Raw genomic sequence first — 72,089 nt, 5'->3', positions numbered from 1 at the left:
CAAAACCTTGGCTGCTCATTTCATCTTATGCGTTATGACTGAAATTTTTCGTGGCTGCTCTAAAAGGAGGAGTCAGAGGAAGCAAAAACTTTAATTCTCCGTTATGTTTTTTTTTAATTAAAAAATCGTTTCAAAAACTGTAGGTTTTGCAATATATGCAAATATGGAATCATTACTTAGGTGAAACTAATACAATGTCACATGTCAGTTCCCAATAAAAATTAAAAAATAGAAGGTGCCTGTATCTTTTCCTCGTCATTGAATCTGCTGGATGTAAACACAATAGAAGCAAACAGTCTTACCATGGACACTATTGTCTTATGCTCTTTATTAGTCCCATCTAAACATCACAATGACCCTATGAGATTGGCATTCTTAGTTCCCTCACTTTACAGATAAGGAAACTGAGGCACAGATTGTTAGGAAGCTGTACGCATCCTGAGGCAAGATTTAAAGGAGGATAGCCACATGGATGCAAGAATATGGCTCACTTTGTTAGCTGCTCCAAGACCTTAGCTTAATGCTCGTATGACCCTGAACTCCTTTGGAGAATCATATGACTTTTCTATCAGTGATTTTCAACTTGTGCACTTGGACCCAGGAGAATTAGAGGAAATTGTGAGATCATGTAATGAGTTAATTTTTTTTTTTAAGTGTAAGAGTAAATGTCGTTCCGTGAAACTTCTGTTTCCGTTGTGTGATGTGTGGGGGTGTGCTAGATGACAGTGTAGTGTGCAACTGAGTTACAGTCAGAGGGGCTTGACAAACGGTGTCTCCGGGGCTGGAGCTCTTGCTGAGTTAACTGGACCCTGCCTGAAAAGCGCTCAGTGGCTTCGTGATCCTGGGCTGAGCTAAGGGATCACATCCCTTGCCTTTGGAGCACAATGACAGCTATCTGCCTGCTTCGTTCGTGGTGAGAGCTAAAGGAGCATGTGAGCTTCATGGCATGAGTTAAACACAGCCCCCAAGAGCTGAAGCTGCACACGCAGTGGGATTCGCTTCTGCTGATAATCACGAGGCAGCTATGGCAACGAGGCTTCTTTGGAGGGCCTCCCGTGAACAGACCTGCACAGGCGTTTTGCCCAGGGTAACCTGCACTAGCCTGGCAGAGAGATAGCAGCTGTGGGGGGGCTCTGCAAGAGTAACCTACGGGGAGATGTTGTAGGAGCAGCAGCCCGAACGGAGGCCCTCCTACACCCTCCCTTGGGCACCCAAGGACACCTGTTCGGAGGTTTGGAATCCTCGTGGTGATTGGTGGACACATTGGCATGTGTCCCTCAAGCTCCTGGCTTAGACATCGGCATAGTTGCAGGTCATTGTGTGTTCGTGGAGTTTGCTTTAGGTGTGTGCAGAATTTGAACAGAACCATTTAAAAAAAATTGATGATTACTTCAAAGAAATGCATACAAAGTACGTACGTGTGACCCTGCATGCTTTGAGACTTAGTGCATTCATAATCAGCAGAGATCTGACCTAAGAAATACAAAGCCACCCTGAAGAAGACAAAACTGCTGATCCCGTATGCCTTATTGTGTCAGCCCGATGTCGCCATCTGACCCTCACGCTCCTTTTGGACTCAGCAGTTCCTCCTGCCGCGCTGGCTGCGGCATGGCCTGTCCCTATCCCCAACACTCAGTGGAAATGGCTTTGTGAGTTTGTTTTTGTTTCCAAGTTATCATAAAAATTGCAAGTATGAATCATTGGCAGAAAATTTGCAAGGAAATTCCCAGCTCTTATCAGGTTGGGAGATATGAAAGAATCAGACTTCTGGCCATGGCACCCCTTTTCTGCTCACTGTCCTCTCTAGAAATGAGATGTTGCCACCCAGACAAATTGAGGGTGGGGCAAAGCTTTTCCTTCTTCCTTTGTTGCATATGCCCCTAAACTCTATGTGTCTTCATTGTTGTCTTTATAATAATACCTGCCTGCATTTACTTAGCCAGCATGTGGTTCATCATGCTCTGAGAAAGTATGTCAAATCTTTCATATGCACCGCCTAAGGGAAGTACCACCGTCCTGCCTATTTTATGGTGGGAAAACTCAGGACGGCAGAGCTTACAGGAGATGCCCAAGTCACCAACAATAAAAGTTTCATCTGTCGTGCTGGCCAAGATCTGCTGAGTTCCGGTCTCTGTTCTAAGTTCTGTGTCACTCTCTTTGGCTGCCCACATTCCTGGCTGGCACCCATCAACCCAGGACAAAGGAACATCAAAACTTTATTACTGCCACATTAAAACCTTATTATTGGGGCATCTGGGTGGCTCAGTTGGTTAAGCATCCAATTCTTGATTTCAGCTCAGGTCATGTGGGCCGTGAGATCAAGCCCGCATTGGGCTCTGCACCAGCATGGAGTCTGTTTGAGATTCTTTGCCCCTCTGTCTCCCTCTCCCTCTGGTCCTCCTCCCTGCCCCCTAACCCCTGCCCCACCTAAAACAAGCAAATACAAAGCAAAAAATAGAAAGAAAAAAAAAACCTTTGTTATTCACTGCCTCGTACACTTGGGCTTCTCAGTCTTTCTGTAGGACAATATAGCCAATGTTTTAATCTGCCTGGATAACATAATCCCTTCACCCAGTGTTAAAGTATCATTTTCTAAAAATAGGTCCAATGGTGACTCTGAAACCAATACAAAAATGGGCACACATTAAAGATTACACTTGACTCATTAATAAGGGAACTGGTAAGATGCAACAAAGTTTACCAGAGAATACAAAGGACAGACACAATTTTACATCGGGAATATTGGAATGAGCATGCTGATGAAGGCAAAACCAGCCTCTTCCGCAGCCGAGGAGGAAAGTCCATGCAACTCCTGCCTCTACCAGGTAAAACTGGTTTCCACGTCTTTAGACAAGACTGCTGTGCAATCTGTCACCTACAACTTACAGAGTCATAAACCAGCCAAAAGCATGGGAAGGCATGAACGGGATAAGCTGAGTGGTGTGCTCTACTCCAGGAATCTGCAGACCCGGGTCCCCCCAGCTGTGTCTGGAAAGGTGACTGGGACACAGCCTCTGCCTTTTGTTCACTTACAGTCCACAGCCACTTCCACAGGCCAGCAGTGGCACGGAGGGGCACAGCAGAGAGCTCGCAGCCAGCAAAGCTGTGATGATGACTATCTGGCCCTGCACTGGAAACATTTGCCGGCCCCTGCCCGAGGTTATGTCTGGTTCTCTACTGAAGCATCTTTCTTCCTCATCCTGGCTGAAGCTCACAGCTTCATATGTTATAGAAAGCAGGTGACAAGGAGTCCAGGAATTTCTTTCAGACCAATAACTAATTACGGGACATATTTGGTATATTAGTTGGCTAGAGCTGATGTAATGAAATACCAGAGACAGGGTGGCTGAACAAGAGATCCATATTTTCTCACGGTTCCAGAGCTAGAAGTTCTGAGGTCAAGGTGTTGGCGGGGTCTGTTCCTTTCTGAGCGCTAAGAGGGAAGGGTTTATTCCCAGGCCTCCTTCCCTGACTTGTAGACGGCCGTCTTCTCCCTGTGCATGTGTGTCTTCAAATTTCCTCTTTGTAAGAGGACCGGTCATTTTGGATTAGGGCCCTGCTAATGGCTTCACTTTAACTTGATCACCTCTGTGAGGGGCCTGTCTCCAAGTATGGTCACACCCTGAGGTGCTGGGTGGTAGGACTGAATAGATGAATTTGGGAAGGGACACAATTTAGCATTTAGTTAGAAGAGAATTTTTTTTTCTTAAGATTTTATGTATTTATTCATGAGAGGCACACACAGAGAGAGGCCGAGACATAGGCAGAGGGAGAAGCAGACTCCCTGCGGAGAGCCCGATGTGGGACTCTATCCCAGGACCCCAAGATCATGCTCTGAGCTGAAGACAGATGCTCAACCACTGGGCCACCTGGGTGTCCCATAGTTAGAGGGGCATTTTTACCCTCATTAAATATACTTTGAAGATGGTCAGATCCTATACCAAGCTGTGAAGATTCCAGTACTGAAGCAAACCCACCACCCACCCACTCATTCTGGAACTCAGTGGCTGTTTGTGAACACTTCCCTCACCTTTACTTATGTTTGGAAACGTTCTGTTCTCTAGCTGTAGCTCCAAATGTGGAATACAGGTGGATGGGCAGGCACAGTAACAGTGATACATTCATTGTACACCTTCATATTATTATGTTATAACTTATGGTATAAACCAAGAAAAACAAAGTCTTACTTTGTTCTGAATCAGTAGCACCTGATTATATATAAAGTATATATTGGTTTTAATAATAGAGGCACAACCGTGAGGGACAAACAGAGTTTGTTCTTTCCTTACTCTGGAAAAATTTGCTGATGGTTTTCCCTTTGTTTAAAGACATCTAAAGATGTTGTATATATAGTGTGACATTAATAGCAGTGCTTTGCATGTCCATTAAGAGGTATGGGCTTAAAATAATCAGCAACACAGGATTGTGTGTGGTCAGAGTAGAACTTATCACAAAGCCAAGACTTCAGATCAGCTATTTGAAATGCAGAAGCACCGTGCAAAGATCATTATTGAGTGCCCGTTATCTTCCGGAACTATTTATGCATGCTATTCCCACTAATCTTCACAACAGCTCTTCAAGGTGGGTGTTAATAGACCTCTTTTCATTGATGAAGAAACTGAGGTATCAGGAGGTTAAGTAGCTTTCTTGAGAACCTTTAGCGAATAAGCAGCAGGAGTACATACATTCCCCCTGCCTTCTCTTGCCAACGCAAATGCACGGTGTTCACCTATCTCTTAAGAAAGCCTTGACGTGATGGCATGGCATTTTTCCAAGAGCTCCTTTGCGTTTCAAACCCTGCGTGATTTGGATTGAACAGGAGGGCCACTACTTGCAGATGTTGCCCAGGAAGTAGGGAAGACCTGATGAGCAACATTGCATGGATTGCATTCCACTGGATTCCCAGCTCAGGGGGGGACTGCCCTGGCCGGCCAAGCCTGCTCTTCCTTGCAATGTGATCTTTTTCTAATGTGTTTGGATAATGCTCAGTTTAAGCCTCCTGTGGCTCACATCCACAGAACACGAGCCCTATGAGCTGCATGTGGAAATTGGCAAAAAAGAAAGGGAAAGAGCCCGAGAGAGAACAAATGGACTCCATTTTCTCTCTTCTTGGTTATCGCCATTGTTATTGATTGTGTGTTGGCTGAAATAATTAAAAGCCTCGCCCAGTTTCTCAGTGCCTTTCAGAAAAAGAATGGAAGCGTTCATGGTGTGAAAAGGAGGAAGGAAGAAAAGAAAAATAAATCCTGCTTGTCTTGTCCTCACGGCTCCAGGGAACAACAACCAAAGCCAGTTCTACATCTGGACAGAGAAGGCACAGGTTGCATGTTACGGAGGAGCTTTTATTGCCAAAAAAATAGTTCTCTATTGACTTGCTAGAAGCTGACATTTTATGGAGAAAAGCAAGAAAAATGGGCACAGTCTTCAGGAGGCAGAAGTTAAATAAACCATGTGTTTCCTGAGCAAAGCCTTCCAACCTCTAGAGTCTGCTCATCAAATTCAACAGTTGAAATTGGGGGGAAGAACTGAGATACTAACCAGGTAAACCCCAGTGGGTGTGGTTCATGCCAAAGCCAACTCTGTGGTGTGGCACTGGGACAGAGGGGGCCAGCCAGGAGGAATGCAAGCACAGTTGCTGGGGAGGCCCCGGGAGACATGGCCTGGATGGTTGGGAGGGAGGACGAAGCTGAGGTGCATGAAACCCGCTCAAATACAGCTAAACCCTTTTTCTAAGGGTTCATCTGTTGGTCAGCCCATCTGCATAAAGTCCCTGATGTGTTGACTGAATCTCTATTCCCATTTATTCCATTCTATTAACCATCTGGAATCTGTGCAGACAAGTGAGGCCCAGACAGGCATTGAGGAGGTCAACAGAGTAGGTGTATGTCCATAGACAGAGATCTCTTGAGCCTCATCCAAGAATAAGTGGACAACCACACACACAGCCCAATCTAGGGGGTTCCAGCTCTAGGGTCATGTTCTAGCTCTATGATATATATATATATATATATACACACTCCATGCCTAGCTCCTTGTACTCATTGCTCCTCTTTATCTGATAACTGGAATTATGTTAGAGGGTTTAGGCCCTTTAACTCAAGACACTGAGCCTAAGACACAGAAAACATCAAGCTGTTATCAGCCATGTGTTCGTCAGCAATCTTGCATGCCTGTTGGGAAAATAAGATTCTGGGGCTCACTGTCCCGTCCTCATGGAATCTGGACCTCTGGCTTGGGGTATACAGGAAGTGCTGTTTCAAAATGGAGAATTAACGTTTCTGGAACTGCTTTAGTCAGCAGAGAGTTGTAATTCTTAGAACAATTCTGTGTTTCCCTGAAATTTTATTTCTCTTAATAAACAAAATTCATTTTCCTAAAAAGGGATATGTTTCTCTTGAAAACCAAGATTAAAGTCCCAGGCTGCAATTGCTCCTTCAATAGAAGCTTTATCTTCGGTGCTTTCCATTTCTCCCTCCAAGCTTCTAGCACGTTTTAGGCAAATGAGGAGTCATTTGGCGGGGAGTCGCTTAGGAAGGAAAGCGCATGTCTTGCAATTTTTCCATAGAACCATTAACACAACCTCAGACTGGTTCTGGATCCCAGTCCACCTGCCCATAGTAAGAACAAAGACAGAAGGAACAAAGCAATTCACGAGGGAATTACTGCCTAAGTCTTACTAGTTGAAGGTTATATTAGGTCCTGGATACTTAGTACAGTTGCATTAGCAAGGTAACTGACGGTTAGTACCTCGGAGTGTATAATAGCAAGGCATCTTCTCCACTGGGAGTGAAATGTAAGTCTGTAGCATGATCTCAGCTCAAGACCACAAGTCTGGATGCATGCACACACACTGGGACCCCATAGTAGTATTGAATACACTAACGAACATTGACACACACACACATACACACACACACACACATATAGGGGCACCTGGGTGGCTCAGTGGTTGAGCATCTGCCTTTGGTTCAGGTCATGATCCTGGGGTCCTGGGATTGAGCCCCGTGTCAGGCTCCCTACACATAGCTTGCTTCTCCCTCTGCCTATGTCTCTGCGTCTCTCTGTGTGTCTCTCATGAATAAATAAATAAAATCTTCAAACATATTTAGATATTTTTAATATTTATCTATTATCTATCTATCTATCTATCTATCTATCTATCTATCTATCCATCTAGATGAGCGTGTGTATATAAATAAACATTTTTAAATCTCAAAGCTTGGCACCAAAGTAATATAGTGTCTTAACAATTGTTGCTTAAAGAGATGGTACTTTTAATATAGCAAATCACACAAACAAAAGCTCCTGTTGCTATTAATCTTTTTCATCCCATTTGCCTCTTGTAGGTCTTAAGGGCATCACAGAATACAAATGCAAACAAACTGGAGAAAAGAGGCAGTGGAATGGAGTTGGAAATTATATATTTAAACTAGAAAAAAAAAAAAAAGGAAAGAGAAAATCGGAAGGTAATCCAGTAGTGTCTGTCAAAACTCCAGAGTGCACTCCCTTTATACAGTGACTCTACCACCAGGAATTTACTTAATGGATATACTTGGGAAAATACTGTAAGATATCAAGGCACATGCCGTGGTAACAGACAATCCTCCCAATCTTCTGTCTTAACATGTAAATTTGAGTTCTCGTGCGAAGAGCACAGGAAGTGATACAGGTCAGCACGGGGGTGGGGGGTACTCTGCTTATTCAGTTCCTCAGGGACCCAGGCTGATGGAGCCCCGCTGTCTTTGAGCTGCACCCTTTGAAACCGAGTTGCAAGTGAGGCTGAGAAAAATAGGAGAGTATGTAAATTATCTGATGAGCTCCACTGTCTCTGCCACTAATCACAAGATACTCAAGATGTATTGTGTGTAGGAGCTTAAAAACCAGACTTTGCTAGTGTGTGATGATTTAAAAGAACTGTGGCATATTACATGGTTGTTAAAAAAAAAAAAGGTAAATCTGAATGTACCAATGAAGAAAGATCTCCAAGATGCAGTATTTATTTAAAAAATATAATATAGAATAAGGGGTACAGTGCAATCTCTATAGAGATTACTTTTTAAAAATACATGCAGTTATATGCAAGACTATGTGTACAGTATTTTTCTGAACAGACAAACAAGATTCTGTTTATCATTATTTGAGGGATGGAGGAGAGGCTGGGAAAGTAAACATACACATATATTTTTTTTCTTAAATTTTTAATTTATTATATTTTAAGGAAACATAATTTTTACCAGGTGTAGGTATGGTACTATTTTTGTCCAAAATAAAAAACCTGAAAAGATAAATTTAACAGACTGATTTTATCATGAAATCTTGTTAATTTTCTCAAGATTGATAATAGTATTATGGGTACACGAGGGGGATTCATTTTTCTCAGGTGCTAAGATGTGGGAAGGGTCATGAAGTCTGTGACTACTTTTCCAATGCTCAGCTAAAGAATTATGTGATGGAGTGTGTATGTGTGTGCATGTGTGTGCATACATGCAAGTTTGTTGCTCTGGTCTTTCAATTTTTCTGTATATCTGAAAATTCCCCAAGCACCAAGCGAAGGAAAATAAAAGGAAACAAAGTGACCAAAAGCATACACTACTTAAGAGCAGAGAGGCTCAGAGATCTCCCGTCTTTCTACCTTAGGATTGATGTAGATGGAGTCCAGAGGCAGCCATATGAAAATGTCAGAAATCAGACTTCAAAATCTGAAATCAAGACACATCACAGAAAACAGTGGTGACAATGGTCTGTCCTAGAATGAGTTCTCCAAAAGGGTTTCTGTTCAGGCCCATACAAAGCTGGGCGGTGTTACTAAGCAGAACCAGACTCTTCCACCTGCTTAATGACCATCATCATCGCAGTACCTGTTTGGCTGATGATGTCACTTAAAAAAATCCTGCTGCTGTATTTGAAGCACTTTTCCAAAATCTGAGTGAGCATCAACGAGACCCTTAAAAACAGTGCAACAAGGGGGCTGAACAGCCATCTGACTTGACTCCATTCTCTCGTGAGTCTTGAGGTGGTGGTGACTCAAAAAGTGTGTCCCTACAGGTCATTCTTCAGGAGGTGAGGTATGCTGCTGTTCTGGCTACAGCCACCTGTCCCTGGGTCGTGAATGGTCATTACACACAGAGCTTTATAAGTCCTGCTCAGGGCTTTATGCGCAGTCTCTGATCGGTTTCCCACACTTGCCAGTTCCTGCAACCCAAGCCCAGGCCCCATGCTGCACAGAGGAAGCTTGAGAGAAGGAGCCACAAGGTGTACTTCCCACTGCCTGATGGAGTACATCACAGTTTCCCCTCTGGAGATGGTGAACAGTGCTTCAGCCACGTCTAGGAGACGTTTTTAATACACCAGCATGCGACTGCTACATACAGTGTGAACCTCTGACATCACAGCTGCTCCTGGAAAATGGTGTGTTCTAGTCTCTTCCTGACCCTTGGCCAACAGCATGGAGGAATAAATTTGGTGACGTTAAAGTGAGATTAACACAGTCATTATTTTTATCTAAAATATTTAAGGGAGTTGGTAGGAGCTCCTTATCTTCCCTCTCCCCTCTGCAAGCACGACACTTGAAAGGCAGAGAGCAGGGTTTCTGCAGGAGCAGCCCCGCATCTGCTTGGCTGAGACGCTTATGTTGCACGTAACTTGTAGGACATTCTGGCAAACATCCCAGATGCTCAGACTTCTTTTTTTTTTCCTGCGTTCTTTGAGCTCAGTGCTAACTGCTGTTCGCAGACAGAAAGCCTGCTGCAATTCTTTCCTCAGAACTGGCTACAAGAAACCTACCAATTATAGCCAAGAAACAGTCTTTCAAATACACATACACATTGTAATGTGGGCTGGTAACCAATTGGAAATGTTTTGATTTGCCCTTTAAGGCCAGAGGCAGGCACTTAAAGCAAACTCCTTGGATGTTTGGAAGAGCAGTTATACTAAATTTAGCATCCTAACCAGCCAGTTGGCATATATGTAGTGAAAGATTTAAAAGGGAAGAACTTCAACCAGTGGGAACAGAAGAGGCAGGTGGATGAAAAGAAGCCTACTAACAGACTAATAATACTTTTTTAAAGAAGATGCTCCAGGAATAAAACCTGCAATGGTTAGAATCGTTATTCCTTCCTTTCCTATAGAGATGTGAGATGTGTCATCGCTATTCATGAAAGATTAGGGCTGCTTGCTGGAGCATGAGCTCCCCATAATGAGGGGTCTTGTCTTCCACATCACCACTATGCCCTGTACTTAGCACACTGCCATGCTAAGAGATGCATGTGAGATACATGAACAAATCGTGTGTGTGTTCACTGGACAGAAGCTTCTGGGCTTATAGATAAGCACGAGTCTGTTTGCACGTGCTACTGGTCAGTGTCTTGCCTAGTCTGATGAAAAGGCTCCCACTGAGGATGGTGGACACCATGCTCTTCCTGCCTCGACGTCCTTTCCCTCTCCAACCTGTGTGTGTTCACTGCTGAAGACCTACAGACACACTATTTTCTGACTTAAGGTGGTTTTATAAGCTGTACCTCAAAACTAGGCACGTATAAGTGAGTTAAAGCACAGGGAGTCCCCACATTGCGACAACCTCGATGGAGGGGCAGCTGTGCGGTTGGCCTGGGGTCCTGCAAGGGCTGGGAGTTCCAGACCGAGGTGTCCCAGCTGCCACGGGTTGTAGGCTTCCTCTCAGAGTCAATGACACTTCATCAAAAGGAAGTAAAAGGATCCAAACTGTGCTAAAGTATACACATAAAACATAGAAATCTGAAGTTATGTTTATTGAAACCTCTCACATCGTTCTCAGCAGCTTGAGTAATATGCAGATTAGCCAGATGATAAAGAACCAAGACACCAGATACTTAGGGACCCAAGTGAAAGGTGTACCAAGCCAGGAGCTCCTCCTGTAGCATTTTGTTTTGTTTCGTTTTTTTAAAAAGATTTTATTTCTTCGTTTGAGAGGGAGAGAGCACAAGCAGGGGGAGAGGCAGAAGGAGAGGGAGATGCAGAGGCTGAGCAAGGAGTCCCATATGGGGCTCAATCGCAGGACCCTGAGAACTTGACCTGAGCTGAAGGCAGACGCCTAACTGACTGAGCCACCCAGGAGCCTTATGTTTCATTTCATTTTTATTTTCCCCACTTGCTGAATCTTAGATCTAGACATGACTTTCTACCACTTTTTTTTTAAGTCTTCCTATAAGGTTGCTTTAAGGAAACCATTGCACACAAGTGATACACCTGAAGAGCAATCTTGTTCGGTTTTGCTTACAATTTCAGTGAATTTTAAGCAATTGTCTTTGATGACATTTATCTCCCCTACTGTTCTTGGACTTTTTAAGATAGGGTCACCTATCTTTAAAAACAAAGCACACACACAAAAAAACTCCAGTCATTATATTAAGTATGAATGGCACTTGGGAAATAATAGCTCTATTATCAAGTAAAAGATGCTTCTTCAGCCATCCAATTCTTTGCCACAGACAGAAGCAGAAGTGTAAGTAATAAGGAGGCATACATAACAAGGATGTCTTCCAGATACCAGCATGGAAAGAATCAAGTGCTACGTGAGCGAGTCTCAAGCCTGTGAGGGAGGAAGGCGAAGTGAAGGTGGGCTCCGTTAGCTGGTGGAAGAGACTGCCACCCTTACCCACTGCTTGGCCTGTGGTGGCTTCCTTCAAAGTATTGAAATAGAAGTTGGGGGCCTGCTGCCAGTGACCTGAAAATGTCTATAAATAAAGAAAAAAGATCTACTTGACAATTATGAATAAAGGCTGAAAACGCAAGAGCACGGCTCCCAGTTCTACCAGTATGTACACATCGCTAGTGATTGGATCTTTTTGGATTTTCTTTCCATGCCAGGAAGGGGTAGGGAGCAGCAGAGCCCAGAGCCCCACGTGGGATCTTGTTGGAGGCGGTGGGTAGATGGTCAAGTGCAGCCCCAGGGGGGTGGGGTGTGCCTGTGAACCCCCACAGGTCTTCAGAGCTCAGCCCCCTGGGAAGCCAGGATAAAGAGCAGCTTGCATCAAGGCACTTCCGTACAGCTGAAAGGCTGGCGGCTTTGCTTCAAATCCTGCTGAAGTTAAAAGTGACCTTCTGTGTGTTGGAGGCCCACCCTCTCCCTTTACAGGTGAGGCTGCTGCGGCACAGAACGCAACGGGATGTGCAGAAAGACCAGAGAGTCTGAGGGAGCAGAAACAGAGCCGCGGGCGAGGTCTCTCGCCTTTCCTGCATTTAACACATTGAGCAGCGATCTATGGTCATGAACTGTGTTGGTATGACTTTCCTTGTGCCGTATGTATATATATATGAGCTTTTTATTGGCTTTTGAGGGCGTTAGTTGTCTTGAAAAATATAATTAACTCTACATAGATAATTACTTAAGAGACTTCATTAATCAATGTATCACAGCATAAAAATCTTGAGGTGGATATATCTTTAGCTTCTGGGGCAGTGTAATCACTAAACAATTGATTCCTCTACCTGATGTGTTTTATTACAAATAAATATATTATTTAATATCTTCCCCGTCACTGATAAATGCCTTTCTACCTAGAAAAGCGAGTAGAATAGGCAAGACTCTTCTGTTACAACACTGAAAAGGTGTCTTCAAGTGCATCTATAGTGTAAATGCCACAAATACCATAATCCCAAATCAACTGGAAACAAAAAAGCAGCAGAACATGCAGGTTAGTATCCTTTGCACAGTAGTAATTATGTCTCCTTTTGAGCCACTTGAAGACCTACTTGCCACCCAAGCAAACAGGGTAATCATCACTTTGTACACCCGCTCGGAGGGGACTTTTACTCCCCTGGGTTGTTTTTGCCTTTGATCCTTTTCTGGGTGAGATCCAGAGAGACAGCAAGGTGCACGACTGTTAGCTAGCATTGATATTTTTATTTTTTCTCCTTCCCGCTGGGAACCTTTCTCCCAGTGTTTGAGCAGCAAGTGTTTTACCAACAAGGAAAGTTTCAATAGGGCGGAATGGACCATGGCAGTCTGGGGAGAGCACAGTGGCGCAGGGCAATGACTCTGCAGGGGTGGGTTTATCTTTCAGGCAAAGCATCTGAGCGTGACAACCTCGGCCATAAGTTTCTAGAAGTTTCCTTCTCACCAGTTATAAAAAGTAACAAGATGAATTTTCTGTCTTTTGTGCAGTATGGCCTACCTAATTTAGGGAACTGAGTTTCAAACACAAGGTGGGAACAGTGACACGATGTCTATGGTCATTTAAATTGTAACAAAGGCCACAGTGTCAGTTGAAAAATGCCATACTTGTCTGTTTTTCTCTTGTTTCAGCCCAGACTGCTCATTAGTGATATCAGTGTGGAAGGAGGCACATCCCGCTTAGTCACTGGGCTGGAAACTGCTCTGAAACTTGGACTTGCAGTGATGGGCCAGTTAGAGGCCTCAGAGTAAAAAGATGTAGTGGATGAAATTATCATTCTAGCATCGCCTGAAATTGTACGGCTCCGGGATTTTTCTTTTTCTTTCTTTCTTTTTTTTTTTGAAGGAAAGCATTTATTCCACAAACATTTCTTTAGGACAGTATGCCAGGAAGATGTTGCCTAGACTCTTGCTTCACAAACCAGCTTTTCATGGGGACCTCTGGGGGAAGGGCTGAACATAGTCTTCCCTTAGCTAGGGCTGTGATCAGCGGCAGGTCAGCCTGGCCTGGAACACCTGGCTCCTGGGCTCAGGGGCCTTTCTCATCACCCATCCCCAAAGTACCTCCCTCCCAAGGTAAGGATTAGCCCAAGGTAATAAAGCAGCCAGCGCTCTGAGCATAGTTACCAGTAGCTGTTTCCGCCTAGACTGCGGCTTTACACTCAGTACCTGCAGATGAAGACCTCCCCCAAGGTTGAGATGTCAGGCAAGGGGAAAACACAACACAACCAGTCTTAGCAAGAGCAAGGAGACGCCATTCCCCACCCTCAGGGCGCCGGGGGGAACCTTCCCCAGGAAGACCAGCATTAAAAATGTGGTTCAAGTCCCCACTGGCCTCTGGCTTGCTTCAATCTGGTTATCACAAAACACGGTTTCATCAGTGATGAAGTTTTACAGAGAACATTTGACTTCTCCCTTTCTCTTGGGATTATTCCGGGAAGAACAATGAAGCTGCCTACAGCTAAAGGCTGGGCTTGAATGGAAACTGGATCAATCTAGAATTAAGTGTTGAGATAACACAAGAGCATCTCCTTCCTTCTCTCTCAACTGAATTAGGTCACTGCTCAGAAGGTGTGATCTGGGTGAAACTAGAGACCTTTTCTGGTCAGGAAGGCCAAGACTTTCTGAAACTGGACAATAAAATATTACTTGTGAAATGTGAGTTCAAGTTCTACGGGGAAACCAACAGGTTCGTGGCCCTTTGTAAGATTAACAATTGCATTACGTGCATGTGCCGATTTGAAAAATGGGCACACAAACACCCATGGGCTGAAGGCTCCAGATAACTGTCACTATAGAGAAATGGAGTAGAAAGCAAATGAAAATAACAAGCAAAAAAGAAAAAGGAAAAGAAAAAAAAGAGGAAAAGACTTTGAAGGCGCTTTTTCCATAGGAAAAAAATATTTTATTTTTTTAAGAACAAATTCAGTTTTGAAACAGACGTGGAATGTGACCTCACGGATTTTGTTTCTGGGAGCTGACTGCAATGTGGAAGTAAAGCATACTGAAAACCTATGACAGGCTATTAAAATAAAACGAAGAAAAGAAAAAAATATTTATAACTCAAGCATAATACTGTGTTACTTACAAATTGGACAACGAAATTTTAAATAAATATCCATGGTACATAATTACGGCACAAATATGCAGCAATTTGGCAACCTTTTATACCATTTTTTCCTCATTACAGTGCAAAGGGGGAATGACACTGCCGTTTAACAAGCTGTAGCTAAATACATTGCAAAATTCAGATTTTATACAAAACATCTTGCTTAGACTTTATAAAAAACCAACATTGCTCTATGTACACAATCTGGGTAAGAAAAGCCATTTCTGTCTTGTTTTCATGTGTATTTTTATTAAAAAGGTGAATAAGGCTACTGTAACACCCCAAATCCATATACAGTAAAATCTGAACCTATTTACAGCATCTTCACTTAAACATTATGGTGCAAATTCCAAAGTCAGGTGACTAGGGATGATAATACAAGCAAGGCATTTACAGTAACTTTCCAAAGCTGAACCAACTTCAAATAAAGGGACAGTTGGTAGATTGTCATATTCTGCACCAGACACAAAACAGACGCACAGAACACTTTTCAACTGGTTGCAGGTAACTCTTCATCAAATCATCTGATTTTTCACAGTTTAGCATATAACCAAAATGTAGCCAACCGATGAGACACACATTTGATTTCATTAAAATCAGACTATTTCCCATGTTTCCCCTTCTTGCCCCTCTCTCCCCCATCCTCAAGGTTACTTTTTGATGGCTTACAAGAAAATCTTGTATGGATGCACGGAAAGGAGAGGGTAGGGTGATGGAAAGAATCACATATGTACTGTGGCTGGTCGCCATGGCAACCCTCCACAGAACTATGATATAGATATATATAATATATATTGTAGATATATATTATACATATATGTACACATGTATACCACTCACCCACTCATACAGACACACACGCACTTTGGACCAACATCATTTTTAGGTTCAGGAAATAGAGAAGGAATGATTTCTGTGACAACTCATTTTTGCAGGTACTCACTGGAGGTTTGAGAACCTTAAAATGCTGTTGCTACATTTTTTTCCTCCCAATTCAGAAAGCAAAGTGTTACCATGGTAACGGGACTATGTTAAAGATGTCTATTTTGCATAGCACATAAAAAGTAGGTTTCCTGTTTACTCGTTTTGTTTCCCAGAAGGGAGGGGGTGGGGAAAGGAAGAGGGAGGGGGCTGGAACCAAACTGGCCACCACAGCCCCTGCTCCCGGGGACCTGGTGGGTTTCAGCGAACACTTCAGCCAGTAAGGCAAGGGGAAAACACAACACAGACACGAAATGCCGGGACATCTTGCCACGGTTCAATATGTGGTGCGGTCACATCCATTTCCTGGTGTTTGGGGCTTGCATTTCCTAGTCTAGGTTCCGTGAGATGCCTTCAGAGGACTGGGTTATTTTTGCATTTACTCTCGTTATTGTTATTTTGGGAGGGATGTTGTTTTTCCCAGAAGTAGCTGTCCAATTTTTCTTTTTTAAGCATGGAGCACTGGGACCACGCAGTTGCCACGAGTGAATTTCACATCCTCTGGCGTGATTTGTGTGCAATCTTAAAATATATATTAGTAAAAATCTTTTGCTTTCTATCCCTTGTGTTCTATATACCTATTATAAATACGTGCTATCTTCCTTTTCCCCCTTGACATCATTTATTTCCGTTTTAAGGACTTGAAGAGGTTTGCCATGTGCTTCACCTAGACACAGAGCAGCTGTGCTGGGGCCACGCTCAGTATCACCCCCCGCACCCCAGCCGGCACAGCCAGGACAAGGACAGCACCACCATAAACCCAAGTGTTAGGGGGCTTGATGGGGGAGGGGCGGGGAATCTGACCTACCTTTTATATAAGAGAATGCCTCAATAACATCGATGATGGACTTACAGCCTGTTTGACCTTTGGCTTTTCAACTTCTAGGTCAGATTTGGCTCTCTGCTATTCTCCTAAATGCTTTCCCTGTGTTTAATAAAATGTGATCAGTATAGCAGCTGAGTCTGCTTTAAACATCATCCAAAGCAGACCGACTCTCCCACAGCCTCAAAGCTGTACGTCTTATTGCCAGTACCACAACAGTCCTGCCCAAATCTGTCATCAGTGGCCCACTTGTCCCCTCCCTCCAGGCCTGTTCCTCTACCAACAATGACCCTTTGTTCTCCCCATTGAAGAGGGACTGTTTTGCCTGCACATTGCCATTTGATCAGAGCGGATTCCTTCAAAGGCACCCTACCCCACTGCGTGTGTTGTTGTGTCTCCTTACTCGCCTCTTAAAATCTCAGCCAAACCAAAGTGCTGTGCTACCTAATTGGGTCTACACCCCCTCCTCCGGACTCTCTGCTTCAGAGGCAGTGGCGGCTAACTGCATTTGCAGACAGCTCTTTCCCCCCTGGCCCACCCCCGGCCACGAACTCCTCGTCTTCCAGGGCTCACAGCCCAGCCTGGCGTCTGGTTGGGAGGCTCCTTGTTAGCAAACACAATTTCTAGAAGTGTGTTACTGATTCCACTGTAGCTGTGGTTGCAGGTGAGGGGGGCAAGAGACCCCAAACATGAGTGTTCCAGCGGTGATGCAGGGTGTGGAGGGCCAGGGGCTCCCCTGCCAAGTGTGGCAGGGCAGCAGGGGTGGGCCGCAGCGTGGGCTGGAAGCCTCCCCCAGCCAGAGGTCTGTGTAACAAGTCCGGGCGCTCCTCAGGAGGGGCACCCCAGGCCAAGGACAGCACTTCCGGGCGTGGCAGGGCCCCAGGGACACCTGTCTGCCCCCCACCCAGGCTCACCCACCCACCACTCGGCCCCCACCCCCCCACCTGGCCCCCCAACCCTCCCGCACCAGCTCCCCCCCGGCCTGAGTGACTGCAGCGCATGGCTTGGAGGTGGAGGGGTGGGAGGCGAGCTCCTGCAGTCCCGGCGGCAGGGGCACCTTCTCTGCCCGGCTCCCAGCGGCCCGGGAGCGTCCGTCTCCACCGCAGCGGCTGGGGCGCTACACACCAGGTAAGCTGTCCAACTCAACAGGGCTCTTCCGAGGAGACGCAGCGTCCCCCCCACCCCTGCTGCACTCCAGTCCAGGCGAGGCACGGGGGTCCTCACGCCCTCCTCGGGCAACAGCGGGACGGCAGGTTTCCTCCGGGAAAGCCAAGGCACCGCCGAGTCTCAGACCTTGTAGTAAATGTTGGCTGGGCTCTGGGGAGGCATCTCCTGGACTATGTACACTGGGTGCCCGTAGTCCCCGCTGACCTTCTCGTAGTGGGGACAGAACACACTGTCCGCAGTCCGCAGCGGGATGATAATGTCACTGGGCTCGGAGCCATTGTTGTTGCCACCGCGCTTGGGCGTGGCCAGCGTGCTGAGTGACAGGGTGGCCGTGTGCTGCGGTGAGTGCTTCCGGTGTCTCCGCCGGTACTTGAGAAGGAGCACTACCAGCGTGATGATGATGACGATGAAGATGATGCATCCTGAAGCAATCCCTGCGAATAAGGCCACTTCGGAACCCAGGATATTGTTCCCGGAATGTCCGGCACTGCTGCCGTCGGTGCTGGAACCTGGCGGGCAGGGAGAGACAGGAGCAGAGTGGTGACTGGCGGCCCTGAGCAAGGCCACACCACAGGTGCCAGCGGCTGCCAGACCCCAACAACACCCGGGACCGGTGGCAGAAGGCAACCCCGGGTCGTGTGCCGGCTGCTCCCGACCACATGGGTTATTGGTCATCCACTGCAGAGACGGGGCTGTGACGTTGCCTGGGGCCTTGTCTTGGGGCCCAGGCCGCAGGGACCACATCAGTGACACAGGAAGGCAGTGGTGGCAGTCTCCCCCCGGCACTGGCTTCGTGGGAATCTCAAACTGCCTGTTTTCTAAAGACAAGCCCTGCCCACTGGCACCCCGGCCCAGGAACGCCGAGGGGAGTGCTGGGGCCTGGGAAGACGTTCAACTCGTAACTCGTTTGTATTATTTGATTTACACCTAAAATATATTTGGAAGGCAGCAGAAACGCTCACACTGAACAGGCTGCCAACCCAAATGTTAAGCATGAAAAAATTGCCTGGCATCATTATATTATCCATTTATCAGTTTGTCACAAGAATTTGACACATCTTGTCACTGAAAGTTAGAAATAACAACTCCCCTCCTTGACGCTTGGGAAGAGGGGGATATATCGCTGCAGATGCTAAATTCACACGACGACCAACCGGGCGCACAGATCCCTGATATAAAACTGCTGACGTCTGCCCAGCAACCACCCCATAAAAATTTCATTAGCATGGAAATAAATACATAGCTATCTGCTCAAGGACTGTTAAGAAAATGAAGTTCGACGACAGCCAACTCTATCTGGTATTCTCTAAACTTTGGCCAAGGGATCCGTCTGGTGTTTTATTTTACACCGAAAAGGTGAAAAAAATTTCAATGATAACCACCTGAAAAACACGGCATGATGCAATATTTTAAGATGCTGCCACCTAAAATGTAGGAGAGGATCAATTGGGTTCTTTCGGGATTAGATATAATTAGATGAGGGATTAGGACATTAATTATATATACATTAACATTGGCTTTAAGCTAGTGTTGCAACCAGCACGATTAAGTGTCACCAATAAAAGTAACTTTGGTCTCAATGAGTGGTGCTCATAATTGGCACTGACATCTAATGAATTCTACTCTTCTGAATGCCAACCTTTCATGGGAATGAGTTATTCTGTTCTTACTGAGTAGTTAATAACAACTTACTAACAACTAACTGAGAACAAAGATTACCGACTTTGGAAACTACAAGTTAATCCCACTGGCATCCAAGTGCTCCGACGCTGTCCTTCCTCTTAAGACATGAGGCGCAGGGGACACCCAGACCTATCCACACACACTCATGCTGCTATACCTGGATTTGGTTTGACAAAGGGACTTGTTGTTGAACTTCTTCCATTTGTACCGGCTTCTAGTTCTGGGCGTCGTGTTGGATCATTATGCCTGGCTGACCCAGCGGAACTTGCATCTATATGAGAAAGAATAGATTACTTACAGCCCAGGGACATCTAATGAGATCTAGCTCTAAGAGCTGCTGGATATAGATATCAAGAGGCATAAATAGCAATGAACGTAAGATTCTTTATGCAAAGTACTGTGACATACAAGAATATAATTTTCCTTTTAAAACAAAACGGTTATACTAGTTATTTCAGAGGTTTAGATTGTGAGGCCATCTGTGCAAACTATAGGGATTCTTGCATTTGGCAGGCAGAGCATTGCAGATGACATTTCAATTTAAACGAGCAAGTTGATTGACTACTATACCAATTTCTAATTAGAAGAATAATTCTGCACAATAGGTTATCTGTATGTGAAAAGGCTCTGTGGACTAAAGTCTTCTGTAGTCAAGATGCAAAAATGGGCAAAATGGCAGAAACTTAGCTTTCATTCTGGATATCTTAATTGTTGAACCAAAGAGATGTTTCACTTTTAAGAAGAAAAAAAGTGTATATATACAGATACACATATAAGCAATGGACATCATACCTAGCTGACCTTAGTTTTTAGAGGAATCTCCAATAAAAGAAGTTTGTTACACTGACTTGAGGCAGTCTGTCAGTGGCTCAAGGTACAGAGAGAGGTCTGCTTTCAAAACTAAGCTATGAGTGAGTGAAGGCAGGCATTAACAGCATTGGTGCCACACTCGCTGGGGGCTGAACCAGATTACAGTGGCTTCATGAAGCAGCAGATGGTCTTTACCTTGTCCAACTTTCATGAGGATCTTCATGGCTCTTGTCTGGCACACCCCTCCCTCCTGGTTATCCAGGCCCTCCAAAGACCCATTTGATGTAGCTGATTAAAAATAAAATGGACAAAACAAAAAAATAAAGAAAAATCAGGAAATCAATAAGCCAAGTTTACATGAACATGAAATGTCTGAAAACAATTTGAAAAATAAGAATTCACTCTTAGTCACAAGTTTTCTGAAAGTATGGAATGCTGAAAGCCAAACATAAAAAAAAAATAAAAGAAAGAAAAATGGGTATTGTCAACACTGCTGCACGTATGCTATCTGGTTTCAAGTTCACTTCAGTGCTTTCTCCTTCCTTCAGAACCCACTGATTTAGTATTAGTCCATACATAAAAGGGACAGCATCTTCCAAAAAGCTTACTATTTCGGAGTCCAAGTCAGAAGAGCAAAAACAGTTAACACAGTCACTTTAAAACGTAATAATCATCCCACAACACCTGTTTCCTCGACTACAGATTTCCTGCTTCAAGAACAATTAGCTCGATGCTCCCTGTTTGCCAAGCATCCAAGTTCAGTAAACACTAAAAGAGGAGACTCCCCTACTTCCCCCTTCCTTCTTTCCTCAGCCTGTCTCGAGATGAAGAAGTATGCTAGTATTCAGGTCTTCAAATTCTGAGGTTTTCCTCCATTCTTCTGTACTCGACCAGAAATAGCGAGTGTGTTCTTATTACCAAGATGGACCTTGGTCAATCTCTCAAGCAGGCCATCCGTTGCAGAACAACGTGGTGGACCCAGGGGACTGCACACATCCTCTGCTCTGTCAGGGCCTGGTGACAACCTGGGGTATGTGGGGAGGATGTCTCCCAGCCACCTGCCTCCTGTTCAGCTTGATCGGCTTCCCACTTCAAGGGGATGGGGGTGGGGGCAAGGAGGAAGAGGAGGAGGAGGAGGAAGGACAGAGCACTGACCACTTTCAGTACTTTCTGAAAAACAGAGTATGCTCTGCTCTACTTAAACACGCTGCTGTTCTGTCTCCTTAGGACACTGCATCCTCTGAATGGTAACTAAAGCTGTAAAAAGACAGGCTGAGGAAGAGGATTTGAGTTATGGGTCAAGTTCCAGAAGAGAAAAGAAGGTGGAGAGTGCTAGACATTTTCATTCCTCCAAAGTTCAAGGGGCAAGGAACAGAAGTGTTTCATATACATTTCTGCAGTGTAAGTCATTTTCTGCTTTGATTATCAAAGGTCTGTCTACTAACACTGTACTTTTCAAGGCACAGAAACAAGGACAGAATTTCTGGTAAAAATAAATCCAAGACATTCTTTTAATGGGCTGTTTTCCAAATGGCAAACAAGGACTACATGCACACAGAGGAATATGCATGCTCCAGATAATTATATTAGCTGCAAAATAAGGCACTTACTTGTCTTTGTATTGAGTTACCAACTTTTACTTTCACTGTTTTCCTTCAAAAACAATGGCTGCTGGTTGTGGGTATAAATATCTCTTTGCTTATCTGAGTGTTTCCTTAGAAGTTTATAGTCTTACAACCATACCTCACTTCTGCTGATGCTGGCACTGCTTCTCCGGGAAAATAGGCAGCATTTGCCATAGTAATTTCTTGGGTAAAAAGTAGACAGTATCTTCTGGTAGACTGTTGAGAAAACGTCTGGACGAGGAGTGAAATACCTAAAAACTTCATACGCCTCAGTGAATCTAATAAAAAGCAAAAAACTTTTCTTCTCCGTTTCTCCCTCTGCTTTCCCTATAGTTTCCTCTCCTCCTAAAGGCAGAAAACAGTGTGGCTATCTAGGACCAGGCACTATTTTGGGAGCAGTGACAGAGTCCTGCTATAATCTTCACTTAATTATTTAAAGTTTTCTCAGTTGATCTGTCTCAGAAATGAGGATATGTTTTCATGCAGAAAAACACAGAAAGCTGAGGTCTTTATTTGGTCCATGGCTTCAAAAGTTTCATTTACCTAATTCAAATGGAATCTCAATGTTTTCTAAGTCATATGCACATCAATGTGCCCACATGCAAAAGTGCCCTCAAATGCACAGTTACAGGACTTAACTTTTTCTGGCAACAGCTTAAAAAGATGTTATAAATAAGATCTAAAGGGTGGTGCACAGAAAAAGGGGAGGGTTCAGGTTTATCTTAACCTGGAGATAATAAGGTCAAAGACTAAGATCTAAAAGGAAAATAAAGAATGCATGAGTATCAAAACAGAGCAGACATGGTAAAGAACAGTCACCTGGGATTAGAATTCAAAAGTGCTGACTGCTTCTCCTTCGTCAGTTTAGAAGCAAGCACAAGAGGTGCATGTCATTTGGGTGATTTTTTTTTGCTTTTCATTTTAATTGGTAGGTCAATGCCCTTTCTGAGTAACAATTCTTCCACATAGAGCTCCTTTTGGTTTACCGTAAGTGCTGTCCAAATGACCCCCAAACGTAAAGAGCTCCCAAGTATTCAAATTAAATTGCAATCTATTAATTTAGCACCCAGAGACTATGAGATGGTAGGAGGGAAATTGTGTAGCAGAATGAACCTGCTTTGCATCTTTAACAGGTGAAACATTTTTATTCCTGGGGGTAGGGGTGGGGGGAAGCCTTCTGGCCCTGAGTTGCACGGAGAAAAATGGAAGGCTATGCCTTTGCAGGGTTCTTGGACTACAGAGGCCACTGCTGGTTGGGAGGGAGATGGGGGTGGTGGGAGGAGGGCAGGCCAAGAGGCAGGAGGCTGTGATGTGCATTCCAGACTCTGCTTCATCCCCCCTTTAAATCAGCTTGGGAGCGGCAAAGGTTACTGGAAGATATTGAAAAATTCATAATGTTCACATAGCATCCCCAATACCTGGTTAAGAAGGGGATAAACTATAAAATACAGCTAGATGTTCTGTCATGAAAGATTTTTGCCCTGCCCTACGTTAGGATGACCTGAGTGGTCACAGAAAACCCCCGCTTTGAGATGTCAGCAACCAAAGGAAACTCCCGAAAGTAAACTTCATAGCAAGCACAAAACAACTGAGAGTGACTTGAACTTCTTTTATTTTTGATCCCATAATGAAAATTAACCTCACTCTTCCCTCTTAATCTCATCAGGGAGTGTGGTTCTCATCCTGGAGGTCTCCCTGTCCCTGCCTTGAGCAAGGACGCTGACAAGTGTCCCATCCTGACTGCAACTCCTTATGACAGTGAGCTTTGAAACAAAGCCACAAGATGAACACTCTGATTTCTGCCATAACACCCAGTCGCCAAGAAGCTTTAAAAAAGGCTTAGCAGCTGACTTTGAAACACAACAAGGAATTGCTAATGCTTGAGGATAAAAATCTATTTCCATTTCAAAAAAAACAATGTTGCAGTATTTTTATTGTTGATTAAATATATTAGGAATTTTTAATTTAGAGAAAGAGTAAAAATAGTTACACCTCATTATACTTAGTTTTTCTTTTTATCTACCAGCATTATCTAATGCTCCCACAATTACAGTATTACAAATGGATGAGATTGCATTTATTTAGAAACAGAAAAACATAACACTGTTATACCTAAGCTTTTAGTGCCCAGACATTTATCCCCCTTTGGCCTAGAGAAAAAAAAAGACTTTGTAAAATTAAAAATTACTAGAGAAGTTTCTCCATCTAGTTAGAAAATAGGTTTAATAAAGATACATGGGCATTTTATGGCTTGCTTTTAAAAGCTTCTGCTTTGGGGATCTAATTGCATGTAGTAAGTATACTGAAATCACTAGATTGCTCCCCTGGGGCCTGATTTCCAGTGGCTGGAGATCATTGCTCAGCAAAAAAGTACCCTGAGTTCACACTGCCTAAAAGTTTTTCACGTCTGCAAACTGCACCAGCCAACATCTGTGGTTTCCCATGAATTTGCGGGTCTGACTCACTGACATTTGTATGCTGGTTATTGGAGTAGGAAAAAGAGAACCAGTGAATAAAACTGACTAAAGGGGCAAGAATCTTCTGGCTGTGTTTTCTAGACTGTGCCCACAGAGAGGAAGTAATAGCACATTTTAACATGGCTTCATCTGATGGCTATTGCCCTGCACCCCAGGGGGCTGCACGGCAGCATCAGATTCTGCCTGTTTTGGGTCTATCACATCGGTAACACTGTGATCAGATAGAGAACTTGCTGCTGGGTTTGTGCCGATATATGAGCTTCATTCACAAAGAGGTGAGGAATGAGGGCAGCCCAAAGAAATTCTCCAGGATAATATAGAGCATCACACTATGAAGGAAAATTCTTGGTTATGCTAGAAAGGATGAAAGACATACTCATGCTATGGAGGATTATTTCAAATTATTTTACAATGTAGCTTATTAGATGGGACTGGCAGGTGCCCCCCCCTCCCCCAGGATAGGGTAGATGATTGACTGACACTCAAAAGCAAGTATTTTTTATCTATTTCATCAAAGCAGTCGACCAAAGACAGACAGGTAATAAGCATATAGGTCAGGAAAGCCAGAGTTCAGTTGCCTAATAAGTATAAAAACCATAATTTATATAAGTTACATGGGGCATATTCGCTCTTATTTGATTATGAAATAAATAGCATTTTCATGACCATTCTCTATGCCCATCATCCTCTCTGTACTGTTCTCTTCCACCATGTCATGATATGCTGGCCCTCCTCTAATTTTGATTTCTTAGGGCCAGTCTTCCTACACATCTCTCTTCTTAAGCTCAACACAGACTCAGAAGAACCAGAAGCTTACTATCTGACAAACAGAGGAACTAAAGGAAGCAGAATCAAGTGAAAAACATGGACAGTGAAGCCATGACATTCAAATAAATACGGCACACAAACCAGGTTACTGCTTTCTACCAGGGCTAGCAACTCTCTGAGTGTCTAAAGGAAAAAAAAAAAAAAAAGGTAGAATGAGATCTGTAAGCTGGAAAACAAGGAGCCTGATAAAAATATCATCAGTTACTGTGAACATACAACCCAGGAAACTACCATCTATCTACTTAACACCATGACATCAATTCAGATTCACAATGTGTATCTTGGAAATAGGGATCCAATCTCTAGATCTCAATGCAGATTTTAATGCCTCAAGTCTGATGAGCATCCTTTCAGATACTGAGGAGAAAAATTCCAAACATGGAGATGATAATGTTCACTGAATGCCAAAAATGATTGCCTTTTTTCTGTAATTAATAAAACTTCTGAAACAGAAATAGTTGTATAATGTGCCAGAAGGAGGAAGAAAAATTCACTTCTTCTAACTTCTTTTTATGTATTTTTCTTTAGGATTTATAGTGTAAGAGATGAGGAATGTGTCATTGTGAGTTTCCAAGGGCCTTGTTATTTTCGTTTGGCAGAATGTTCAAAAAAATTCAGCATTATTTCAAAGCACGTGGCATCTCATCCCATAATACCAAATTTGCCTTATCTTTGCTATATAAACACTTCTTAAAATGGCCTCCATTTGAAAAAGGAAAAATGCAAAGGAAGATATTTTCAAAGTGAAATATATATCCACAAAAGCGTTTTGTTTTTGATTTGTTTTAATCTCTACTTGACGAGATAGCTCTCGCTGGCATTTGATTAACTGATTTTAGTGTGTGGGGAACAGGCCACAGTTAAAATACCGTCTAAGTGAGTGGGGAGGTAGGATGTGTGTATTTCTCACCCAAGGAAACATTTCTCCAGTATCATAAGAAGAATCACTTGAATTAAAACCACATAACTATGGTTGTGTTTTGAAATTTTAAAGCAGTAAATCATGCATTAAGAATTAATAACTGGCTTAGCCCCAGTGACTTCTACACAACACAATTAATTAGTTTCTCTGCTAGACAGAACGATTTGGAAAAATGATTTTAAAAATAGAGTCAAAATTTAGACCTTCTCTGTCGCATCCTGACTTTAAAATATGAGTAAAGATACCAGGTATCAAATATAAATGGATGCTCTTGAATAAAATAGTATAATTTTATTTCCTCTGTTTCAAATGTTCATCATGAACAATGATAGGATATTCTCTTGGCAGCTCAGAAATAAGAGGAGTTTTAACAACCTTGAACAGTTTAGTCAACTGTCTTTGTGCATTTGCTAAAAGACTTAAGGACACATATTGCTTTGCCACATTTTATATTAATTTTAGGGGGAGACAGAGGGAGATAAAAGAGGACACTATGTGGAACTGCCAGTATATTCACTATATCTCGTATTTCATATGTCACATGAGACTTGGACATCCAGGGAGGCCAGCCTATTGAGAGAATAGTAACAATATAAAGTCATAGTCACCACATCTAGAACATAAATTCTCTCACTCCTTCCTCATAAAATCTTTTAACCATTAAGAACTATATACAAAGATCAAGTTAGTGACAATCATTAAAGATTCTAAGAGCCATAGTTACCTTTGATAACACAGTCATGAAGAGTCACTGATTACATACAACCAGACTGAAAAGGATGAAGGGAGAAGCAGTGACTGAGTGTGTTTGTGTGTGTGTGTGTGTGTGTGTGTGTGTGTGTGTGTGTTGGGGGGGCGTGTGTGTGCGTGTACACATAGGGGGGTGTATGTCAATGAAAGAAATACCCTCCAGGCTCCAGCAGTGCACTGACATTTTTCTGAGAGAGATCAAACAGTCCTAGCAATAAATTACCAGTCCCTCTTTTCTTTTGCTAGAGGCACGCTAACCACATGAGATTGATTATGGAGTGGTTTACTCTATTTCCCCTGAAAATATTGCTTGCAACACCTTAGTGTCCTGATTTTTAATGAATTCTGCGGAGGGAAAACATCCCTTTCTAAGTCTAAGATCTCACGGCTAAAAGTTAGGATGATTTATGCAGGTGGAATCTTTTATCAGGTAAAAAAATTTTCAATAAGATCTCATAAAAAAAGTTTTCATCTACTATGCTTTAAGGGAATTTATCTTATTGTCACAGCAATGCAGACAAAATTAACATCCTGAGGATGCACTAGGCAACAGTAAAGGAACAATTACCTTTATGCATGAAACTCAACCCTACTATGGGCCAAAATATACTAAAAGGAATTCTGTTTTTAAAAAAATAGGTGGCCAGATGACCACTTCAATAGAATGACCAATCTCATGTTAAAAAAAAAAAAATCATGGCAAGAATGATGTAAGAGTTCTAAAGATAAAGCGTTATTCTCTATTGTAATCAGCCTTACGTAAGCATTCAGATTTGGAAGACTGAGACTTCCTGGTCAAGGGAGGGTGATACTATCTCATGGAAACATTTTGAACCATGAAGAAGCATGAATTGGAGTGAATTATTTCTAGCACACAATCCACCACCCACTCTCCCTGGTTTTTAACAGTCCTAATCATTAAAGTATCTGTGAGGAGACATGGAAATGTCTAGATAGCAAAGGATCGGAGTAAAAAGCTCATGGCGGGGAGGGCGCCCATCGCACAACTTCTTGCTCATTCCACTGTCACTAATCGCATGCAATGATATAAATGGCCCAGTAATTGGAAGTCGGCAGTACCGAAGTGGAAAACAGCCATCTGAGGCAGAGTTCATCTCTGGGTGGTAAGACTTCACTAGTGACTGAATTAATGTTTGCTGACAGTTTCGAATATAACACTGGGAAGGAGAAAATGCTCCACTCTCCATGGCATAAGAGTTTAGATGGACGTGATGTTATTTGCTTTGACCATCCAGAGACCAGTGGTAACCCCAATAAAATGCCCTGTCTGAATTTGCCCTACACATGAACCTTATTCCATTCAGGGGACATGTTCTATACTCTAGGAATCCAGAGCAATTTTCCACATGTTTGCTTCAATAAAAGAATACCTTCATCTCCTGGTTGAACATCAGGAACAATGAAATCGGGCTACTTCACTAATGCAAAAGCCATTTTCAAAGCAGAAGTCTCATTAGTAACACACAGCCTGGTTCCCTCTGTAACGTCATAAATTATGATCCTGCCAGAGGTGCTGTCTGCCTGCCCATTCACCCATCCACCTACCTGCCCGCCCGCCCATCCATCCATCCATCCATCCATCCATCCATCCATCCATCTCAACTGTAGCACTTGTATTTGAGACTAAGGAAATCTGAATTCTCATTGCCTCAGTTTGTATATTTGAGAAATTTACAATTTTTTAAATTTTAGTATTTAGTAACTTACCATGGAGGGGCTTGAAAGGATAACATTTTTAGAACCCCAGTAGCATAGTCTCATTGAGAAATGGAATTGATGAAAAGATCTAACAATAAAGAGGAAGTGTGGAAGACCTGACACACTGTTTACAACCACTTTTCCCCAGTGGCCTTTTCTCCTTTCTTCCTGCTCTGTAGGATTTTTTTTCTTTCTTTTTTAAAAAAGTATTTTACTTATTTATTCATGAGAGACACACATAGAGAGGCAGAGACATAGGCAGAGAAGCAGGCTTCCTGTGGCGAGCCCGATGCGGGACTTGACCACAGGACCCGGGGATCACGACCTGAACCAAAGGCAGATGCTCAACCACTGAGCCACCCAGATGCCCCTCCATAGGATTTTCTTAATTCAACTCTGGGGCCAACGTCTGAAGTTAGTTCTAGGTTAAAGGATATAAAACAGGGCGCAGGCCCAACATGTTTGAACAAGCACAGAGATCACTGGGTGTCTCAGTCGTGTGGGCTTCTGTGTACTGCTGTGTATGTGCTGTGTGTACACGTCTCTCTGCTGTCACTGTGTACAAAGCATGCATGCCTGCCAACTCCCTCGAGGTACTATACCAGCCACGTGATGGAACACATATGTTTGATCTTTTGTCTCACCAGGTATGCATCTGCATGCTTGCTGACCCCGGAGCACTGTCACAGACTAAAGATGCTGCTCTAATGGTCTCATAGCTCTGGCTTGAGTCTTGACTCCTGCATTTATTTCATGGCTGTGTGAACCAGACGTACATGTAGGAACCACTCAGACTTTCTAGTTCTTGTTTTCTTCACATTGACAAAAATTTCTCTACCACCCATTCTTGAGGCTGCAAAGTGACACACAGTATGTGAGGCCATAGCACTTCCCTTTAAGTGATACCTAGCCTGGGAGCTCAGAATTTTAGGAACAAATGTGTGACTCTTAAGGATCACACAAATATGTTTTCTCAGTGATCTTTTTAGGTCTGTCTCATGCCTTTTGGCTATTTTTTTTATAGTGCTTTATTTTGCTTAAGTTTTGATCTTCAAGGTGAATAAAGGCTATTAAGAAAGAAACTTGCTCTTTCTCATTCTCCAGAATTACTTGATTATTTATAAGGCTAAATGAACTTTTAAAAGGCTATAAATATGGGCACTAGTGATATGAACATGTATTTTATAGAATTGTAAGGGTAGTTTTATTCTGGGAAATTCCTAAAGAATACCCTTTTTTTTTTTCCTCCCCTAAGTAATCTATCTTCATGTCTCATCTCCTCTTGCTTTGCTATTATTTGGTCCAGGTTTTAAGTCTTTCCTCTCCTTTGTCTTCCCTTTAAGAATTAGTCCTCTTATTCTTTCCTCAGTGATTTTGGGTAATAAGGAACAATGTTCACAGGACTCTGTGTCTCACTTTAACTGAGGTAAGCTGTCACTACTGCCTGGGTGACACCACTGGATGTGAAGAGAGTCTCATTCTATGAGAGCCACATCCTTATATAGCCAGAGTGACCGATCAGGGATAGATATCCCAATGGCCATGACCCCATCAGAATTGTGAGCTAGAAGTTTCTCATTTCTCACTACAATCTCCATTTAAGCAGAAGCCGAGACTTTATAACTTTTGTGTAAAGAATGTGAGCTCTATTGATAGGACATTCAACCAGGAATCTTATCGATACACTCTGGAAGAGCCTTCAGTACAGAGGAGGATTTCACATTATGTTAAAAAATAATAGAAACAACGCTTCTAATGATCAGACTAATGAAAGTCTCCCAGCTAGTCTCAGTGACAAGGCAACCCTGACACACTTTTCTCCACTACATTAGGATGATGCTGAAATTATCAATAAAAATACAGTGTTTCCTTTGTGTGCTGGGGAAGTGAGAAAAAGCCCTGGCAAGGTTGGGGAAATGACAAGTAGGGAAATGATTATATGTACAGAACACTCTTCCCGATCTGTCTCTTTTGGGTCTTAAAGAGGATCTGTTAACAAGCTCAGGCAATTCCACCAACAAAAAGATACATAAATGCATGTTTCTTGGTAAAGGAAGCCCAAGGACAAAAGAACTTTTATAACACTCCAAGAAGACAAAGAGAAGAGATCTTATAATTAAGTTATGCAGCATTACTGAAACTTGTAAACTCTCTCGAGTTTCATTTTATGGACTGTTCGCAAATAAATTATGCTTTGCGAGTACATCATCCCCACCCGCTAGCTTGCAGGAAGGCATTGCTTTGCCCTTGGTCTTTTGCATCGCACACTGTGCTCCAAGGAGACCCCTTGGGTGTACTAATTAGGAGCCAACCTTGGAAATGAGCACTTTACATGTATCACCCATTTAAACCCCTATCAACCTATAAAAGCAGGGAATGTCACCATCCCCAGTTTACAGATGAAGAGATCAAGGCAGAGACCGGTAAAGTTACTTTTGAAGGGCATTCAAGAAACCCAGATCTTCTGGACTCCAGACGCCCACCTACCACACTGATTTGTTGCTCTAAGTATTGTGTATAGATAATCCTCCAAACACCCAAGTCTCTGATGGATGTTTTATTAAAGATGACAGCTGTAGGTTGGATATAAAAATGTGTTTAAGCACTGGAATTTGGCAATCATATACAAGGTATAAGACATAAATCCTCACCTCAAAGTCAGGGATATAACTGACAGGCTGATATTGTCATATCACTAAACTTAATGGAAATGTAGCTTTTGCTACATTTATCACATAAATTCAGAAAGGGGGCACCTGGGTGGCTCAGTGGTTAAGCGTCTGCCTTTGGCTAGCTTGTGATCCTGGGGTCCTGGGATCAAGTTCTGCATCAGGCTCCCCGCAGGGAGCCTGCTTCTCTCTCCGCCTATGTCTCACTGTCTCACCTCTCTCTATGTCTCTCATGAATAAATAAATAAAATCTCAGAAATAAATAAAGTAATTCATGAAAGAAAACCCATAATCATTACACAGGCCACACATTCTTATATACCGGAGAAGAAATCTACATGTAAAGGATATTTGAAAGCTCCCACAACTATTTTTCCTGGGGAAAGGTTACAAGTAGAGTCAGTATATTTTATTAATGCCAGGTGCCATACCTACTCTCCAAAGTAAGTAAATCAGAAACACAAAAGGAACATAAACATAATCAAATAAATATAAATTTAAAAATATATACACACACATATATATTTGACAAAAATGCAGGGAATGGAATCTTTTCCTGTTTTGATTCTTCAAGAATAGTGTTTTGTTATATTTGTATGAAAGCATTTTAATTTATTTTGCAATTTTGCTCAGAAGTGAAGTTTATGCCTAAGAAACAGCAAGCAAGGCTGACTATGGAGCCTTCCAATTTCATATGCTTTGGTTTTTAAAAAATTGTTTTAGAGAACTAAGCCAATGGCCTAGGAAATTGTGACTCATTCAAATTCGTCCGGTGCTCCTCAAGGAAGACTTTCCCAAGGCAAAGAATGGGAGCGGCAGCTTGGAAAGGACCCCTGGGAATATGGCAGGGGGTACATTCAAGGACAACCTTTCACCAAACAATTGTTAGAAATGATGACTTTCAGAGGCACCTGGGTGGCTGGCTCAGTGGCTGAGTGTCTATTTCAGCTCAGGGTGTGATCTTGGGGTCCTGGGATGGAGTCCCACATTGGGCTCCCCACGGAAGCCTGCTTCTCCCTCTGCCTGTGTCTTTGCCGCTCTCTGTCTCTCATGAATAAATAAAAAAAATTTAAAAAATAGTAACTTTCAGATTATTACTATTCCACAAGTCCAAGTCTTGGCTATAGACTTGAAGGAAAATATTGTAGATATTGTATTGCATAAAGCTGACTTGGGAGGGGCCCTGTGCTTGTGGCTTTCTTTGTCACACAGCCTGGCTGTGGCCACTGTTCACTTAAAAAGTATTAACATAATGGCACCCATTTTTCATCCATCTCAGACTCACATAATTTTGATGGAGTGACAAAAACCTCTCTGTAGGTATTTTGCAAGGGTCTGTGCTGAGGTTGGATAACCAACCTGCAGAATCTTCATCAGGTTGGATGTTGCAAAGAGCCAGCACACCAAGATTGCCGATTCATTCAGTGCTGGGTTATCAGCTCTAAAGAGAAACTGTAAACCATGCACAGAAAGGGTCTAACAAATAAAGTCTATGACACAGATATGGATGAAGGCTGGGAACACAGTTAAGAATGCAATCCTCCCATTAACTGGAGGGTTTACTAAGGTAGACCTTCCCTTGCAAATGGGCACTTGAGAACAGATAGTTATTTCATAAGCTTTTAAACATTTTAAAGACAATAAAAATAACTATAGGTTATACAGAATGCTTACTATGCTTTTAAGACAATTAAGATTCTGAATGTCATAAAGAACAGCGGGGGGGGGGGGGCAGTTTCAGAGGAAATGGCACTAACCTCCCTACTTTTGGATCATTTAAGATTAGGAGGTTTGATGATGCAAATCAGGCCTAAGGTTAATTACTGAAATAGGTCACTTGAACAAGTCAATTCTAAACATTAAGAAAACCTATATATATCATTTTGCCACATGTCAAAGCAAATAATCATCTATGAGAAGAACTAATGAGGAAGCATATCATTTTGTCATGTCATTTTCTAAAAGAATTTAGTGGATACTTGGTAGGTTTAAAAATACACTTCCAATTAAAAATTAATATTTACTTCCTAAACTCCAAAGTATGATGGCTATATTCTAAAAATCTAGTAACCCTGTAAATCAAATTAAATGTCTTAAAGAATTCATAGCAGACCCTGTCCATTTCAATTGGCGAAGAGACACACTAATAAGAGATCCTACCCGGGATGTAAATATCCAACCATAAAATGGTTTGGAACTGCAGACCGCTATCATTGGCTATAACATCAACAATGATAAAAGAATGTTCTAGAAAAAAATTCAAAGAGCTATAAAGTGAGTTTCTCCTCAAGCACCAGCAACGGAACTAGACCTCAGGTCTCCAGGCAGCCGGCCAGAGCTCCCGGAATCAGTTTACCTAGGGAATTATCCAATACCTGGGCAGTCCATTGGAAAACCAGACTGTGCCCCTTGGGCATAGCACTACTCCACACCATCCTGTCTGTTTCCTTCCCATGACAAGGAATCAGCACACAGTGATGAAGGTGTTAATACTCATACTCCTAGCACTGCAGGTGCTTAGACAGTAAGATTCAGAGTTGGACACATGTTGTATTGTAGCATCTCCCATAGTGACACTATTCATGGTCTCAAAGTGAACTGATGACCTGAAGTGTTAAAAATAACATTTGTAAATCTGAGTACTCTCCACTATACTATCTTGAATCGTACTATTTTAAGTCAAGTGTGACTTTTGTTTGGATGTATGTGAGGGATCATTTGATGTGGAAATCAGTTACTTTTAAAAATCTTGGAATTCTTGAAGAAGCAATGGAAAGACTCTTTAAACTATTTTAAAATGTTTTCTGCTCGTCTCTCATCTTCTTTCCAGGGAAAGCTGTCTATCAATGAGCTCTACTGGCTGGGGGCGGGAGTGAGCAATAAGCTTCTGACCATTCCCCGGTATCTGTGGTATCTTCCTCTGTCTGTGACACGACAGGATTTCTCAGCGGTCTGTTGAGAGTCTCCCAGTTCCTGGCCAGCCCCTCAGCCCTGGACACTCCCCCCACCAGCAGTGTTTCAACAGCCTCTCACGGTTTCACACTTGAAACTCTTGGCTCTATTTTCAGAAAGATTCTTTTGTCCCAGGCTACCACGAGGTTTTACATTAGGATTTAATAAATCCTAACTCTGAGGGCCAGTTCTGGAGGCCAACTGAGCTCAGCTACCTGCTACTGAAATAATGAGTTTTTACAAGAAGAAATCTAAGAGATGTCATTACTGTATAGGTTAATGTAAATTAAATCATGCTTCTAAATACATACCTGTCACATACTAATGCCATGTAGTTACTAAATGCTCACTTTGTTGAACACACAGATGTTAACATCAAGCACATGCAGTATCTGCATTCCTGAGTCCTACCTCAGATTGAAGCTAAACCCAGCACATTTACTGCAACACCACCTGCACTGGGGGGGACGCAGAATGTGCGAAGCCGTCTTAATGAAATTATAAATGGAAAGAAGAGGACAGAATCTATGTCTATTGCTTTATCTCCATGCAAGCCAGCTTGTGGACCTGGGTAGTACACACAGTTCTAGTGATAGGACACCAAGCACCGCAGGAGAAGTGGGTGCCCTAGGGCGTCCCCCCCACCCAGGCACAGTGTGTGCTCTCTCTCCACCTACCCAGGGGGACACAGTTGTCTGTGTGGATTCATCGGGTCCCAACACTATACATCAGTGTCCCTGGTAAACAGTCTAACTTAAAGAAAGTCTTTCAAAGAAATAAGTAAACCACTAGGCTTCTAAAATCTCCATTTATTTCACCTAATAACTATTTTATATTTTCAAAGATTTCTCTATTATTTTGTATACTTTACCACCCCATCTGCTTGGTTCATCTCTCAGAATACTTTCACTTTCATTTTATGATAATTATTCCTTTAAGTCCATAATTTACCACTTTCTGTTTCTTTGTTGTACATACTCTTGCTAAGGTACTCTGTGTCAAACTGGCTTCAAAACAGGTTTTCAGGCTCTGGTGTTCCAGGTTTGCAGCAAGGACAGGATAATTAGACCACTATGGCCTTCTCTGTTTTCATAGCTAATGCAGTAAAGAAACAGTGTATTATTGGGTACTAAATAAGTATTTAGTGAATTCCTGACTTTGTACTCTGAAGAGCGGCCAGTAAGCTGAAAAAGGCAGTTTCCACTGGGTCGCCAAGAGATGGGACAGCGTGCCCAAAGGACGGCAGTTCTGCATTCCCTGGTGAACTGAAGCCCATGGTAACAAACAAGTGGACACTCTGACCCAGTTATGAGCAGTTTTAAACCAAAGAAACTGAGAACAAAATATTTCACTGCTTGAGTGATGTAATCAAGGATGTCAGTCACCCAGACTGCACTCTGACAAAACCCTGGCCCTGGAACAATTGTACCTTTGTGCCAACCTGCTTTTTGCTATCCTAGTAGGCATGTGCTTGGATGTGTGCACCCTCTGACTTCACAGCTTTATGAAGTGGGTTGGCTCTGATATGACCTGTAAGACATATAGTATCAGCTTCCTGCAACAATGTGTCATATTATTATGTAGATTTAAAAAAATGGTAATTCACTGAACAAACCCAAGTTTTTGTCTTATTCTTCTAAATCTGGTTTTAACACATGCCAGTGTGTAATTGTGGGTTGCCTGTAACCCCCCCTATCCTTTGGATCTATGAACTCCACAAGGAAAGGATACCATTACACTACCTTGCTCACTGTTGAATCTCTAGCACTTACACACAGTTTCTGGCACAGAGTAAATACTAAATTTCTAAATGCTTGAATGAACAGATGGACAGATGGACGGATGGATGGATGAAGAGAAAAGTCATCGCACAAGATTTACCTATGAGATCTCACCAATGGTCCTTAAAAATGTTTTTGTCAATAGAGATGCTGAGAAAAAAAAAAAAATATATATATATATATATATATATATATATATATATAGTATAAAAGTATAAAAACTCTAGGAGGTTTTTTCCTCTTTGGGTATTTATATTATTGAGTACTATTGGTACAGGGTCCCTCATTCAATTAAGGTTTCATAAAAAAAAAATCAATTTTCAGCAAAGATTCTCACCAAATTATTTGCCACAGTAATAATTTAAAAAATTGATACAAACCTATTTAGCTTATCCTAATTTCTATAAGATAAATAAAATTATACTTACATATAATGTAATAATCTCTGTTCTTCTGAAATTCTAAACCCCAGAGGTTAGGGCTGAACTCTTGAAACTTGATAGTGAATTTTACATCTTGGTCTGGTCTGGCACAGTTGAGAAGAGGGGTGTTTTCTTTCTTAATAGTACATCGGTCTGCTTGGTCTTTATCAACCATATAAACTTTATAATATTCATACTGGCCAACAGTTTTAGAGTCCACTTTGGGGCAAATAATATCCAATTTGTCTCCTATCTGTGGGTATAGTACCAGTCCTTGTCCAGGTAGAAATCTAAAAGCATAAAAAAAAAAAAAAGCCATTGAGTCGATTAACAATGAACAGTTTTAATTAAAGATAATTACAATATAGCCAGACAACATCAATCATTGTAAAAGTACAATTTTATAAATCCACATTTGTATTTGCCACGAGTATCTCAGTTCAGATCAGCATGGTATGAATGTATTTAGGAATCACGCTTTAAAGAAAAAAAAAAAGAGAAAGAAAGGAACCACTCTCCTTACTCTATGCAGTAGGATCAGTCAACCTCCTGACACTTCTTTCTACCACCCCCTTGCTTGTAATATTTCAGTACTCCTTTGTATAAGTTCACAATAACTTTTCCTAGGTGGTGAGTCAGACCTTCACACCTGTTTGTTATTTTTTTTTTAACCATCGGCAGCTTTAGTTTATTGGGCATGTTGCAGAAAGACGGCGTCAATGCCAGAGAAGAGTGGGTGCACTCACACTTCGCTGTCCTGTTAGTTTCCATTTGCTGCTGATGTTAATTAACAGACAAGTTTCATCAAGAATGTTTCAAATTACTTATCATAATTAGTCAGCCACTGATCAGACAATGGGTTTTTTATTACACCGAACAAAAGAAATGTCTTACAAACCCATAAAAGATAACCAGAAATAATTCCCTGTAGTATTGATTCAGCTGCACGATGAAGAGCCCCCAAGTGCAAGGACAGCAACTATCATCCCTGCTCCACAAACCTTTTTTTCTGCCTTGTGATGTGTTTGCTCCAATTAATTCTCAGAAGCAAATCTTTAGAACTAGGATGACTGATACAATATCCCCTTAATGCTTTACAGCTAAAAGCTTCCCTCTCTCTTTTCTCTCTCTTGCTTGCCATGCTGCTGAAAGATCTTTCCTAATGGGGAGTTTCTTTGAGAAACTGAAACAAGAGCTTTCTAATGAACATCCATCTACAAGCGCTAACACTAACAACACACTCAGAAACCCAATCTCCGTCCTCCCTCTGTGAGCAGCCAAGCCTGCAGGCTCATTAAAATATTAAAGCCCAAGAACAAAGCATCACGTCTGAATCTTTCCAATCCTATCCCTTTATTTAACCAGGGAAGCCCACCAGCCATGACAATTAATGGGTCATAATTCACTGAGAGAGAGCAAGCGAGCTCCTGGATGATGGGGCACCCCCAATTTCAAACACAGACCGCGGAAAGAGGTTATGATTTATGCTAATGAATAGTATTAATTTTCTGAAAAGTGCATGAGGTTGTGATGAACCGTCACAGAACATAACAAATCATAGTATAGATTTATATTAAAAACCAATACTCCTTATGGTAGGAAAAATGCATGCTGCATAGTGGTTTGTGATCTTCTATGGGAATGTATCATTTATAATCCCAAAGAGAGTGTGGTCGCCTTCTCCCCCCTGCCCCCACAGCAGCTCCTTTAGCAAGGACACATTCACTGACAGAAAAAAAGAAACAAAGAATCATTTAAAAAATCCTTCTCAAAATGAGTATTTTTTATAACAATGACAAATTTCAAACAACCAAGTGTGTACCCTTGAAATCTTTTCTGAAACTTTTGACAAATGAGGATCACCACTACTGAGAGCCTTTCTGTGACTCTCTTGGCCATTTATACAGTTTTGTGGGGGGAGAATGCTTCAAAAATTCAACTCCCAGGGTTCAAATCCCAGACTCCACCCCGAGTGCCAGTATAGTCTTTCTAGGCACATCTGTTTTTCTTACAGGTAAAATACAACTCTGGGTTCTGAGGGATGGACTGAAGACTGAATCAGAACATTTGTGGATGAAGCTTTGTCATCTTTACTCCTGCTCCTCACAGTGATTCTGTGCATCCTTACGGTTAAGAAGTGGGGACAGGATGCCTGGCAGTCAGTCCAAAGGAAATGTGGCGGACATTATACTGCTCATCTTCCTAACATATCCTTTCCCCCATGTTTTATTCCTTGACCTTCTTAGGAAATCTTCACTGCATCTAAGAACCAGAGGCCAATTCCTCCCTGGGGGTGCCCACCCCATGCCACACATTTTCTTTCTTAAATCTGTTCCTTTGGGAGCTGGCAGCAGAAAAAGCAGCACATGTGAGCTGTGTTAGAAGTATTCCTAGACCACAGCTGAGGTCTGCAGCCTGCAGGCCTGCATCTGCCTCCTCTCAAAGCTCTGATCTTCACACCCATCAACTTTTACCTTGGACCTTTTCTCCAGGGGCTTGCCCGGGCTTTAGAGATCAGGATCCTTCTCAGCCAGATGGACCCATTTTCTTGTGCATCCAGTCAATTTCCTTAAGGAAATGCATCAGACCTGCCCCATTCCCTCCCAGCCACATACGATGTCTGCATATCTTAGAACTCTCCCACATCACACCCCATGTGTTAACGTCTGGCTCCCTAAGCTCTTTCTTCATTCAAAATGCTCCTTAGATCCTGTTTCCTTCATGAGAGGGCTCCCCCGCTCCCGCCCCCTGCTCCCGCCCCCTCCTCCCTCCCATTTAACCAAAAGGTTCACAGGAGATCTCCTCCCCACATAGAAGTAACTGCTTATGACTGTCTCTTCACTCACCAAATCTGCGTTACAGCTTCTGCTGCTGCTGCTGACAGGGCTGAGGTCAAGAATGTCTGACACATCGCCAGCCCGGCTAGGAGGACCACTATGTTTTAGACTATTTTCAGAAGACACAAATCCCTTAAAAAGCGATAACTGTCAGTGATGGGGGAGTGATGTATGGGGAAGGTAAGCCATGGGGTGGCTTAGCAAAATGAAAGGGAAGAGGAAAAATCTCAAATTTCAATAAATATATATGATATGCTCATAAAATAAATCCCGATGAAACCCACTGTTTCAAATGCTTTGCAAAGTGTCTGTTTACTTTTCAGAATACATTCTGGCAAAAAGTAAGGCAAAGATTTGATGCTTTCCCCTGAAAAAGGAATTGTTTCAAGAATTCCTTAAAAAAAGAACGAGCACTTGAATGCTTTAAAGGTTTACTTAAGCATATATATATATATATATATATATATATATATATATATAACATACATGCTTACATATAACCTGGTTTACATATGCAATATGATTTACATATAATATATAAAATATATATAATATATAAACACACACGTACAAACTTGTAAGCACACCAGTCATTCAATTGATGAGATTATAGTTTTTCAGCAGATAAAGACTGTGGCTGAGCTGAGAGCCTGATTCATGAATTTCTTGCCTGCCATTACCACTGTGCACAGTCAAACCCCTTTGCTTCCCAGGAACCTTCAGTTTCTAAGGCAACATGAAAGCAAAAAGACTCAAGCACGTAATAACAACTAAAGCAATCCATTTTGTGCCAGATGCTCTGAAGGACCAAAGTATAAGATCCTCATCATCAAGAGCGTACAGTCTAGCTCCTGAGGGCAGGCAGGTCCCATGTATCTGGTTCAATACTGAATGCCCAAGGGCTGACATATGGTAAATGCACAATAAATAATGTATTCATTGAAAAAATATGGAAGAACAAATGGAAGCTAAGATATACACAGATACATTTAAGTCAAATTATGTGCTATAGGCCATTTGCAGATTATAGGCATGTAAGAATTCTGTAGACAGGACCATCTAGTGTTGGGCCAGGGGTGTGGGGGAAGAGACAGGATTTCTAAGACATCACTCTAGGGCATGATGGGTGTTTCTGGAGAGCAAGGACCAGTGCAGAGCTCTTGACCGATTCTCTCTGGAAGGATCTGAGAGTATGGCGGTTTTCTACAATCCCTTCCTATCTAAAATGCAAGGCAGTTAGCCCCTCCAGAACCACTAAGAAAAACACTGCTGCTTCAGAGAACTTATTCTCAGCTAAGCTCTGATCAAAGCCCATTCTACCACATTATCTTGATTTAATCACTGCACACGTACATAACATGCAAAACAGATGAAGACCCGCTGTGCCAAACAACAGGAGACACGAAAGGAAAAGCCCCCTTTCTTTGCACACTTTTCAGTTCTCACTGCATCACATTAAAGCATAAATCTGGTTTTGTGAAATGCAATTTTTTTTTCTAAATTGAGCTTTGCATGGATAAGCCATGACGTTAAGGAGAATGAAGAGAAACTCAATGGACATGCAGGCTTGCAAACGTCACATAGAGTCTAACTCTATGCCAACCATGTGCCTACAGTGGAGGCTGCTCCAGAGACAGTCACCTGAGACCACTGCTCACAAAGGTGGCGATCTGGTAACCCTACCTTGCCCCAGGAGGCTGAGAACCAATATGTGAGGAAGAAACTAACTATACAAAATCTGTATTTAGTGCTACAGATGGTCTCCTGACAATTTATGAGAATTCAAAATGTAAATGAAAATAAAATGGGGTGAATTTCTTAGTAACACCACTTTTTTTTTTTTGAGTAGAAGACCGTGTGTCCTACCTATGTTGTTAAAACCAAGTCAGTAACCACAGACCTAAAACATAGACAAATCATAACTGTTTTTGAAGCTAGGTCATTCATATTGGGATTTTATTACCTCAAGATTACTGAGAGACCTTAATAAGCCAACTACACATTATAACTATGCCCTGAATATTTTGTAACATTTAGTAATACACGTATCCTGTTTTGACTTAGGAAGTATAAAAAAAAAAAGAATAATTATGGTGGTGACTACTGGCTAATTTCAAATTATTAACTGGCTACCCATGGTGGGGGTAACATACATTGAAATAACATTTATCTTCTAACCAAAAGGAGCAGAGTTACAACCCATACCACACAGGTAAGGTTGTTTTTGTCAAATGCTACCTAAACAAAGAGCAGCAATAGGCATCATTTCATAATATCTGCTGGTTTCCAAAACAAAAACCAAAGAAGACTTAACAGTGCTTCGTGTCCTGTCTAGGCCAGAGAAAAGAGCCAGGCCAGTTTCCTTTCAGAGCCAGGCTACTGGAAGGCAGGGCAGTCACCCTGCTGCTGTCCTGAGAGGGAGAAGCCATATCCTCCTCTCTCTATCAGGAGATGGTGGCTGAGGGCTGCTTCCTGGAAGTTAGTGCTGTGACTTGGCTGCTCACTGCAGGGCCTCCCCTGAATGTAAGAGAGAATTAACTCCTATGGTTTTCCCCAGTGAGTCATTTCCAAGCAAGACAATAGATGGGATGACTCTGAATCAAAATATAGAGACAATGTGAAATAAAACAGTTAACCTGCCTAAAATGAATTGATCGGACATCAGAATGTTTTTATCTTCTGATTACCTATCAAGTATAATCCAAGTTTTTAAAAAAGTTATTCACTACACCACACTCTAATACTTCCCCCGGGGAAAACTTTGAATCAATCTAATAACCTAAATTAGACATTAATATTTAGTAATCTAAATTAGATCTCAAATAACCTCAATTAGACATTTCAACTTCATATTCATTATTGTAGCAACTATTTATAATACAGTCCTTATGAGTGATATTCTGTAATTTTTTTTTTTTAAGATTTTATTTATTTACTCATGAGAGACACACACACACACACACACAGAGGCAGAGACACAGGCAGAGGGAGAAGCAGGCTCCATACAGGGAGCCCGACCCGAGACTCAATCCTGGGTCTCCAGGATCACGCTCCGGGCCAAAGGCTGCGCTAAACTGCTGAGCCACCCGGGCTGCCCGATATCCTGTAATGTTTTAATCCATACTAGGAATCCATGCTGTACAAAACAAAAACAATAACCTAGCACAATGCATTTAAAGCATAAACTAGCCACTGAGGAGTTCACAGATCATAATATATAATTTTCTCTGACAGACCAGAACATCACACGTGTGATCTCAGGTCCAGATTCCTCTGTTGACTATCACTGCATTACCAGGTCTTGGGGTGCTTGAGAAATCTGACGGAGGCAGTGGGTGCTCCAACAACTTCTGACCCTCGAGCCAGAAGCACCCGTACACTTTCGAATGTGTACTCTTTTCAGTTCTCACTGCATCACATTAAAGCATAAATCTGGTTTTGTGAAATGCAATTTTTTTCTAAATTGAGCTTTGCATAGATAAGCCATGATGTTAAGGAGAATGAAGAGAAACTCAATGGACATGCAGGCTTGCAAACGTTACATAGAGTCTAACTCTATGCCAACCATGTGCCTACAGTGGAGGCACATTCCACATGTGTGGAGGCACATTCTCCTCCTCACAGGAGAGAGAATCCATAGGAAGCCAGTAGCTGAGGTGTTTAGGGATCACGGTGTAGGGGGGGACCAGAACTGCACTCCCAACCTCACTAAAAATGCCCCATTTCTTCTCCTACCCACTCCTGCATCTCAGGACATTCAGTGACTTCTTATGCGTTCCTTTAAAGTTGTCCAAAATTAACCTAGAAGAATGGCCAGATTGCTGAGGGGCTCCCTGGATGCTTGATGCAGTCAGTGAAAATGTACAGGAGAAACAGGAGGCCTGGTTCTCCTGAGGGAAGGGATACAGGTGGAGGTAAGTGATTGAAAGATAAGCCAGATCACCATATAAATAGGAGCAGCTCAGTTAAGTGGTAGCTGAATGCAAAGTATCTTGTTGACACAGGATAAAAAGAGATCAGAAGAAGACCTGGACAGGAATGACCCATGTCTGTGTCCAAATGACTGAGTTGGGCACACTCCCCTTTAGCCAGGCATGATGACAGTGCTTCTAAGTTAAGTGTCAGCTTAGATCCAGAGCCATTTCTATTTACTACTAGGTACATAAAAATCTAAGTATCTAATATTTCTGCAAACTTATGGCGGGTATCATGCATCTGAGAATAGGACCCTGGTCTCCTGTAATAGGACAGTGCAAATCCAGCCAATACGGCAGAGACAGGAGACTCACCCCCATGTTCTACCTGTGGAGCAAACTGTAGAGCAAAATAATTCATAAATGAATAGACGCTACTTTTTTCCATGGAGGATTGCTTTTATTTTTCCTTTTCTTTCAAAGTTTCATCAGAGCACTATTGTAAGTACGTGGCTAATTTCAATTGAAAACATACATATATAGACGATACGTGGTGACTGCTTATTTTCCCGATGACACAGAAAAACATACACAGATGATCAAACTTGAGACCTTTACCTGAGACTGCTTTGAGCTACTGGATGGTGGACCTAGGGTGATTTTTCACTTTCTGCATTTTTCAGAATTTTCTACAATAAACATTAAATGCTTTTGTGATAAGACAGAACAGAATCTTTCATGTACAATTTCAAGAACAAACGATACCACGTTCCTGAGCAATCTTTAGAAATTCTGGTTTTAAAAAGAAGCACTTAAAATAGGTAAAACCTGTAGATGTTTTAACTTTTTTGCTGCAATTCCTTAGGAAGCAACTAAAGTGATTATGATTGAAACTGTGGCCTACTTAACAAATCAGCTCCCGAGTTCACAAAACCCTAGTAGATTACTGTACAGCTAGTTTATTTGAATAAGTGAGAAAATATGGGATGGATACAGTTTAGGCCTAATCACTGCACTGCAAAAATCTGGAAATTGGCTAACATTTCAGGGGATCTGAATTCTAGTTCTAGGAGCAGGTTTACCCTAGCAGTTGGCACCAAAAATCACGTCCTACCACAGAATGGGTTTATTTGCAAGCCAGTGTTCTATATTAAGCCCACTCTGAGTTTACTACATTTTGGAAAACATGCACTTTTCCCATAAAATGCTTCTATTTTCATTTTAATTAAATGTCCAAGGCTGCAGGGAAGAGGAACAGTCTGTCTGTAAATCAGTCCGAAAATTATCAATGAGGAGGACTCTGCAGGCTTGGCTGTCACTGGTTGGGTTTTCTGGTTTCCTCCTGACAAAAGACAAACATTGCTCTGGATAAGCCCAGAGCCACGACCAGAACCTCATCATGCACTGGGGGCCTTCCTGTCTCTACGGGGCTAGAAGAGAGCATGAACACAGAAGCCCAAGGTTCCTTTCAGAAGCACCCTGTGCACAGGGGAATTAGAAACACTGCAGAAGCAGGACTTGAATTTGCATGTGCATATCATAAACAGACAGGATACCCCTCTCCTCTTACTTCCGTTGAATGCTACATTGCTGCCACAGCTTCTTAAGATCATCTCTCTAAGTGCCCCCAAAAGAAGAGTTTGTTATAAGAGGAATAAACAGAAGCACGGCCCACAATAGGCACAGGCAGTGTCGACCCTGAGAAATACTTGGAAAAAGTTTCCTTTTTGTGGATAGCACTTTACTGCCCCCTTTTGCACTTTCCCATCAGAACAAGATTCTGCACAAACTTTCTCTGAAACCAGAGCGAGAGTAGGGTGTAGCTACAGGGTGTCAGCTGTATCCAGAATCAGGTCACCAGATACCACTGCTTAGAGTGGCAGGTAATTACCTGAAAACTTGAAGCCAGGGCACCACCATCTTCGGAGTGGCTCTAAGAAATAAGGTCATAATTGGAGACTTTAACTGACATTTTCTGCTTTAATTCGAAAGTGTACGGGTGCTGGTTTGCACAGGTGCCCCTTCTTTCACACTCTTCACAAACAAATATCTGCAACATGAACCTGATTTATTCAAGGGAAAGAAAAGGGGCATAAAAGCAGGGTATAGAATCTGAGACCATTAACGTGTTATAAATCTGAGAACTAGGGGGTGTAGGGGGGGGTGCGTTTCAAGCTTCACACCAATGACAAGCAAACTCTTCCACAAAAAGAAAGATGAGAAGCACAGAAATTCAGAATGCACTGTGAGCAGATGGGTGCTCAAACCAGTTTAGCAACTTTGCAAGGTGAGGCGCGACAGTATTTGTGCCTCTTCACCCAGGCATACATTTGAAGAAGGTATTAAACTCCAGTCTAAAGGGAAGTTTTATTTATAAAATCCTAATCTGCAGAGCCAGAGGCCTCACTCTGGCCAATGACCTCGACTTGCAATTGACAGTCTGCGTGTAGCTGCTGTGTACACTTGTATTTAAACTTAATCCATTTCCTTGTCATTCTATAATTACTGTACGAGTCAAAATAATATTAAGTTTCACAGCCTACAACGCTGCACAACTGAATGAAAACTGACTCCTTTTGATGTTAATCTTTTTTTTTTTTTTATTTGCGACATAATGCTCAAACATTGTTGGCTTAAGCAAGTTTTATTGTAAAATGCTCAGAGACAATATTCTCAGTAGTTTTAAATTTTCATTGCCACTGTGGTCCATGGAAAACAACACAAGTTCTTTAAGTTTTATCTGTTCTGCTGTAAAAACAAAACAAAACAAAAAACAAAAACCCCTCCAATTCACAGAACAGCCTACAGCAAGCTGAGGTTGAAACAGATAGCTTCAAACACTGGTCATGAGGAGCGCCGAGTGCTCTACAGAACTGTTGAATCACGACGACAGTGTACACCTGAAACCAATGACACTGATAACTATACCAGAATTAAATAAAAAACTTAAAAGAGCTTTGCATCTGTAAGTCAGATGTTCAGTGCATGATGTACATATAGCACTATTTTCTTTGCACAGGTTCACAGAGACTAGGTGTTCTTTGCTATGCAATTAAAAACAAAAAACAGAGGTTTTTATTTACGGAACCGATCTAAGCAACCCTCTTTCCCCTCAACACTTCCAAAGTGAAGTTCATTGCCACATAAGGCCAAACCGGGGGCTTAAAGAAGAAGGCTGGGGTGCTAGAGGCGAAGTGGGACGGCAAGAGCGAAGTGAGCCACTTGGGCCAATTCCATCATGCTGGCTCATCCACGCTGGCCCCATTATCAAAACAGATATTTCATAACCCGTGGAGGCTAGAGACGCTGCGAACTTCTTTCCCAACTCTGAGTTGTTTGCACCTGTATGGTCTTGTTCCCAGCCATGCTTTTAGCAAGAGTCTATAAAGGAAGGTGGAACTCTTGTTATTTATAGGTGAGGCACCAGAGAAAGGTGGCTTTCATATAGCAGGAAATGCAAGGGGCACTTCCAGCTGGTTCTCTGTTGTTTCAGATAGAAATGAGCAGATCCCATTTGCTCATCTGCCTGAGTGGGAACATCACAGGGCTGAAAGGCACACGTAACTCACAAAGGGAGTGGGCTGGCACGCTTACACGCTGGAGGGAATGGCACTGTGATCTCCATGCACAGCAACGTCACACTAGAGTTTGGGCGTCTCTTTTCTAGCCAGTCTTCCCATTCCTTTCATTCCTATCATCACATTTTTTTTTTTTTAATTCCAAAGAATCTTGCCAGTTTAGAAAAACAATTCAGCCATGTTTTATGGGTGAATGAAACCTCTCCCCTTTGGTGGGGAAGCCAGCACTGAAATAAAGAGGCACACTACAGGGGTCCAATTCCTGCTCCTCAGGCAGGTGTAGATCCCTGGGAAGGAGCCTGAGTGCTCCCTGCTGGACTCCAAGGTCCCCAGACCTTGCACACAATAGGTGGTCCGTGGATGTTAGTGCACTTATAGAATGAACACTTTGATAGGTAAGGTTGAAGAAGAGACCAAACTGTTAGTTCTCTCCTGATATAAGAACAGATTCTCCCTGCCAGTTGAGGATACATCTGCCAACATAGTTTACAAGGCTGTGTGCAATCCCTTTATAACCAACCACCTAATCGCCTGCATCCCCCACATTTCCTTCTGGCTCAGGGACGGGACTGCTGTGGGCATAGGACAGAAGACATTATTCTGCACCTCTCATGGCTTTGGGACAGCCCAGAGAGTAGGGAATAGGAGAAGGACGAAAATTAAGGAGGCTATACAACAGCCAGGTCAGCCCTGCTGACATCACAAGAGTCAAACCTAGAGACTTCCACAGAGATTGCCCCAAAGCTGTATCTTATAAAAATGTGCATGGTGTACCACTGTAACTGTGGACAGTATAGCTCCTGCTCGGTCACCAGAAGCAGCTTTGATAGTTTCACCAAAACGCAAAAATGCACAGAAATTAACACTCTTAAGTTATTCAAACAGGCTGCTACACAGATGTGGAGAAAATAGGAGGAATGCTGTGGGTCCTGAGCTCTAAAAAGAAGGAAGACCTGGTTGAGCCCTCCAGCTGGCTCCTTAGTCAACAGGTAAGCAGACACTGAGTCCCGGAGAAGATGCAAGCAGAGAGGCTCATTCTGGAGTCCAGAGAACCCCAGGCTGCCTGGCTTCCTAAAACAAACTGCTCCAAACTTGCAGAACATCAAAAGCCAGATGGGATATACTGAATGAATCCACAGGCAAGAAGCCAGAATCCCAGTTTGCTGTAGAAATAGGCCTGGACTTGATTTGAGTCTTCTCAGCTCTGACAAGCTGGAAGCTGGCAAAGATCCCAAAATCCAAAATAAAATGGCATTTAATTGTGACTAGACTCTAAAAAAGATGTCATACTATCTCCTTAGTTTGACACATGCTCAGCACCTAACCAAATGCAACTGTCCTCAAAAATCTGACCTTTCTTTCTCCCAAAGAAACGATCAAATATCTAAAAATTTAAAATGAAAATGTTAACAAAGGAATCATACTCAATAAATGCATTAATACTATATACCTTTATAACTGTCTAGTCCCCATGGGGTAAAACCTTGTTATCAAAGATTCAAAGGATCCATTTAAAATTGCATATTCATCATAGGAAAGGTTATAAATCACAATTGACAAGGAAAGGATAATACCTCAAGCCCCCCTTTTTTTTAAACCCACTTGCTTATGCACCGTTTTTGGTAAACCATATGCTTATTTTAGTTATTCGATTTCTAATTACTCCGTGCAATAGCATAAGAGAGAAAGGCAAAGAATTAAGAAGACGGCTCCTGGAAACAGAGTAATCAGGTTCAATCACAGACTGTACCACTGATTAGCTGTAGGACTTTGGACAAGTTAATTAATATGACTTGGTTTCCCCATTGATACTTCTGGAAACATAAAAGTACCTCCCTCAGATGGTATTTGTTAAAATGTTAGATCAGCAGCTGGCATACAGTAAGCTCTCTATATGACTTGCTAAATAGTGTCCACCAGGTGAGTAGGTTTCTATATAAGAAATAACATGTAACGTTAATACAAAAAATGCTACTATGCCGATCCCTACAGGCCGCATTCATATAACTATTCAACACCACAATCTCTCACCGTATCCCAACTATAACACACAAAGTGGATTCAGCCCAGGCTCTCCTCAGTCCATGGTGGAGAAACAGATCTCTCCAGTGTTATGTCACAAAGCATCGGGGGCAGTGAACAGAGCGAGAGCGTCCAATTTGTAGCAGAGGGGAAAAGAGAAAAGTGCTTCACCTAGCAGAGAACTCTTAAAGATTAAGTGTGGCAGCTGAACAAAATACAACACAACAAACTTTAAAAGGTGAACATGCCATGTTGTAATCTTTATTAACATGTCATTTTTATTTATTCTGCATCCGTATATGGTAGGCAAAATGAACCATAGCCAGGTGCACAGATATTTAATTTTATTAACAATAGCTGACATTTATTGCTTCACTACACCAAGCACGGAGCTAAACTCTTTTAATCCTGACCACAATTTTATTACTCTTTTATTCAATGCTGTTAGGTTACTGCCCCCATTTTAGAGATGGGACAAATAAGACCTAGGAAGTAGTCCTCCTAGTTACACAGTAAAAAAAAAAAAAAAAAACAAAAAAAAACAAAACAAAAAAACAAAACAAAACAAAAAACAAACAAAACAAAACAAAACAAAACAAAACAAAAACAGCGATGCTGGGATTGGCCTCAGCCAGATTTCAAAGCAGGTACTCTTCATCAAACTAAAATAGCACTTGCCTGGTCGTCTTTGCAAATCAAATTGCCTGACCTTTCCATTACCATCACGTGCATCTTAAAAACCAATTGGTACTGCTAATTCTCAAGAAAGGTAGCTGAGATCACTGGGTTAGCTATCCCACAGGATCCATCTGCCTCATTTGTGGGATCTGGCTTTTGAGCTATGCTCAGACGTATGAAATAATGTGGAAGCTTACCGACATGACATACACTTGATAGACACAGACTGCTCTTCGCTGAAATGTTACTACCTTGAGTTGCTTATTAATGTGCATTTCAGAGATCTAGTGTGATGGTAATTCCACCAGGCCTTCCCTGTCCCCACCTTAGGATTTAAGTCTCTTGAGGGTAGAGATTCTTCTTCTATCATCAGAGCCTAGTAACCGGCCTCACAATTAACAAATGCTTGTTGAATAAATCAATGCTTTATCTGCTGTCAATGACCTAGATGATCCCTTATGGCTTCCAACAAGGCAAGAATGGGGCAGAAAAAAGAGACCACAGACTTCTTCAGAGATCCCAAAAACAGCCTTACAGGTTGATGAGCTAATGCTGAGCTGTTAAAAAAAAAAAAAAAAGTTAATTTAGAGCAGTGGTTCTCAAGGTGTGGTTTCAGAGCAGTAGGCATCAGCTGAGAGCTTATCAGAAATGTCAATTTCAAGTCCCACCCAGACCTCAGGAATCCGGAACTGGGCGGGGGGTGGAGCCCACCAAAACCGTGTTTTAACAAGCCCTCCAGGTGATTCTGTGCCCTAAAGTTCTAGAGCCACTGATCTGGGCCAGGGAGATCTCTAGTAACTGGTGACAGGTTAACACACCATGGGTAGCCATAATTATACATCTAGATTGTATCTGTTCACCAGACTAATTTCTACTGGATGTTACCACTACCTAGTAGGAAGAGACTGGCAGAATGCAACAGCTCCTATCCCTGCTTTTTAGGGACAGGATGGCAATGATGGGGATTAAGCCTTGCATATGAATCATGACGGTGCAGTGTATAATGTTCTTTCTATACTCTAGGTATTTAACTAAAGTGCTGGGGGATTACAGAAAAAAGATTTAAAGAAATTATGTTTGATCTATGTCATAAAGAGGGCACTTATCTAGGGGAATCTGTAAACTTTATTAGACAGTCCATTATAATGAAGATTCATTTTCACCAGACAAGAGGGGACATGTGGCTTACAAGAGCTTATTTTCATCTAAAATGTACCCCAACTTTTGTCCTGGTTATGTGAAAACTGGCACTTTCTAACTTGTTTGGCAGGAAGATACATTCTGAGCTGGCCCTGAATATGATTGTCCCAGGCCCACTCATACGACAGTTCTGGTTCAGGCCAATGTTGTCAGGCTACAGTGAACCAGCTTAGCTCACAGGAAGAGCAAGAACCAAGATTCAGAAGCACTTCATCATGCTGTGCCTCAGGTCCTCAGCTGAAACAGAGGAGGCTGGAGAGATGCTGGAGAGGAAAAGGCACACTTGAGACACTGATAGGTCTCAAGAGGTTAGGTATCCTGCAGGGAGTGTGGCTGGGGAACATCAGGACAGTGGGCAGACAGTGGGTGTTGTACCTCACACACACACACACACACACACACACAGTAGGGCACTGCACCTCACGCACATGCCCCAAACTCCCAAAGAAACCAAGCCTTAGGACCATCCGTAATCACATTCCTCCAATACAAACACATTGACTCTCCTGGTTTCAAAGACGAGAGTAGCACTCATAATTATTCTGGGGTGATATGGAAGGAATCAGTACATAAAAAGCACAGGGTAATGCCTTCGAGGCAATAGGGACTTGCCCAGCCAAGTATTGGAAGACCTATATAACCAGGACTGTAATCAAAGGATGCAGCTGAATTTAAATTGAGAAAATATACTGGATTGTTTAATCACTTTATACAGGAAATATGAAGAATCTATAGTACTGAAGAAAACAAAGTTTTCAAAGCAAAGCAGATCACCAATGGTTCATCTCAAGCATCGTGAATGTCTGCCCACGTCTAAGTTGTTAAACCTTTACTTATCCATGCGTTTAGAGAAACAAAACAGCAAACTATGAATACTGCACTAAAATCCCTTTTCCTTCATATTCTGTGTAGAGAACTACCAAAGGCAGAAACAACTTTTCTTTAATGCAGCGTTCTCCTACTATGTTTTGTTTTGGGCTGTGTGCCTGTGTGTCCGAGTGTGTTTTAATCAGCAAGTATGGACTCACCAGCCACAAAATGCTGTGAACTAGAATTACATGTTTGAATTTATATAGGAAAAGTAAGAGAAAGAGCCACTACTGATTCTCTGAGGGCACAAGAGAAATAGGTTCACCCAGCATCCAGCGTACATGGAGAACACTTCACCGCCGATCATCTACTTTTTCCACTGGTGCCCCAGATCCAACCATCCTTATCTCCAGCACTTCTGCAGTACGTTTCCGCAGGTAGAACGAGAAGCTGAATGCTGCAGGATGGCTGTAAACAGGAGGCAGAGCTCCCCTGCTTCTTTCTCTAATCACTTTAACCCCGTTCCTAGTAGAAAGCGGGAGGCCAGGCCAATTCAGCTTCTTCTTTTGTCATTTGCCTGCCATAAATATGCACCAGTCTGCATTTGAAAAGCTGAAGGAGGCCGCAAGCTTGCTGGACATTTATCATGCTCTGTTCCCTGTTAACAAGCAAATACTTTAGCTGAATGGGCCATTAGCAATCATTGTCAAATGTAGAAAGCAAGGTGCTTGGATGTGACCAGCTTGTAAATTAGGGGGTGTCCCTTCTCTTTGGTGAATCTAGATCAGTGCTATGGATCTTTTGATACAGATTACTGAATCAGACTCAGAAGGAAGGTAACGTCGCAGGCACTGGATGTGGCTAGTGCATGTGCAATAATTTTTAAGTGTTTTTGGATCTATGAAAGCTACATAGTAACGAGCAGAAAAGCAGGCAACAAAGGCGCTAAGTCCTAGCACCAGAGGGTCCAGTCAGCAAGTCTACAGTATTAGGAACCAAATCAAACCAACGAGTCTGCAGGAGAATATTGAGGTTTTGGTGAAGATCTCACTCACTGAACAAGTTAGTCTAGAAAGGCCCCAAGTCACTGTAAAGAGAACAGCATGGAACTCCCATGGTCTACTCTATCAAGAAAGATCCTGGGGGTGTTTGTAGCGTTCAGTGTTGTCAATGTCTTAAAAGAGTTTCCAGGCTCTCCTAAAGAAACGCTGAGACTTTTTTTAAAATGCCAAATAGGAGGCAATAGAGCACATATTTCCTTTCTGGCTTGACCTGATGGCGGATGTCACTCCACATGTAACCCAATCGGGTTTCGATGGCTTGTTTTGCTTGATGACTAAAATGGAAAACGTGGAAGGCACAAACAAGTCTAGTTTATTCGAAAGGTTGTTGGAAGACAGGAGGCTAATCAGTAAGATTGAAGGGCACAGTAATTCTTTTTTTGCCTTTTTTTTTTTTTTTTTTTAAAGCGGAGGCCGGGCAGTGCTTACCTTCCACAATCCTGTCTTTACGTGACAAGCACCCAACCCATCCCACTCAAAAGTTAAGACTCACATTTATGAGTAACGTATTATCTAAAGAGAGCCCATTGATTTGGTCATACTGCATTACTGCTGATTGGAAGAACAAAATCTCCCCCTCAACTTTATTTATTTTAGTATACATTCTTTTGCAGGGTGGGAAGGACAATCCTCGCAGAAGAGCTCTCTGGTGAGAGGACAGGTAACATTCAGCTTTGCTTCTCCCACGCGATGAGAGTGCTGGGTCTGAAGCATGACTACCAGCCAAAGGTCTCTTTCTCTCTCTCTTTGCATGTAGCTCCAGCCCTACCTTCCCAGCATGGCCCTGCCCAAAACCCAAAGAGATTAAGGCGAGGACCGCCAAGTGCAGTTAATCCTACAGAATGGTTGTCGCTGTCAGGCCAGGAGTTAAAAAGGAAAATCTTGCAGGCCTTAACAACCACAGTGATCTGAAGTTTTAATCAGCCCCCATATCTCAACCTCTAAAAAAAGGCAGCCAATGAAATCCACCTTTGCCATATTATCCGCCACCAATGAGCAAGAACTGAGCAGCTTTTCTTTCCCGCTTGAACCATCCTGGGCCACAAGTAGGGCTTTCATACTTTCTAATCCGAGTTTCCAAGTCTGTGTGGTTCTCACATAATAGCCAAAAGCCCGGAGCAAGGGCCTTCGCTCCTACCCCCTTTTCAGAGACGTGTCATTTCCAACATCAAGCTAATCTATATGTTGCCATGGCTTCCCCCCTTTATCTGCCTTTCCATCTTATGAACTGCATGGATTTACCGCATTATTTTTATCTGAAAGACAGAAAATGGTGGTTTTATTGCCATACAATCAGATTACTGGTGCAAGTTTCTCTATGCCTTTTTACCATACTTCAATCAAAAGGGATCAGTTTCTTTATACTCTGCCCTTGATTTACATTACATCTGTAAAGACGTAGTCTGGGTTGTAATCCCCTTATTAACTATGACCAGGGTTGATTTGCCTAAAAATAAAAGCAAATTGTGTCAGACCCTTTCACTTTGTTTTTGATTCGGAACTACAAAATGGATTACTAAGGAAATCTTCAGAGTTCACACGGCTGGCGTAGCCCTGAATTTAAAACAAGAATTAAACAAGTTAAACAGGGGGCCATGTCAATGGTTTACGTTTTCCATCATGGGAGAAGGGCTGAGTTGCTTATGTCTTTGTATTCTTTGGTTTTGCAGAGACAATGAAGCCACAGGAGTTTTTCCAAGCTGTTCGAACACTGTCCCATTCGCCATCCTCCCTTCTTTCCTTTTCTTCTACCCTGTCCCAGCCTCATGCTAATCCCACCCCTTAAAAAAAAAAAAAAAAAAGGGTAGTGTGTGTGTGTGGGGGGGGGGGGGAGCTCTTCTCTGAAAGAGCTAATTCCTGGCCAGAAGCTTATAGTTCTATGGGTTCTGCATATTTTAATCAAAATATTTTAAACAGTTGAACACTCCCATTTAGAGCTCTCCTCCGCTACACAAAAGCTGAGCTCATAAGCAAATCTATGTAGATGTATGATAAGTGACCTGAAAAACAGGCTCTTTATGTCAGCAGCTAAGGAAAGCAGAGATTAGGCAGACAGGAGTACCATTTTCATCATTATTTTTTTCTTACAAGAGCCCCGCTTTGTGTCTACTTTGTGGTGGAACAGTTTAAGAATAAAGTTTTCATAAAATGTTCAAGGAATAACCCTCCCTACAGGAAAAATTATGTCCCTTTCGTTGAGGGTCTACACTCCGTATTTCCTTTCTCTGCCACTCCCATTCCTATGACGCATCACTGCAGTCATGCTGGGATCTCAGACCGTCTCCCATCAGGCACACGCTCTGGGAAACATCACAGTACGGTAGATGCCACACTCAACCTCCTGGGAGCCACCCCCCCACCCCACCCCCGACCAAGTTGGTGGAAAGCAAAGGTAGCAAGGATTTAGTTGCTCCGACTGCAACGTCCCTCTGAGCATAATCACCACACTGATCCACCAACCAAAGGATCTCTCTCAGTAACTTTACTGACAAGAGGTTTTGCAATAAGTAATCAAAATATACTGATTATTCTTCAAGCTAACTCCATATGGAGAAACCATTCCAGTCTGTACTCTTTAGATGGTCTGGGGATGATGGCTAATTCACCTGTCCTAACACACTTTGGCCTAGACACCAGCCAGAAACGGTTCAAAATTTGCAGTCATTTGCATTTCTTTACGTCTGTAGGACAAGTGTCAACAGCTATGCTTTGTGAAAGATTTAGAACCAAGTACTTAACAAATCATCTTAACCTCCAGCTCCCGTTCCTGAGGCTTGAAGCTGTAATTGCCGAGGTTAAAAAGTGCAGTCCCTAGACACACGATTCCCAAATAAATTCTCTTCTCGCCTGAAAAGAGGGCGAACAAGCCTGTTGTGAGATATCGCTTTAGCTCCGTCTTTGTGCTCTCCCTGGCTCGGTTGTCCTCTGAAACAACGACAGTCCATTACCTCTAGTTTATCATCCTGACAAAATGTGAGGAATGTGGATGGGAAAGCAGTAACAATTCCACCCCTGGTGCTTTGTGCTTTTTTCTCTCTATATTAAAACCGACAAGATTAACCCAAACGCAAACTGTGGAGCATAGTTCAAGGGGCTATTCAATCAGTGTTGAATGTGCATTTGTTTACCTACAAAAATAAGAATTTCAGACACAATGGAAGGCAGGCTGGCTTATATATGGTGTTGAATGGGCTGTTTAAACAGCACTATCCATTGTAGTTTATTTTATCAATCTCTGACAGGTCCGTATTTATTCAGAGCCTAGCTGTGGTGGGGCCCACGTATTATAGGTTATCTGGATATTATCCAGCCATTCTTTTGTATCAAGTCAATCAATATCAGGAATTCCGTATTATGCAGGGAAAAAATGACATGGGAAAAGCAAAAACGCTTTGTTAACTAACTAGTATATGGTGTACAGGGAACAGTACCCCCAGACAGAAGAAATTAACGCTCCATTGAAATTTCCAGCAAAGTCAGTGCAATTCGTTGTAGAGCATCATACGAATACAGCCTTGCTCACTCGAAAATGGATTTTTTTCTTTAGAAGGGGCAACTATTCATCATGCTTGGAAAAATTGTTCTACTGAAATGTTAATTGGAAATGAAAGCCAGGCTTTGCTATTCTCTACTGAGTTGAAAAGTGGGGCGGGGGGGGGGGGAATAAAAAAGAAAACAGCTTCGGCAACCTAGGACTACAACTGAGGCAACACCACCGGAGCCTGTGGACGCGATATGAGTAATCCACCTCATAGGGTAGTTGCTAATGTTTCAGCACACAGAACTTCTTTTGATTGCTGCATCAACTCTCTGGGATGGGAGCAGCAGACAGTGTGATTAAAGTAGTTATGGAGACGGTGAATTTACAAAGGATTTTCTGGACGCTGCATCCAAACATCTGCTCCTGTTCCCTACATCGACCACCTGCTAAAAAAGCTGACCTCTGAATGAAACAAATCTAATTACTGATGGCTGCTTCATTACAAATGAATTGTTCCACAGTTCCTATGAACTGGTGTGAAACCTCAATTGCCTCTGATCACCCTCGTGCCACATCGTATTCACGGACTGCAACTTTTCCCTGGAAATAAATATGCAACTTCCCCAAATAAAGCAACCCCTTGGCACTAGGGGTTTTTATTCATTCTCCAACTTAGAAAAGGCTCTTTCATATCACTCCTCCAGGAAGAAATCTTTCTGATCTCTCAAGCTAGCATTCAGCTGCATACTTTCTTAAGTAGACCTTTTCCAGGGACAAATTATCCAGTCCTCCGCGCAAGTCATTATCATGAGAATTTTAAAAGAAATTCTACTCTTGAGGACCAGAGCAATCACAGCAACAGAAACCTCATCAGTGCAGGGAGGCAGGCGTCTCCAAAATGCAGGCCTCCAGCAGGTCTTCAAATCTGGGGCCGCCACACAGAAAAACGGAGGAATCCTGATCATCAGGATGGCAAGTAAAACATCACTCTCCCCCCGACCCGCCCCCCCCACACACACACCACAAATGCATTAGGAAAAGAAGATACTAACGTGGTGGGAACAGTTACGGCTCTACCTCTTCTTCCAAGTGGGTATTTCTAATCTTCCTCCTGATTACACACCTAGTAGTAAGTAGTTAACACAGAGATGCATATACTGAGTTGTGCAATGGACGGGTTAATGGGAATTTCTTCAAACAAGATTTAAATGTAAATATTAAATCCTGGCGGAAGGGGTGGGGGCAGGGAATCAGGCTCCCTAAACAATCCGTCAGCGAAAGTGTAAAGTGGAGCGGAGCAGACGGCCGGCGGGAAGAGGTGAGAGCGGGCGCCGCGAGCATTGCGCGTGGAAGAGTGACCTCTGTAGGCGCAAAGCGAACACTGGCTGGCCCCTCGCAGGCCCGCCAGCCCCGGAGCCCGGGAGCCCGGGAGCCGGAGCCCCGGAGTCCCGGAGCCCCGGAGCCCGGACGTGGGCTGCTGCGCGCAGGTCCAAGCCCCGCGCTTCCCCGCACCAGCTGGTGCCTCACAATTCCGCGTCGGCGTTAACGATGTCACTGCAACTACTTTTTCGGCAAATACAGATCTTACACCAAGGAAAAAGGCTAGTCCGTGCGAAACCGGGCTGCACGGAAGGAGGTCGCATTAAGTAACTTTCAAATCTGAGCGGTGGTGGAAAGTACCGTCCAGCATCATGCTAAGGCTGCATTTAATCCGATTCAAGACTGGGACGTGTCTTGCCCCTAGCACAGGGAATTCTCCGTAAAGCATGTTGGTGAATTTGAAATTTACAACTTTTTAAAGGATGGATATAAGTCTTTAATTAACATTTGACTTGTAAATCAATTCCCCGTCTCTTTGCTACTAAATCCATGGCCAACTTACTTGCCCTCTAAAATTAGGCCACTGATTTTCCTTCTGATCTCCAACGCTTACTCGAGGAGCCAGCCAATGCCTGCACACTTTTTCCAAGTCTCTCAAGTCTAAAATTCCACGAGTCCGTAAAATATTTTTGGACCTGGCTAAAACTGTATTCCAACAAGGAGCCAAGATGCAAAACTGAATGCACAGGTAACTAAATAGAAGCGACGGCCGTACACACTTAAGGATGAATCGCCTTTCCTAAATGTCCCCACGTATTGTCTGGGTAGCTCACGCCGAGAGTTGCTCTCCACAGACCTGGCTGTCCCCGGCTACCCTGTCTATAGGCGCGAGTCAGACCCAAGGCTCCCACTCCCGCCCAGGCTCCCCAGACGCCAGGCTCCAGTGGTTGCGCGGCCCGGGCGGGCCGTAAGCTTCTGCAAAAGCCGCGCTCAGAATCCAATGAACCATCTGGGCCGCACGGAGTTCAGCGCCACCGGGTCGAAGAGAGAGGCCGACGTGCAGAGCGCTCTCCGGGGCACCCCAAGGCCCGTGTCCCCGCCCGAGGTCTCCGGCGGGGCCGGCGGGCTCCCCGCGCACACTGGGGCGCCGAGGGCGGCCGCGGCCCCGGGCTCCCCCCCCCCCCCGGCCGCCTGCGGGTCGGGCCGCGCTCGGGCGCCCCTCGAGAGCGCAGCCCCGCGCCTCCCCGCCGCCGGCCCCGCTCGTGGCCCCGTTCTCCGTCCTCGAAAGGGAGGGAGGGAGGGAGGGAGGGAATCGCCCCCGGACACTCCCCGACAGGACACCCGGGCCGCCAGGGGCTTTTAATTAAGCGCCCAGAGCTCGCGGGGAAGGAAGGCGGGAGAGGGCGCCGCTTAGAGCCCGCGCTCCGGCCGGAAAGCTGGGCGCAGAGTTTCACCAGGAAAAACGTGGCGAGGGTGGGGGACGGGGAACCCGGGGCGGGGTGCGGGCCGGGGTGCGGGCCGGGGTGCGGGCCGGGCCGGGGGCCGGGGCGGGGGCGGGGGCCGGGGCCGGGCTCCAGAAACCGGCTCCGAGGCTCCGCGGCCCGGGCCTTCCTCCCCCCCGGCCGGCGCGACGGGCCCAGGCGGGGGCCGAGGGGCGCCGCGGACGCCACTTACTTGGAGTTCGAGGAATTCCAATAGATGGGCTCCAGAACTATCGACCTGGAAATCGCAGTTCTGCATAAAACCATCAAAACTCCCCAACAGTACTTCCACACGGAGTCCCTCCTCGCGGCCATGGCCGAGGCGCTCCCGGCTCCGCACGCCCCGGGCGACCCCAGTCCTCCGCGCAGGCGACGGGCGGACCGCACGCAGCTCCGGGGCGCGCCGAGCGGCTCCAGCCGTCGCCGGGGTCGGGGTCGGGGCCGGGGCCCTCCGGGCGCGGGGCCTCCGGGCGCGGGGCCTCAGGGCGCGGGGCGGGGGCGGGGGCGCACGCGCGGGGCGCGGCGGCGCGGCGGGCTCGGGGCTCCGGGGCGCCGCGCCGGACGCAGCTCTGGCCGCAGGCTCCCGTGCGACTCCAGGGTGCCGGGCGCGGGCGCGGGCGGCAGGGAGGGCGCGCGGCCGGGACACAAAGACCGGGAGACGCGTCGCGCGGGCGGCGGGCGCTGCGCTCCGAGCGGACCGCCGCGCACTATAGATCCAGGGGGGCGGGCAGCGGCCCGAGCGCGCGGGCGCCGCGTCGGCGCGGTTCCATGTCCCGGGGCGAGGGGCGCAGAGCGGCGAGGGGCGCCTCCAGGCGCGCGGGAGCCTCCTCGGTCTTCGCGGCTCCCGAGCCGAGGAGCGGGCGGGGGGGGCTCGGTCCCCGCCGCGGGCGCCGGACGCGCGCGGGCCTTTGTGTGCGGGGAGGGCGCCGGGACCCTCTGCGCGCGGCTGCTCGCTCCGGCCGGCGCCGCCGTCCCCGCCGAGGAGAGTCCGCGCGGCCGGCGCGCTGTCAGAGCACTATAAACGCGGGGCCCCGCCCCGTGCCGCGCCGCCCATTGGCCCGCCGCAGGGCAGCCGCACGCCGGTTGGGCGGCAGGCCCGTCCGTCACCCGCCCCCGCCCGACATTGGGCGCCGCGAGGCGGGGCGCCGGCTGACAGGTGAGCCCCGCCCCCGGCCCCGGCCCCGGCCCGGGCCCCGGGCGGTGGCGCGGGGGGGAGCTCGGTCCCGGCCGCCGCCGAAGGCGGGTGGGGGCGGGGGCGGGGGCGGGGCCGGGGGCGGCGGCGGCGGCCAGCGCGTGGCCCCGGCGCCCCTCCGGCAGCGGGGTGGGTGGGGGTGCCGTGCAGGACGGCCGGAAGGGCAGCGGGGACACGCGGGGCCGGCTGCGCCCGCGCCCGCGCCGGCCCGCGCCTGCACCGCCCGCCAAGCGCTCCGACTTCGGCAGAGGGACCCCGTCGAGGGCGAAACTTTCCCTGCGGAGCGGAAGGCGGCGGGCGTCCCCGCGGGTCCTCCTTTCCGAGCAGCGTCCCCTCCGCGAGGCTGGCTCACAGCCCGCACGCGCACCCCCGCGCTGCCCGCAGCCCAGCAGGCCTCGGAGCGAGGTGTTCGGCACCGGATTTCGGCTCCTGAGGGCGGCGGGGCCCGGACCGAAGTCAGCGGGCCGAGGGATGCCAGGCTCTGGCGGGGCTGCCGACACTGGGGCGCAGGCGTCCCGGCCCCGCGCCCGCGCCCGCCCCCGCCCCCCGCGCCTCCCGGAAGGCGGCACCCCCGCGCCCGCCGCGGGGCCTCCTGGCCTCCTCCTTAAGAAGCCCCGGAGACACGCTCTCACAGCCCCTAGCCCCAAGGTGACCGGGAGTCTGGGGGCGACGGTGACAAATAGCGCCCAAAGGCAGAGGTGGCAGGAATTCTTCACTTGGCTTCTCGGCAAGTGCGGCCCAGAGGACGCCTCGGACGAGCGCCACGCGACGGCGGCTTCCGCGGACCCACAGCGCCCACTAGCGGCCGGCCGGCCACGCCTGCGCCCAGAGCACCGCGGGAGGGCACCGCGGGAGCCCACCCGGGACCCAACCCGAGCCGGGAGCCCACCCGCGCCAGGTCCCGAGCAGAGCCTTCGGAGATGACGGACAGCGGAGAGCGTCTGGCAGGAACAAGTTGCTGCAACTGTTTGTACGTTTGCACAGTTCAGTTTGAAAAAAAAAAATAAAGCACGTCGTATACCTACAACATGCTTGGGAAAAACACACCAAACCAAACCTGTGCCCTCCAGGATTTAACGTTCAAATGCACTGAACCAGACAGTATTCCTACAAAGTGTATTTCTTTAGCTGAATTACCTAGCTAAACTTAATATTTGGTAAAATATCTCATTTAGATAACTTGTCTGTAGAACGTTTGAAGATTTTTATGGCTAAGTATTCCGTTGTGGAAATCTTAAACATAAGCTAATGCACGTTTCAACCGCGACTGTTAAGCCCACCCCACCAATTTGGCAGGACTGGTTTGCTGTGCTCACAAACAGTGAGGCACGGGAGGTACCCAATACATTCATACGAGTCCAGGTAAATCTTTGAGAAGAAAACAACTTCATTTTCCCTAATTGCTGGTTTAAAAATAAGCGGCCACTTTTAGGAAATAATTGTTTTAAAAGGCTCAGATTGCAAACCCGTTTGAAGTCAGGGACAGATTCCCAGGACAACACCAGGAAGGGGGGCAGGTGGCATTATTCAGAACTTTGTCGCAAGGGTAAAAAAAGGAGTGGCTTTTAATACGCCTAAAACATTTAAGGAATTCGTTTGAAATTTAATGTAAAGCTAACTTAATGAGGTTTTAAAAGAAATAAAATGGAGTATCTCAATACCGTGTTTCATATTTAGCAAACTTACTTTGTGAAGTTTAAGTTGTGACCTCTTAGCTCCTACATCCTCTAAGTAAGCTAGAGGAAATAAAGGAAATTTGCATTGTCTGAAAATAACTCGGCTTCCATTTTTAGTAAGTCAGATATTCACACACCCAAAGCTTTTTTACCTTGAGGAAAATGTAAATGTACATGCAAAAACTGCTTTTTTTTTTTTTAAACTGCTTCTTTTTAAACAAAGTGTCTATTTGATCAAAAAGTAAAATCCTACACAAGGATTCCTACTGTATTAACTACAGTGTGAATATTCATCAGCTTACTTCCAGTAAATAAGGATTAATTTATCTGTAAAAACTTGGTGAAAAACAGCAGCAACAACTTCAAGATGATAAAATGTTCCACTATTGTTTAGATAATTTCAGTTTGCCTGACCTGTGAACTAAGGAAAGAGGGAAGGAGCACCAACCACTCCAGTCCAAATACCGGTAACTTCAGACTCCCCCCAAACTTAACTAAGTCTGTTACAGAACTCTTACCAATAATGTAAAATCAACACATATTTTGTTGTTATAGGTGTATCTGTATTCTTAAAGCAAGCTCAAGAAATTGTGAAAATCTAAAAATATTTACAATATTGTAGTTATTGAAAAAAAAAATCCATATGAAATGGAACCACACAGTTCAAACCCACATTCAAGGGGCAACTGTAATTAAAAGCATCACCTCAAGCCATTTATGTCTACTACTGCAGGTATAATGCCAGGCAAAAACTGTTAACGTCAGCATGTACAAGACAAAGTTGAAATTTTAATGTGTGCCAAACCAAAACGAACCTATACATCAGTTGAATACGTGTTTGTTATTTGGACTTCATTTTTATGACTAAATTATCAGGAGAAATGTGGTAATTTCTAAAAATTCATAATTTTACCAGCACATCTTTAACCACACATTAAAATAATGGAGTTTCATTTCATTTCAGCTGAGCAAGTTACTTCAACTGTTTCTAAATTAAGGAAATTTCTAAAAGTCAGATTAATAAAAATTTGGGGAATTTCAGATAATAGTTGGTAGAAATATAAATTTGAATAAATGTATAATGAGGTAGCAAATGTAGTGAATTTCAGTTTAAAAAAATAAGATGGCAACCAATTTTGCCCTACTAAATGCACCTTACTGAAGTCATACTCCTCCCCCTTTCAATTCCTAAGCATGCTTTTGGTCTTTAGACCTTATGGTTATTTCTTATATGTTCCTTGCACAGTAATGCAGTAATTCTTAGATGTACTTTGAAAGACATCTTTAACCTAATTTTTCTGTAAAAATAAAGAACAAAAGCCTTATCTAAATGCAACATTACAGAAAAATTACTGAAATTTGATATACATGGTATATGTTGTCCAAGCCATGAGTTACGTAGCTGTAAGACTACTGTTTCCTGGTATTGCATGCAATTTATTTCATAAATCACTGAAGTTTTCAGGATTCTCCTGCAAATGCTACTGCTCAAATTCCTCAAAGGGAAAAGACCTTTTAAAAGAGTAAGTCTTTTCTTCGTAACCTTTGCCGTACACTCCTGCAACATCTTTCTGCTTCTAAAATTCAGGTTACACATTGAAACATTTAAATTAGCATCTACTTATACTTATGAGTTTGGTAGGAACAGTATTAGTTACCACTTTGGGCTCTTGGTCAAAAGAACATTTTTCCCTTTGGGGGAAGTTTGGTGACAACTGACCTTATAGATTCTAACGAAGTATTTCTTATGAAACTAGAATATCATTTTCCACTACAGTAATAATTTAAATCTCTATTTTATAATCCATTGTTACTTCTGCATTATTAATGCAAAAGCAGCATCTCTGGAAAGAAAGTTATGGCTCCAACTATCTCAAGCACTTGGCATGAGTCTCATTTCCTTATTTACAAACCAACAGGTTTTAGAGGACTAGCCAAACTCCCATCTCCCCTCCAAATTGGTTTAGGTAGTTTGGTGGAGATAAATAGGTAACAGCTGTGCAATTGTGGTTTTACCACTCATTAATACTAATACTTCAACCTCCCTAAACAGGATTGCCACTGTGTGGACTGGTGATACAGATATACTGCTATTATAAGAACATATAAGGTATACTGCTAACAGCATCATAAGGAGATTAACAGATAATGGGCCATAAAAACCATTTTTGTTCCCTGTATCCCACTTTATATTTATAGTACATCCAACACCTCTTAGAAGATACCCCATTATGTATTCCTTTGTTAATTCCTTGCTACCTGTTTTTCAACCCATACTGCATTTCCATAAACCTGGAAATGAGAAGAAAACAATGATCATCCAAACATAAAAGAACCAACCTAACCTGTTTCATTCAAATGCCTGTAAGCCAGGTTTAGTTGTACTGACATTCTTACACACACAACACATAATCCCCAACCAGGAACTCCTGAGTGATAGCAAAATTGTTGGATCACTGAAAATTTTACTCTTTAACTTACTGGATTCAAAGTACATATAAAAAACACAACCGTTCCAACATCCTCTGATCCAACCACTGGATGCGCTGGAAAAGAACAGTTACTCTAGTAACTACATATATAAAATCACACAATGTGATCTCATCATCTGAAAATCAATGACAAAATCTGCTTCAGAATGTATTGTGCAGTGCATGAGAAAATGCAAATCTTCTACATGACTGCACCAACAGCAACTCTGTAATTACGGACAACTGATTGTTTAAAAAAAAAAAAAAACAAAACCAGAGGAGTAAACAAAAAAAACAGGACTAAAAAGTTGATAAAGACTAGGCTAAACGGTCGATTCAACAAATGAGAAAAAGCAGGACCTATTGCTTGGGCTTCAACACCCACTGGAGACTCCTAGTTGAGGCCTTCTCCCTTCCGTGATCCTTGCACTAACTAATAACTTTCTGGCATGTGAGTGTTCCTAAAGCTCCTACAGAGGGGCAAGTCTCAAACATTAAGATATCCTGTCTTCAGAAATTCTCACGGCCAATAATCCGAAACGGATGGTTCTGTGTGTAAAGGAATAGAAAATTCAGATAACTGAAATCAGGAGCTCTAGTTTATAGTGTATAGACATACACTAGGCACAACTACATGACAGTTAGTTACTAGAGAGAGCTGACTTTACCACATCTTCATAATGGAAACGAGCGAGCAATAAATCTTTTAACTACAAACCCCTTCCCCTCTTTGCAAGCATTAAAGAGTCCTCACACCAAGCTAATTTAAAGGTTTTGTTTATACAATGGATAATTCTGCAAACTCCACAAAAATCCAGTAACTACATATTTTAAATACTGTAATAAAAATGAACAAAGTCATTGGTTAATTCTATGATGTATAAGAATAACCTAAAAAACAAATTCTGAATAAAGGCATAATTAATAAATTAGGGAACATATGAACTGCTAATAAACTGGGAGAGATTTTGAACCTTTATAATATGTACAAAAAGGCAGCTGGAAACAAATGAAGAAATCAAACTACTACACATTGTTGCAGCACAGAAAAGATTGGGTGTATTTTATTAACAATTACATCCTCTTTCCTGTAGCCCGGCACAGGAACAATTTCGATATCTGATGCGAGTTTCCAACAGCAAGCAGATACTGTGATGTCACTAAGCAACTTACTGTGATTTCACACCATATGCGGCAGTAAGAAATTCTTTAAAAATTAAAAGGCACGCATAAGCTAATTTCAAATATTAAGTCCAGGCTACGTACGCTCTTAGATACAATGTTTATAACACTTGTAGAGCAAAACAATTTTTAAATAAACATTTCCCAAAACTTGAATAACAGAACCTAAGAACAATGGATCTGCAGCAAAAAAAAGTTACATCAAAAAAAAAAAAAATTAAGAAATAAGAGCTAACCTATAAAGGTTTTTTTTTTTTAAAAAAAAGATTCATAAGCAACCTATATTCTTTAGGTAAATAAAGTGATTGTTTTAGAGTAATAGGTATGTTTATAAGTCCGTTCTCACTATAGTTCATGCCTACTTAAAATTCTATCTTTAAAGATATTTAAACTGATAATTTGTTCCTTACCACAATTAGACTCACTGAAGAGCTCAAACTAAAGCAACAGCATTTTTCGCAGCATGCACACACAAAATAATCTACCATTTAGTCATCTCATTAACTTATGTTTTCACTTGGAAAGATTGATCAAATGGTCTCAAAAATAGTGGAGAACATTTTCTCTACTCTGATGACATGTTTATGCATCTCAGGTAGCATTTTTATATCCATATCGTTTTCTTCAATGTTTTAATACCAGTAGACTTAAAACAAACATATGTAAAGATAAATGAGGCAGATTCTAGTGTTTAAGAGTCATCCATAAAGTATCACATGCAGAAACAAAACAAAACAAAATCTTGTAGGAAGTTTAAATGTGTTTGTCCTCAAAATAAACGTGCAGGCACCCTACAACGAAGAGGATTTGACTACCTTAGCCTTTTGTGAAGTACAAAGCTAAGTTCTTTCTGATGGCCCACTTTGAAAGTCATCTAAGATTTTCTAAGTTTTCAGAAGCATTTTTCTAGTCTTTATTAAGTATAATTTGTGGCAGTAAATACTTATATCCTAAAACAGAGGCACAGGATTGAGATTTTAATTCTTCTGGGTGCTTAGTCTTTCTTAAAGGTAATACTGATGTCTTAATTGCCATAGCAGCATAAATTAGGTATTAGGTATTTGTAAAAATAGCCATTAAATACTAGTTCATGAGTATATTTAATGTACATATAAATCCTATGTTAAAAGTATAAATGAGGAAATATAGCATAGTTCTATGATTTCTAAACTGTTGACCATCAAAAAGTAAACCACCCTCAAGACTTAACAGAACTTTAAAAAAAATTGCTTCGACATATGAATTTAAGACTTTACTTTATTCAGCAAAATCATTTATTTACACAATGGGGAATGCTGGTTTGACTTTGTCAATGAAATAAAAACAAACTGAACAGAGACAATACTGAACTGTATATATATCTTGTACCAGAGCTGACCGACTGTTTCCTTACCTGTATCAGGAACATCAAGAGCAACGGTATCACAAGGACACTGGTTAACAATACACCACACAGGTCCAGTAACACCCTGGGAGCTTCCAATGCAATTTCCAACTTTTTCTTTTTTTATAAATATATAAAAAAACAAAAAGTCAGCAAAACCAGCATTATGATGTAATAGGCAGAGTATAACTCTGAAGTCAATGGGCCAGTAGAAACTTATCAGACCATCCACAGTTTACAAAGTGATCTGCTCTTCTGCGGATCACTAATGAAGAATCCAAACAGATGAAAAATAGATCACTTTCTAGAAGACAATAATGATCTGATAAGGATCTGACTTAATGGAAGTTAAAGGGGGGGGAGGGGGAGGAATGCAGAGCATAGCCCCTATTAGAACAAGCTAAGTTTTCCAGATTTTCCAAATTAAAAAAAAAAACAAAAAAAAACAAACAAAAAAAAAAACCAAAAAAACAAACAAACAAAAAAAACAAAAAACCACTTCAACATGAAGCTACCATACAAAGTTTTTCCATTTTTCTTTGTAAAAAGTTCAGAGTTTGCAGTTTAATCCTGGGTCTTTAAAGAGAAGGACAGTTTGGGCCTGGACTTGCCCTTGCCCAGGATAATTTTTTGTTCTTCTTTTTGTTGACGTTGCCGCTCTTGTTCTAGTTTCATCCTTTCCTCATGAATCTTTCTTTGTTCTTCAACAATTCTCAACTGCTCTTCAGCCTGAAAGTTAAAAGTGAACATTAAAACTTTCTCTGAATATCATGTCTTGTACTAACAATACTGGGGGATGACAGCTTACAGACGACACCATGTTGAATGAAATCTGCCTTCGTGCACACACAAAGCGATAAAGCGATCAAGGACGAAACAGAGGAATTAGAATAGAACTCCTTACTAATTCTACATATAGTTTCTGATGTGGTTTTATGAAAATATGTTTAAAAAAATCACAAAAAAGCACATACTTTGAAAATGGAAATTTCTAAAATCCTGTCTTAAGATCAGAATAGATTTTGCCCAATTACCTATTTTATCTACACTTTCAGTGTGTCAGATGAAGACTGGCAATTACGAACCAAGGCATCAATGTCCTCAAAGAACAGGTTATCTACCAATTATTAGATTCACAGTTAAAGACAAAAAGTTATAGGAAAAAACCTCTACTGGGGCTACATTACATTGTCAATGTATAACCAAGAAATACTAAAGACCCCTTTCTCTCAAGACAAAAAAATTCACAATCTTTCAACTCGCTGACTAGAGAATGCTTTTCCGTTTCAGCAGCAGACACTGGTGTAGTTAACTTTGGCAGTGCCTCAACTACCTCACAAGTCCAGGGAACCAACTCTTTTCCTGGGCTGTCTATGCATTTTCCATCTTTATCGAAAAAAATGTAGGCCATTCTCATTCTCCCTCCTCAAGCTTCTCCTTTGGCCTCCCAGAAACTCCATGCTCACTTCCTTATTTCTCACAGAGGTGTAGCTCTACCCCTATCTAGTGGGCATCTAGTGGGCAGAGGACAGGCATGTTATTAAATATTAAACATCCTACAATGCACAGGTCAGCCATCAGAACAAAGAATTATCCAACCCCAAATGGGCCAAGGTTGAGAGAAGCTGCTCTAACCTTGAGTTTTTAAATCTCAGTGATCACTGTTTTCCTTTGTTTCCCATCTGACCTTCATCTTAAAACATTCACTGCATCCTCTAAATGCTTTCCTATTTTCAAAAGTCAGATTTTAAAGTCATTGCTTCCATCTCCATTATTTTACTAAAATTATTTTCTAGATGGTCAGAACTACAATGCTTAATGATCTCTTTATTCATTCTTCTGTTCACTTGAACTTATTAATTATTAGGTCTTTTAAAAATTTTCTCCTCTCCCACATATTCTTGAATATGAGATACTGGCTGTTCAAAACATTCAGGTTCTCCAACTCATCACTCCTGTTTGTCTCCACTGATACGTTTTTCGCTCAGAAATAGTAACATTCGATGTGACTGCATTACAGGCTTTATGGTGAAGATGGGAAAAGCGATGGACTCTGGTATACAACATGAAGTATTTTTAAAAACCCTGGCTTTTAAAATACGTAAGTAACATGAAGAGGTTTATTTTACTTTAGGATGGTGGTGATGTAGACAAATAGGTAGAAGACAAATGGTGGTGGGGCAAATCCACTGTAATCAAGTAAAGGTCAAAGATGAGGAAGATCAAATTTAAAGAGAAAGAATTTGGTCGGCAGGCAAGACGGAAAACCCAACAGAGAGGTGAAACAAATCTTCCATCTCTCAGAATCTTTTCCTAAGCTACAGCTGTCGAGTAGGTATAGTTACTGGACATAGACCAGGGAGACCTCCAGGTGCCTTCGAAATTCAACATGTCCAAGATACCCCTCAAATCTAACCCTAAAATAAATCAGCTCGTTCTACTACCTTCCCTACCACCACCCACATTCTGTAACTTGCTTCTGTCTCCTCCCTCTTCCCTGACACAAGCAGACAGCCAACCAGTTGGTTAATCCATCCTTTATTTTCCCTTTTCCACTACAATGTCTCATCTGGAGCCCCATACCCATGGCCACCACACCAGTGCAGGGTCCCACGTCCCTTAAGAGACCTCACTGAATTTCCTTGTTCCCATCCCAGTCTCCTCATTCACCCTGCAGAATGCTACCAGTCTCACCATTTTTGGAACATTGTTCTATTCTCACATGCCCTTAAACTTCCCGTGACTTCCACCATGTATAGAATATGGCCCCACTTCCCAAATGAGCATACTATTTAAGACTTTCTATAATCTGGCTCCCACTGTGTATAATTTCTCAAATTATGCTTGCTTTTCTATCCTGCCTCCCCCTCTCCTTTTGCTCACGCCATTCTTTCCTTCTACTGAAATCCTACCTGTACATCCGTTTCAAACCACCACTTTTGTGCTTAGACTTCCACTGATAATCATTTAGTGAATTAATGTGCCAATTACTTATCCAGTTTTAACAAATCATCATACATTTGGAATAAGAGCTTGGCAAGTGCAATTAAATCAAGGTAAAGAACCTTACTGTGTGTGTCCATGTGCCTGGGAAATGCTTACAAATATAAATACCCAGATTCACTGTTCCCTATTGTTCTAACTAAGCCCTTAGGAAAGCAGATTAGAATCTTGAAGAGGAAAAGGCTTGGACATCACAACCTAACTCTTAAGAGAAATCTAATTAAAATTACACAGTAGTTTTCACCCTATCATGTTGACAAATTGAAAAGATACACAATACTATCTTATGAAAAGTACTTCGGCACTAATTACCAAAGTTCTATCTTCATTATAATGCTTTTACCCCCAGCAAATGAATTTCCTGGAATATATCTTATAAATAACATTTGTGTAACATGCAAAACTGAACAAAGTTTTCTAATGCAACACAGCTTGCAAAAGACTGGAAAAAGCCAAATATTCCCCAGTATGGGACTATTAAGTTGCAGAACATCTGTATAATAAAAACACACACACACACACACCAAAAAATAGGAATCCCTAAATCTGAAATGGAAAAATCCCCAAGTTACACTGTTAAGAAAAGCAAAGTCCCAAATAGTATATATAGTACGCGGTTTCTCTGCAAAAAAGGGAGAATAAAAATACACCTATTTGTATCTGCCAAAATCTCCATTTTAAACTCTAAACAAAGGCAAAATTGAATATACCTTTGGACATGGCAGTGAAAAGTAGGTGGATAGGGAAAAAGAGATATAACCCCTTTATTTTTCTAAAGAATAAATTTGATGTGATTAAATTAAAAACAAACAAGATTTTTTAAAGCAAACTCATTTCAAACAGATAGGAAATACTAATTCTGCACTGAAATTAACTGTAGATTGGGTAAAGAAAAAGAAAGTTTCAAATTCATTTAGGTCTACAAATATGTGCGTGTGTGTGTGTGTGTGTGTGTGTGTGTGTGTGTAGAAGGGGAGCTTTAATTTCTCTGGTTCACCCTTAGTACTACTAAGTATATATTGCCTATTGAAAGTATCTGATAATGAAAGGATTTTTAAAAATGAAGTAAGCAGGGAAATATCCTATCTTTATGTACAAACATTTGTACTTTCTTCCATTATAGCTTTAAATGAAGCATAAACGCTATTCAATCACACTGGGACAAAAACAGACTAGTTAAGCAAAACCCAAAGCCATCTACTTTATTAATATAGTGGCTCTCAAATGATGAATATCCATCTAGAAGGTCTGACCTTCTACCTTAATTTGCTAGGTAATCTTCTAAACTCCAGCATCACTCTGTAATCTGTCTGACATGCCATTTTCTTTCTGATGACCACACTTGTCGGAATATCCACTACTCCTCTACCCTTGTGTTGTTTCAAATGTGTGTAAAAGAACTATTCCAATGGGATGGGGGTGGGGGAGACACATAATGTGCATGTCTATTCATACATATGAACAATACTAAGTTCTCCTACAAGGATTACATGGGGACCCAAGAGAAGCTAACATCCACAATACGAGAGCCATGAAATTAGAGTGGGCCTTTCTAGCCATTAAGTCCAGGACCCTCACAAAGTTGACTTTTTACCCCTGCACCTTACTCAAAGAGTGATTGGTGAGATTCAATACTATAACCAAAATATACCATTCTAGCAGAAGATCTACTCTCCCAGTACCTTTTGCCCCACCCTGCCTGCCTTTACCCAGAGGTCCTAGTTCTGTTATTGAAATTACTCTTTGGGGTGGTGGGGTGGGGTGAGAACCTGGGTGGCTGAGTTGGTTAGGTATGTCTGCCTTTGGCTCATGTCATGATCCCAGGGTTCTGAGACTGAGCCTGCCCCACATCAGGCTCCCTGCTTAGCTGGGAGCCTGCTTCTTCCTTCTTCCTCTCCTTCCCACTTGTGCTCTTTCTGGCTATCTGTGTCTCCCCCTCAAATACATAAAATTTGAAAAAACTTACTCTTTTCCAAGCATTTCTTTCTTACACTGTCTATAACTATACATCAAGGTGATCCTTAGTAGCAGTTTCTTTCAGCAAATAAAGATGCTGAAATCTACTACTCTCTACTTAAAATATATATGGATATATATTTCACAAAATTTTAAAAATACAAGGAGAGAAATATTTATCAGAAGTGATTACAGAAATGATAGGGAAGAATGAAAAACATTTCAATTAGGAAATATTGCCACTACTCAGAAATGTGAATTTCTGCATTTTAACCTTCCCAGAAACACATCCTGTTCCACTCTGACATTTATGATTTTAATTCTTTGATTCATCTTTCCTTCTACAACTAGTGTAATGTACATCTACGTTATATAAACAATGAAAAAATATTTAAAATTTTGATATAATTAGTTCTGATGCTTAGCAAACTATGGACCAAAAAAATTTTCTAAAGTTATTAATGTACAAGGTTAA

At 42.8% G+C, this 72,089-nt stretch overlaps 3 protein-coding genes across 3 annotated transcripts in view; 1 reads left to right on the top strand and 2 right to left on the bottom strand.

Annotated features, from left to right (window-relative positions):
- Positions 1–14,532: 14,532 nt before the first annotated feature.
- EFNB2 (ephrin B2) lies at positions 14,533–59,773 on the bottom strand. The gene is made up of 5 exons (XM_041731111.1): positions 58,944–59,773; positions 36,375–36,658; positions 20,419–20,511; positions 19,571–19,684; positions 14,533–18,239 (listed from the first exon to the last, which is right to left on the bottom strand). Exons 1-5 carry the CDS (start codon positions 59,063–59,065, stop codon positions 17,851–17,853), a joined length of 1,002 nt encoding a protein of 333 aa, XP_041587045.1. The 5' UTR covers positions 59,066–59,773; the 3' UTR covers positions 14,533–17,850.
- Positions 59,064–60,866, top strand: LOC121477179 (basic salivary proline-rich protein 2-like). Its single transcript, XM_041731405.1, has 3 exons — positions 59,064–59,237; positions 59,470–59,844; positions 60,093–60,866. The coding sequence occupies exons 1-3, from the start codon at positions 59,064–59,066 to the stop codon at positions 60,864–60,866; spliced, it is 1,323 nt and encodes a 440-aa protein (XP_041587339.1).
- Positions 60,867–66,510: 5,644 nt separating this feature from the next.
- The window catches only part of ARGLU1 (arginine and glutamate rich 1), a 24,872-nt gene continuing 19,293 nt past the window's right edge, over positions 66,511–72,089 (bottom strand). Inside the window, exon 4 of the mRNA XM_041731086.1 lies at positions 66,511–67,384. Within this exon, the coding sequence (XP_041587020.1) occupies positions 67,220–67,384 (165 nt within the window). The 3' untranslated portion in view covers positions 66,511–67,219. The remainder of the gene's footprint in view (positions 67,385–72,089) is intronic.

This window comes from Vulpes lagopus, chromosome 16, assembly GCF_018345385.1.
Source record: "Vulpes lagopus strain Blue_001 chromosome 16, ASM1834538v1, whole genome shotgun sequence".
NCBI classification, from domain to species: Eukaryota; Metazoa; Chordata; class Mammalia; order Carnivora; family Canidae; genus Vulpes; species Vulpes lagopus.
Note: the sequence above shows the minus strand (reverse complement) of the source record. Positions and strands in the feature narration are given on the sequence as shown.

Bases quoted from the DNA above. Each gene is read 5' to 3' on its own strand.
- LOC121477179 (XM_041731405.1), top strand. From the start codon at position 59,064: ATGGCCGAGGCGCTCCCGGCTCCGCACGCCCCGGGCGACCCCAGTCCT. The intron at 59,238-59,469 runs GCGGGGCGGGGG...CTATAGATCCAG, and splicing joins CGGGCGCGGGGCCTCAGGGC to GGGGGCGGGCAGCGGCCCGA. The intron at 59,845-60,092 runs GCCCGTCCGTCA...GGTGCCGTGCAG, and splicing joins GCACGCCGGTTGGGCGGCAG to GACGGCCGGAAGGGCAGCGG.
- EFNB2 (XM_041731111.1), bottom strand. From the start codon at position 59,065: ATGGCCGCGAGGAGGGACTCCGTGTGGAAGTACTGTTGGGGAGTTTTG. The intron at 36,659-58,943 runs GTAAGTGGCGTC...TTATGCTTTTAG, and splicing joins TGGAATTCCTCGAACTCCAA to ATTTCTACCTGGACAAGGAC. The intron at 19,685-20,418 runs GTAAAGACCATC...TTTCTCATATAG, and splicing joins CCTCATGAAAGTTGGACAAG to ATGCAAGTTCCGCTGGGTCA.